This window comes from Myodes glareolus, chromosome 22 (genome assembly GCF_982192425.1).
Source record: "Myodes glareolus chromosome 22, mMyoGla1.1, whole genome shotgun sequence".
Lineage (NCBI taxonomy): Eukaryota > Metazoa > Chordata > Mammalia > Rodentia > Cricetidae > Myodes > Myodes glareolus.
Genome location: NC_142047.1, coordinates 21,602,774 through 21,674,862, shown reverse-complemented (window position 1 = coordinate 21,674,862; position 72,089 = coordinate 21,602,774).

The window sequence follows — 72,089 nt, the reverse complement described above, 5'->3', positions numbered from 1 at the left end:
TTCCCAAGGGCGGCATGCAGGGGCACCCAAGGGAGAGAGCCCTCACCTCTCTACTTCCTGCCTATGGAGCAAGCCAGCCAGAGATAATGCCTAGATTTAAACAACAGGTCGGTCCATACTTAGATGTGCCCACATCACCTGCAAGGCTCACCAAACCCGCCTGTGTGTGAGCACAAACTAACAGGTAGGATATCTCATCAACACCCGTGCCCTGTACCCGAGGCCAGCCTCTCTCTCCTACAGGCAAGCTCTGGCAGCCAAATTCACGCCATCAGACCCCAGTCGCGGACAGTCCCTTGGCTAAAGCTGAGTCGATCAGATTCTCTCTCTGCCCAGCATCAGGAACCAACATCGACAGACACTCTTGCAGTGGCTCTCAACTTCCTGCTTGCCTGGTGGAAAGCCGGTTGCCTGCCACTGAATGCGACTTACAGAGAAAGAAGGATGAAGAAACTGCAGGGTGAAGAAGAGACTCAAGGCTGCCAGGCTGAAAGGGAACAGGAAACAGACCCTGGTCCAGTCCTTTTAGAGGTCTCCATCTCATACCCCCCCCCACCTACTTGTCTAAATTTGAGAGCTTTGACACAGAAACACTATCATGAGAAAATGATGGCAGCCATATCATGGCCCCAAATAGTCCTGTGCCTTCATGAGAGATGAGACCGAGTGCTCTAAGTGTCCATTTCAACTTAGGCTGTGTTTCCTAACCCTTAGCTTATGTTGGGAAGCCTGCATTCCCTCTGAACCTCAGACTGAAACTTCATGGCAACAGTGTTGCCAAGTGGGTTCGGAAGGAGGTAAGGGGATTGTGAGGGTTGCAGACTCTTGGATGGAGTTAGCGCTGTATGGAAGGGCTGGCTGGAACTAGTTATGCATCTTTGCCTTTCTGCTATGCGGGGACGCTATGTTCAAGGGGTCATCTTGGAAGCAGAGGCCAGACCGTGGCCTCTGTAGCCTCCAAAACTGTCATTTAACTTCGTGGTGTTTAATTACTTGGGCTAATGTTTTAACAGCAGAAATAGCCCTAAACACTCTCGCTTGGAGCTTCCGGTAGAGAAGTGGCGGACATGCTCTGTGCATTTGTAACTCTTCTGTGATCGAATACCTGAACAAAGCCAACTGAGGGAGGAAGAGCTGGCTTCAGCTCACAGTTTGAGGGGACACAGGCCACTGTGGCAGGATGACATGCTGACAGGCACTTTGGATTGCTAATCACACTGAAGCTGCAGTTGGGAAGCAAGGAGACATGAATGATGACGCTTGCTTGCTTTCTTTTTTTATGCAGTCCAAGGATGTCATCTACATCCAGAGTGGATCTTTTCTGCTCAGTTAAACCTTGCTGGAAACACCCTCATAGACTCCTTAAGAGCTATGTCTCCATGGTGATTCTAAACTCTGTCAAGTTGGCCATGGTGAAAATTAACCATCACCCCATGGGATTTGTCAGGACCAGAAGTAGCCCTTGTCACATCCTCATAGTCAGACACTTGGCTCAGTAGGTCAACAGCAGATGCTCCTTGGGAAAAGAGAGAACTCCATTAGACCAGATAAGCCTAGAGTTCACCGTGTGGCTACATTCTATAGCTTCTAGCTATTTCCGGGTGCCTATAGTTTATACTTGATAGCAACTTAGCATTTACGTGGATCTGAGACCTGTGACCCAGGATCACTCCTGTACTGTGCCATCAGGAAAGTGTGGTCCCTCCCAACTGTCCAAAATGACTGCCAGTAAGATTCCCAATATAAATACAGTATAGAATCATCTGAGAACTTTCCAGAAAAGAGATGATATATGGGCTGTGGTTCCGACCAACTGAATCAGTTTGGATTTGGAGTTTGGACTTTGTCTTAGTTAGGGTTTCTACACCTGCAGTGAACACCATGACTGAAAGTCAAGGTTTGGAGGAAGGGGTTTATTTGGCTTACATGTCTATATCACAATTTATTATCAAAGGAAACCCGGACAGGAACTCACAGGCAGAAACCTAGAGAAAAGAGATGATGCAGAGGCCAGAGAGGGGTGCTGCTTACTGGCCTGCCCGTTATGGCTTGCTCTGCTTTCTTAATAGAAGCCAGGACCACCAGACCAGGGATGGAAGCATCCACAATGGGCTGGGTCCTCCCCCATCAATCACTAAGAAAATGCCTTACCTCTGGATCTCATGGAGGCATTTTCTCAACTGAGGTTCCCTCCTTTCAGATAATTCTAGCTTGTGTCAGGTTGACACAGGACTAGTCAGAAGAGGCATCATCCCTTTATAAAAGATGCTGATATTATCCAGGCATGATACTCCCTGGCCCTAACCCCAGCATTATGATATTAGAGGCAGAAGGATGGCAACCTGGGCTACCTAGTGAGACTCTGCTTCGAAACAAAACAAAGCAATAGACAAACATCAACAAACAAACAGAAACAAAAATGCTTAAGGTGCTACCAGGATTGATACCCACTGAGCTGGGTGAATTGGCGAGTTGCTTATTCGTGCTTCTGAGAAGATTCGCGGCCGAGCCAGAGAATATTTGATCTTTACAGCCCAGCACTGAGAATGAACTTCAGTGCCTTCCTGGGATGAGTCTGAAAAACAGGTTGAACTGGGACAGCCTTGGGTACTGAGCTTTCCTGTGATTGCTGAGGTCATGCCAGCCTGGACAATCTGAAATCCATCAGCCATTGTTCATCCTCATTTGGACTCAACATGGGGATTTATGAACATTCCCACACTGTATGGAAATCACATGGTTCAATAATAGAAAATGTAAATTAGATTACCATGGAACCCTCTGACCTGCTCAAGAGAATCAGCCATACATACAGACATGGACGAATGTATACACACATACACACACACACACACACACACACACACGCCAATGGTAGTTTGTTAATGATACATTGAATTTTTAAAGTGTATCTGTGGGGATCTCTATGTGTTCCCAGCATATGGCAAAGGCTCAATAAATATTTGTTGAATTCATGAATAAATGAACATATTATCACTGTAGAATTCACCACATGCTCTGTGGATTACGGAGAAATTTCAAAGAAATGTTATATTTTGAGGTCCAAACAAAAAAATCAAGTAGACCTGCCTCCATCCAGACCTGGGGGACCAGAGGCCAGAATCACGCATTGATTTGGGCTCTGCAGTTCCCACTGGTTTTGCTGTCAAGAGTCTCAAGTTTTAAGTGGTTCCTGCTGTCTACTCTAGCATGGTTCATCCTGCCTGGCATTGGGCCAGTAGTCAAGGGGGCATGATGGGTGATTGCATGCAAGTCCCAATGCCCATTCATTTCTCCTGTGGGCTTTGCTCTTCCAGCTCAGGGGTTCCCAGACTTGCCAATGGCGACATCAGCAGGAATTGAGATGTAGTAGTGGATAATCCCAAGATGTGGGGATGCTCCCAGTGTCCACAAGGTGGTTGAAGTGTCTGCTCTGATATTGTACTACACTTGATCAAGTATCTGCTGTTTTTAATACTGAAAATAATGAACTAAAATGGCCTCTCCCTGCTGCTTTACTGAGTCATCTGTGATTCTTTCCCAAGGGCAAATGTCCGCTTTGGAAAGTGCATGGTATATGTAAAGGAAGGCATATATAAAGGAACAGGAAAGGGGCTGGAGGGCTGGAGTGATTGCCCCCAAGAGGAAGGGCTGAGAAGCTATGACAGCAGTCATTAGATTTCTGAAGGGAAGCTAGACACACGAATGAACTCAGCTGGGTTTTCCATTTAACATTTAGAGAAATATCCGTCCTTCCCACACCAGGGTTCCAGGGACTCACCCTATGAAAGGGCAGAGTTTTGTCTTCTGGGTGTCCCACCAGCCATGACCTCTACAAGCTGTGCTTGGTGCTTGTTGAGACTGAGTCTCGCTCTGTAGTTCTAAGTGGCCTTGAATTAGACATCCTCCTGCCTCAGCTTCTGAAAACTAGGATTACAGGTATGTGACACCAAGCCTGGCCTCAGTATGATTTGTGTCATGGAAAATAGCCCTTACTTTTCATTTTTCAGTTATAGAAGCTGTACTCAGAGCTGTGTGTTTTCACACCATTTTCACACCCTCCTTCCCCAGCTCCTCTAAGTCAGATGTGCCCACCTGGCTTGCTTCTCCACCCTGGCCTGCTTCTCCACCCTGGCCTGCTTCTTCACCCTGGCCTGCTTCTCCACCCTGGCCTGCTTCTCCAACCCGGCCTGCTTCTCCACCCTGGCCTGCTTCTCCACAAGTGGCTGTTTTACATCTGCAGATGGAGGCAGGTTTCAGCATGGGAAGGAAGGTTTGCTGAAGGTCTAAGCCAGGCGCAAGACAGGCTGAGTTTAAGGACAGTGAACCCCAGTGACTTAAGCTTTCTCAACACCGACAGCAATGCTGCTGATTTCTCAGCCATAACATAGATGATGATGATGATGATGATGATGATAAAATAACAATACAGCATAGATAAACTTGATAGAACTCAATTTTTGAAGACTTACTTATTTTTATTTTTTGTGTATGTGTGTGGACCTGTTTGTGTGTGTGTACCATGTTGATAGAGGTGTCCACAGAGGCCAGAAGAGGGCACCAGATCCCCTTGAACTGGAGTGATAGGCAGTTGTGAGCTACCTGGTGCCAGGGTTAGAAACCATACCCAAGTTGTATATAAAACAACAAGTTCTTTAAGATACTGAACCATCTCTCTAGCTACTAATTATATTAGTTAGAAACAGGAAACTGAGGCTGGTTTGTTGCTACCAACATCAAAATAAAAGACAGGGAAGTTTGAAAAGCAGGGTCACTGGCAGGAGAACCTCTATCTGCTATGCCTCTTAGTAAACATCCTGGTTCAGGAGCCAATGGGCATTGTATTGGAAGATGGTATTTTCTCCAGCTGCTCATTGCCTTGCTGGAGGACTGATGTTGATCATCCACAAGTGGTGGTGACTTGGACACTCTCTTCAGAACTTTTGAAGGCACAGAGACACCATTTTAGGTTTTAAGCCTCCAAAGGAGCAGATGGAGAAAGTGGTGGCATCCTCCCCTCCCCCACCCACATGAGATGACATAGGGACAGACCACGGGGGTTCTTCTGTCACTTTGGTCTTCAGTTTGACAAACTTAGTGGATGACAGTTTGGGACACTTAGAGTCTCAATGCCCTCCACTGAGAGCTTGACTGGCCCTTCTGTCTCTCTCTGCTTGTCACACCATGTTCCTATCACAATCCTAAAAAGGAACATGTAGTCCCTACATTCCAGCTTCCTACCTTTACCCAGAGTTGGCCCTCAGGTTGATCTCAGTGCATTTGGTTTGATTAGTAGCCAGATGTTCTTATTTTAAATTAGTAATTCAAGAGACCCTTACAAAAAGCAAAGCAATGGGGGTATTTTATGTGAAGAGGAATTTTCTGCTTCTACATAAACTGGGATCTGGAGTTGCGGGTCTGCACCCTGTGGGTGCCGACAAGGTGGGGTGTTGGCGTAGTGCCACGAAGGGTTTGTTCCCAGTGTTGTCCCCACTGCCATCACCCTCTGTCCCTTCGTCTTGGTTTGCCATCTCCAAGAGTCAGAATGTTTATGATGGCTTTCTTGGTAGACCCTTTGCAAGTGGGCACACTAGACAGGAAGGAAAATAAAGTAACAGAGGGCAGGGAAGAACACACTCCTAGGATGGCATCTGGAGTGTAACCCTGCTGGTGACACTGAAAGCCAGCGAGAGATAGGCCTGCCCTCCCGAGAGAATGGGGTGGTGGCACACGAGTCCCTACCCCTGTCTCTTTGGCCTGCTCAAGCAGAAGGACCGAGTGGCTGTGTTGGGAAGCTCAGAAAGCACTGAAATAAGGAGGCTTGCCCAGGGTTGAGCTGCCCTTCATAGCTCTGTGAAATCTTTGACACTGTTCCATTGTCATTTTGCCAGCTTCGGCCACTCATGTGTAGTATTGTGTTGGGATCAAGGGTTCTTCCCTGGAGGTTTAGGGACGTGTAGACCTTATCAAGTCATTCATTGTCCCACAATAAGAAAGTCAGCCACACTGCATGCCTATGGGGCCTGGTGTTGCCACATCTTCATATGAAATGGGGTTGTCCTTGAAACACACAGCCAGGGTTCCTGGGTTCATCTGACTTTTTTCTCCCGAAGCATTGAAATCAAGTCCTTTGTGCCGCTGGTCTGCTCCAAGCTTAAGCTGCCAGCTGGTTGTGATGGCATTGTGGGAGGGACCAGCTGGAAGAGAGGAGTTAGCGGCCCTTCCCTCAATCCAACCTCCAGATCATAATCCAACCTGGGGCCTTCTTCAGCACTGATACGGCTACCAACCAGCTCTGCCCAGCAAATAGAAAATGACAGAACCAAGTGCTGGTCCTATTCTACCTCATGATGGCATTTCCAGGACTCGAAGCCTGTCCATCTGTGCGATAAAAGGGGAGTTCTTGGACAGATGGGTGAGTTAATCTTCCCAAGAGAGCAGCTTCAGACCACAGTGATGTCCCACCAGGAGTAGCTGCAACTGTTCTCAGGTGGGAGGCCTGTTAGCAGCTCTCTGTCCGAGGAGCCTCAGTCTGAGATGTTCCAACTTTCAGGGCCATCTTCTCTCTCCACATTGTTAGATTTGCTTTCCTTTACGTCTTTGAACATGAGAGCTATGGATGGTCAGGATGGAGTGCAGCCCTTTCAGGATCAAGATTTCAGGATCTTCCTCACCTTACTCCCTTTCCTGCATGCTAAGGATTCCTGCTGTAGGAGGCATATCCCTGCACTGAGAGAAGGACTCAGGATATGGAGTCAAATGTATGACTTTATAATACATTATGAGGAGTACATGAGCTACTGTCTGCCAGCTGAGAAAGCCCCTGGCTTCTCCCGGCCCTTACCTCCTTGTAAAGACGGTACTTAACATAGCACCTACCTTAGTGAGTCATTGCAAGAAAATAAATGAATGGAAACAAACTCACAACAATTAATCTAAAATGGGATGATTTTTTGAAGAACTTGCCAGGCACACAGTAAGAGCTCCATCTCCACCATCTCCACCGTCGCCACCGTCCCCACCGTCCCCACCATCTCCATCATCAGATGTGTTATTTTATTTGCTCCTCTTCTCATCTCTGTGACAAAATACCTGACACCAACAACTTCCTGAGAAGGATGAATTTTCATCTCCTGACTTAGAAGGCTTCAGCCCATAGTTCTTGGCTTGTTGATTCTGGGCTCATGGTAAGGAGGCCATCATGGCAGCAGGAGCATGTGGTAGAGACTGCTCACCTCCTGGTGGACAGGAAACAGAGAAGGGGAATACAGAAACGAGTCAGAGCCTGATATTGGCCCCAAGCGTGAGCTCTAGCGGCCTACTCTCTCTGGCTAAACCCCACTTCCAACTTCTCCACACCTCCTAATAAAGAATGCTGTCACATTATAATTCATCAAGGGATTAATCCATTGATCAGAATATAACACCTCCCTGAAACCCATCCTCTGGCTATCAAACACCCTACATATGAGCCTGTGTAATTGTGGTACATATTCAGACTGTAGCAGTCATCAGTGTCACCACTGCTGCCATGATCACCAGCACCACTGTCAACATCACCATGGTTGTCATCTTCACCATCATCGTTGTCATCTTCACCATCATTATCATCTTTGTCACCATCATTATTGTGATCATTATCACTACTGTGGTTCTCATCTTCATTGCATCAGCATCACAATCACCAAAATAGTCATCGAAGTCATCCTCATCACCTTAGCCATCATCATCACTACCATCACCGTCAGCATCACCACACACTGAGATTCCGGGAATGCCAGCACTGAGCTTTCCTAAGAGAGCAGGACCCCATCCACTGAGAAAGCTCAAAGGGAACCTTAAATAATGAGGACTTGAAGATGGGTGCGGAAAAGTTGAAAGAATTTGAATGAGTAACGGAATTGCAGGGAATAGCGAGTCTGAGGAGAAAGAAGGGCTTTCCAGGTAAGGATGAGACTGCCAGGAATATTCAGGGCGAGGAGCACATTTAGCTGGGATGAGTTAGTCTGAAGGGAACATGACACAGAAGCGATAGGAATGCCTAGGTCTGGTGGCCAGGAGCTGGGGGAGGGAGTCAGTCCATGTGGTCTCTGCCCAGACCTGTGTGATTGAGCAAGGACTACACATGCTTAGGAGGAGCACTCTGCTTTCTAGGGGAGGCCAGGTTCCCAGGTGAGAAGATTCTCCTGCAAGTTTAACATAATGGCCTACATGATCATATGCCTGGATGCTCCATTTGTCAAATTACATCCTTTGTGTCAGCAGCAAAGCCAAAGCCCTGTGGCAGGAGCTTGGAACAGGCTGGGTAGCCACACTTTATTGGACAGTATTGAATTTGTTCAGACCCCTGCAATTTCCCTGGAAAGGGGCATGAATATGAGGTCAATTTAGCCTCCAACTCAGAGCCACAAAGTAGATAACCAGCCACCGCAGCCGGTGGGGGAGACGAAATATTCGGTGGGGCCGTTCAATAAGTCAGCCATTAGCAGGGAAAGTGCTTACATGCACTTAAAAAAAATTAAACAACAAAGTAAGAGCAGTTGATTGACAAGGCATCAATAAAGCTGTGCGGGTGCACTGTTGACCCCCTCCCTCCACGAGCACCTGCCAATCTGTGTTTATTAGAAATCAGCTCCTATAACCAGCTGGTGGCAGAGACAGTGGTGCGCACGGGGCTACTCCTCGAATGTGCGATTGTGGAGCGCTAACTCGTTAATTTGTGGCTCCTGGTTCAATTTCGCTGTCATCTATTGCAGCTGCAACGTGTGGACAGTGTTAGGAGGAGGGTAAGCATTTCACAACTTATATCTTTAAGGCTTGTTCCAGGCCCCACTCATCTTCCTTCCTGCTGACCAACTGGATCCTAATTTGTCTTCAGGGGAGCCACATGTTGTACTACAAATTAGTGGTCTTCCTGGTCTTCCTGTCTCAGAGAAAGCGCACTAATTTTCAATCAAATGCCTTAAAATGCACAGGTAGCTCAAATTATGAAAACTTTATATAAGCTACAAATGCAACAGTTTCTTTTATCTCTTTAAAAAATATCTGATTGAAACAGAATTCCATTACTCCCCCCCACTCCCTTTATTTCCTCCAGCCCCTCCCCCAACTCAAAATCCTTCTATATTCCCCACTTCCAAGTTGATAGCCTCTTTTTCTTTGGTTATCATTGGTTTGTGTATATGCACTAATGCATAAATACAGCCTGCTGGGCCTGTTTTTGTTATTTACGTAGCTATGATTTCAGTGCTGACCACTCTGCATTGAACAACCAATAAGAAGGAGCATCCTTGGGAGAGGCCAGTTCTTCTCCCAGCAGTCAGTAGTTGCCTCTAGTTTTTTCTCCAAAGGGGGAGGCCTTGAGAAACTTTCCCCTCTACACTAGAATGTCTATGAATAGTTCTATTATTCTTTCTTATCTCTGCAGCCATTCCTTGGGGGAAAGACTTTCACGCAGATTTCCTGGGGTGCTGGCTCTTCCATTCTTTCTTCCTCTTCTTCCTCAAAGCTAAGCTATTGACGCCATTCTGCCAAATGAGAGACGAAGGCTGAGTTTCTAGAGGAAAGATGAATATTGCCTTGATAATATGGATGACATCTTTCTCTTTTCCTTTTGTGTTTTCTGCATGTTTGGAATATGGATGGATGTCTAGAGGCACAGTGGTCATACTCTGACATGAGGCTACAAGCTAGAGGACGACCATTGCCAGGCTAAGAACACTGAAACAGGAAAACTAAACTCATGGGTATTGCTGGTATGAACTCCAGGTTGCCCATTTATAGACTGTGCCGTGTAGCCAAAGTAAGTTCACATCTTCTTAAGGGATTTTAGAGTTGTCGGCTAATTGTAGGTGACCATCCCTATTACACCTGTGTTCCAAAATCTCCTCTCAAACTTGTGCTGCAAGCAGTACATGCAGATTTTGCCTAGCACTGGACACTGAATACTATCTATTGAGGAGCAGACTGTCATACATGGGCACCATAATCCCAGCCTTCAAAAGGCTGAGGCATAAGAACTATGCATTCTAAGCCTGCCTGAGCTACATAGTGAGACCCTGCAAGCACGCGCGCGCGCGCACACACACACACACACACACACACACACACACACACACACAAAACAAGAACAGAAACAAAACAACAAAAATGCTTGTGTTATCATTTGGGCATGAAGGGGTTGCTTGTGTTATCATTTGGATGTGAAGGGGTTGCTTTGTTATCGTTTGGATGTAATGGGGTTCCTATAGATTTGTATTTGATGAACACAGACCCCTGCTGGTGCTGCTGTTTGGGGAGGTTATGGAACCTTTGGGACATGGGGCCTCGCTGGAAGAAATGCATCACTGGGGTGAGGCCTTAAAGATGACGCCTGCTTCTGGTTCCTGCTTGAGCGCGCTGCCTCCTGGTCTGCCACCGTGTCGGAAACTCCCCTAACTCATTTCTGCCCAGTGACTCCGTTCTCCCTCTAACCATCCAGGAAAGCTTTGTCTCTCACCCACAAATACGTGTGAAATGAAACTGTCCTTGCAGGCAGAGCCTAGGATATAGATTGGGTCACGGGTGGTGCTGGCCTCTTGACTGAGTTAGTGTCTGTCTCCAGAAATGGGATGGCTGTCCTGGGGTTTAGCCCCCTTATCTCTCTTTCACAAGCCCTCATAGGTCTGCATACCTGGTCTCCAAGGGAAACCAAGGCTGTGCTGTGGTTCATGCTCCAGAACTCTCGCCGGGTCAGGCTGAAGCGAGCTAGATTCAGATGAGGTGGAGCTCTTGCCTAGCCCTCTTCCATTTCTAAATCATTTTCCTCCTTTTTCGGCTGAGAAAAAGGACTCTTCAGTGCCTTGACTCTGACCCAGACTCTGCTCAGGGCAGCATCCCAACAGTATCTTGAAATCATCTATTCCAGCTCCTCTTTTTATGAATGCTCTTCCTCACCAAACCAATCCTCAACCAGGCTGGGTCCTGATCCCCACAATGCCATGCTGCCTCAGCATTGTCTCTCTGCATGTCTGTCTCAGGTGCTCCGCGGAGCTGCCTCTACCGCTGCATCTTGCTGCTCAGGGCCTGCCGTGGTGATGCCGAGGGACAAAAGCCATAGCAAGGACCACCATGTTACACACAGCTAACATGACTAAGTGTGGCACAATCCAGATGATGTCACATAGCAAGCTCGTTCATACCCTGCCACGGTCCGTCCACATGTGCACGTGGGAGACAGAGGATAACTTGCCAGAGCCAGGTCTCTCCTTTCATCATATGGGTCCTGGGGGTGGAAACCTGGTCACTGGGCTTGGCCACAAGCACCTGTATCCACTGAGCCACTTTACCAGCCCCTGCAGTCCTAAGTAAGGAATGTTGCCCAGACATTTTGCGGAAGAGAGATGTGAGACGAGGGAAGAGGGACCCAGAGAAGAATGGGGGACTAGAATGCTGCACTCCTACCTGCTCTCTGAGTTCTCTTGGTCCCTCTCTCGGGAGAATTAGTCTAGAGAGTTCCAAACGCTGCTTCCTATCTTGTCTTCCATCTGTGAAAAGGCAGCAGTTATGCTTGACCAAAGTCACTGGTCACATGTCACAAGTCATGTGACAAAGAGGAACCGTTCATCACTGAGTGTGTGTCTCTGCTCCAACAACCTAGGAGTGAAGCCGCTCTGGAAAGCCCTTAGCCACACGTGGGGTGGAGAATGCTGTGGCAAGAAGAAAGCTGTGACCTTAGGGTGGGCTCGTGGCAGTCTCATGCTTTTCTTGGAGATATTTTCTATGACTGGATTTGACTCTAATAAACAGAGAAAGCAGCCATTTCTCAAGGACAGCCAAAGGGTCAAGGGACAAACTTGGGGAGACATTTAGCTACCGATGACACATCAAACTCTTCTGGAAACAGAGGTGAAGGTGAGTATGGACACATTGTCTGTCCCCTCTATCCCAGGGACTCACAATCTATCAAACTCTCCTAGCAGATGCTCATCTGGGCCTTGGTAGCGAAAACAGGATCCGAGGACCATCCCAGCTACAAAGGAAGGGAGAACAGAGGCTAGGGTTGTTCCAAGGCCCCTTTTGATGACATCACATAACAGATGCCATCATTTGGGGTACACATGCCCATTACCTGGGAGTTTTCTAGGATTAAAGTGGGATTTGATTTCCAGGGAATGGGGGGAGAAAATGCATAGACAGAGCCAACTCCTTGAGTCTGGCCCACATTCATTATTCAAGCCAACCCTGTCCTTGTTGCTTGAATAGCTGCCAAGTGCCAGGCACTGTGCCAGCTGCCAGGGGATAGCTTTCTTAGGTCGAATGTCACTGTGGCTTCTACTTTAACCACAAGGTTACCAGGATCCACAAGGTAAGTCAATCCAGAGGCACCTTCGGGAATCATCCTTGACTTCTGGCTGTGGTAGATGCTTTGAACAAGTCAAGGTCACTGCTCCCCTTTGGGATGTTGAAGAAGAAATCCCAGAACTCCAGGGTCAGACATGGAATAGTCATGACCAGATTGAATGTCTTTTTCTGGGGTCTCTATCAGCAGGGGATGAGGAAGATCCAGAAGCTCTACCCACAAACCACCCCTCTGCCTGGCTCCCTGGAGCAGACAGGGAGGGGCCTTTCCCATCATTTCTGATGATTAAACCAAGTTCATGTTCAGAATGTGTATGGAGTTCTTTGGGCCAAATTTCCATGTTAACTGTTCAGATCAGAAACACTCAGTGTCAGTTAAACTTGGTTGGATTATATGACAACACAGTCAAGATCAAGACCATGTGGCCTGATTTGATTTAACCCAGAGAAGAAATGCCTTTCCCTTCTGCCCAGCTATAACACTATACATATAAAGATACGCACGCGCTTGCTCTCTGCCAGAAATGTCAACCGCTTTTGATCTCTCCCTGTAGATATTAAAGCGCCCCCTGCTCGCCCTTCTGCTTGGCGGGGGCCCCATAAGGGCTCTCAAACCAATAAACAATCTTGGAGCTGCGAAGAGAGTGGAAGCCTTTCTGCCTTCTTGAGCCTGAGCTCTGTGGCCTGAAGGTCATGTTTAATCAGCCTCAAGGTTTTGGCTAACACCGATTTGCAGTTTAAAATAGCATTCCAATAACCTCAGCCCCTTTCTGGCCCCCTCCTCGGCTGTGGGAGGAGGGAGCCAGAGAGGCCTGTGGGTTGGGGGCTCGTGTGTTTGTTCGTTGTTAAGACTCTGAAGCAAATGAGCTGTGCTTGGCTGGTGGCCTCGGCAGAGAGCTCCCTGCTGGCTTCGGGGAGGGTATTGGCCTCAACACCGGGCCTAGGTCCTGAGCACCTCCTGGTAATTGAACAAAAGCAGAAGAATGCCAACTGGAGCTGGAAGTTGCGTTCTTTCTTCTCAAACTCTAAGGATAAATTCTGCTCTCAGTCGAGGATAGGGGGCCAGTTTTGCATCACGTCTGCCCTACCCACCACCACGGGCAGAAAGCAAAAGCAGCGACGTATCCGTGTGACCTATGAGCCTGTGGCAAATGCTTGTATTAATGCTAGCGATGACACAAGCCCCCAATGCTGCTCCACAGAGAGGTTGTCCAGGTTACATGGCCTCCTGAGATGAAGGCCTAGCCGTTCACTTCTGCTCTCTCTGCTGCTAACATTTTCTGACTTCTTTCCCTTGCTGGATTCCTCAAAGACAGCCTTGGCTGATTTGATTTCTCAGCTCCCCTCCCCTCCTTCTTTTTCCTGCCTGAAGTTCTAAGAATGACAATCAGTGCAGTGAGGTTATGGCCTCCTGAGGCCTGGGTGACCCACCCAGGCAGCCTGGACTTTTGTTCCTGATCCTTCTGGATGACCTAACATCTCTGATGAGGAAGGATTCCCATGACAGTGCTGGCTTTATCCTCTTCTCTGAGTACAGGGTATCTTCAAAGCTTTGCCAAGGGAGTGAGTCCAGGGGGCTGGCTAATCTTGATTGACAATTTGGTTGAGTGGAGAGAAGCCTAGGAGATTAGAAAGGGATGCTTCTGGGTAGGAAGTGAGGGAATTTCCACAGCTGATTACTGCATGGGGAGACCTACTACCCTGAATGTGGATGGTTTCTTCCAATAGGTCGGGACCAGGGCAGAGCCAAAGGGGAAGGATGAATCCCGCTGTGTACATATTGTGAACACAATACGCAATCTTATGGTAGCTTAGAGATGGCAGACCCAAGCTGGATGGTAACACACGCCTTAAATCCCAGCACTCAGGAGGCAGAGGCAGGTGGATCTCTGAGTTCCAGGCCAGCCTGGTCTATAGAGTGAGTTCTAGGACACACAGAGCTACACAGAGAAACTCTGTCTCAAGAAAAAGAAAATTCCTTGTTGCCTCTAGTTCTCTCAGGAAAGGGACACAGTGCTGAAAAGGTCTAAATCACACCAGAGCACTGCCTCTGGTGTCTCCCTACTGAGGCTTACATGGCGCATGCACAACTCCATCTACCTTGGCCGGCTTTCTTGAGCCATAAAGGATTGGTCCTAATTTTCTCCTTGCTATTTGCTTCTTAATTTTAAGGCCATATTACCTGGCTGGGTACTGCTGTGTCTAACAGATGTGACAGGTTGTTCATGTTCCTAGTGAACACACAGAGACACTTTTAATTAGGCTCTAGGCAGCCCTAGTCCCTCCTGTGTGTTCAAGACTTGGTCCCCAGATGGTGGTGCCACTGAAGATAGTTGGATTATGAAGGCATCCAGTCTTATAAGTGGGTTAATTCACTTATGAGTTCTTGTTTTTAGGATGTGCGACCCCATTTTGGAGGATGGGAGTCATTGGGGACAGGCCTTTTCAGGCTTCATCTAATCCCTGGGGCTCACCCTCTCTCCCAATGTGGTGAGCGCTTTGCTCCGCCCCGGCACAACATTCTGTCGCCATGATGCACCGCCTCACCACAGAGCCACACAATAGAAAAGCCAACGGGAGAATAAATGCTTCCCACTCTAGGCTTTCTTGTAAGCAGTTTGTTACTCCTCTCTGTGATTGGCTGTCAGCTACCTTTCCTCATAACCCTCCAGCAACAGGGTCCTGGTCTCGGACAGGGGATGATTCCTGGTCCATCCTTTGGGAGCGGCTGCGAGACTGGCTCCACTTAAGAGCCATTGTCCCAGTTAGAGACCCTCATCTGATCTGCCAGCAAGGGTGGTGGCTCATCACCAGCTCAGCTTAAATTGCGCAGTCATCCTGTCCTTCCCAGCTCAGGAGAGGTAACAACAACAAAATAGTCGTGTGCCCACCCAACAGGAGCTGACTTGTCAGACCTGCAGAGTCCTCTGCAGGTAAAGTGACTCTTCGGGGCATCTGGCCTCTCTGCTGTGGATTCATCAATTCGGGCAGCATCCTTCGTTTTAGCATGTGACCTCCAGGAATGCTGAAGGGACAATGCCAGTCCACCAGATATAAACATTAAAATATTCTTCACAGTCCTTTGGCCAGAACTAAGTACATGCCGAAAGAGACCTTGAAAACAGGTGGGGACGCAGGAACACTAATGATGAAGAAATCTATACCTCCGTCCCAACACATCACATTTCAGAACCTTCTCACTATCCCTACCTCATGCAAAGGGATGCCACTTCTGAACCAGTTGTTTGTGCTGAACCCGAGTGCGTGAGAACCCCATGGCAGAGACGGATGCAGCCCTGGAGAAATCATCATAGCTAATATCCATCTGAAATACTCTATATGCCAAGCATGCACTTAACGTCTACATGCCTTTTCTCAATCAAGTCTCTGAACAGCCCTTGTAGGAAGTTAGTTATGAATTCCTTAGTTAGTGCCAAGAAACATAAGGCCCAGAGGATCTACATGATCAACATACACGCTGGTCAATAGCCAGCAGACCTGTAGGTACATACATGCTGAGGAAATCACACTCTACCCAGGCCACTGGACCTGGAACTCTGCACTGGACACAAGTCAACTCCATGAAGTCACAAAATGAGGTTTTAGCCATCCCTGTCTTAGCTGATGAGTGACGGTTCCAGAACCACCCCAAATTCTTGGCACTTTGAGAACCTGTTCATCACCAGAGCTGAGTCCCAAGGGCCACCCTTCCCTACTACCTAGCACATCCAGGCTTAGTGTGACATACAGCCAACTCCAATCCTGTCCACCCCCCAAAGTGTTTGGCTGAGGAGCCCATTGGCATCCACGGACCTCAGGAAGGCATACTGGTATCCATGGCAGAGGTGGGCATACACCAAGACCCAGGGTAAGGAAAAAAAAACCCTTCCATGTCTCCCAGGAGACATTTTGTTCATTCTTGATCCAACATCAACACCTAGAGGCCTGTGAGAATTTGAATTACTAGTGAATGATCAGGCCTTAGGGACGATCCATGCTCAAAACCTATCCCATGCCCCATCAGGACTTGTCTGTGTTTGCAGGAAGAACTTCGTAGGTGGAACCAAAAGTCCCTCCCTCATCCCACCACCTATGGAACACCTAGGCATTGTGGGCATCCCAAAATGATGAATGTGTGACCCATATTCTCCCGCCCTGATGGGGAAAGCCTTGTTAACCAATAATCTTTGAGAGGTGGAACCTAGTTTAGGCGTGGCTTTCTGGGACCAGGAGACAAAAAACCTGTGCACTATCCAGGTGCGCTCTCTGTGTAGTTTCCCCTGTGGTCAAACAGAGTCTGGATTTTTTATGTCTGTGGCGTGAGTTTTTCCCCTTATAATAAATAAAATATATTTGTCTGTCTTTAAGCTAGCCTGTTTATCTAGGTAATAGCGACACCACCCTTTTAACGAGCAATGAACTTATTGAGCAGGAGGCAAAAGTCAAGCCACAGCGAGAAAGAGGGAGCCCTGTGCAGTCGGAAGTGTAGAACATGCCAAGATTCCAGGTACTACAATCACTCCCTGTGGGTGGAGTGGGCTTCTGTGAGGGGCAGATTCTGACAGACAGACAGACGTCATCTCGTCTGGGCCAAGGGTACAGGCAAAGAGAACAGCGCACGTGAAGCCCCTGAAGGTCTAGCCTAACGAGGCTAATTTTCCCAACATGTGATTGTGTTGGGCATGAGTAAAGGAGAGTAGATGTGGCTGGAGAAAGATTCCGGTTTGGGGATAACTCTGGAGGGAAATCTACAAGATACCCTCGGATAGGAACTCTGAAGGTGTTTTCACCTTGTGAAAAGTCCCAAGGACAGGGCCTGGGAAAGAGGAAGAGGCATCCAGACCGAAGGGATGGTTTTCTGTTGTTGAGTGACAAAGGTCTGGGCCTGACCTATGTTCTTGGGCTCTCACTGGCTGTGAGATGCTGTGTGGGAGCTGCACTTCTTACCTGGGCTCTAAGGTCCTCTTCCAGCCTCTCTGATCATTGCATCAATTCATGAGGACCAAAGTGGCTGTCCACTGAGGTCTGCCTCGGCACTGAAGCACTTGCCTGTCTCTGCCAGGGACCGTGTCATGGGCACCCGCTTGCTCCGCTTCTGTGACTCTGATTCCTCTTTCTGCACCAAGGAAGAAACTCTCAACTTTCTAAAGCTCAGCGAGGAAGTTAGACTCAGCCATTGTAGCGCATCACGCCCGTCTGTGCTCTATGCGCTGCCATACAGTTCGTGAACGGGGCAAGGGGCTGGAGACTGAAACACACAAAGACTCACAGACAGAGACACGGGTCGTCCTTGAAACAGGAATGCCCCTTTATTGTGGACCAGAGCCGCTTTTATAGAGATCCTTAACTGATAGCCACGCCCCAGCCAAAGGCACCAGAACCCACTCCCCTGCCATCAGGAACTCCTGAGGGTTTCGTGCTCAGAGCAGCTGCAGGCTGTCTCAGAGCAGAGGAAAACAAGTTGTTTACCGGACATTCAGGATCTGGGGGTTCACAGCTCCCAACAACCCATACCATCTCTCTAAATAAAGGCCGTTAATACGGGGCTCCACACAGACCTCACTCCAGTTCATTCTTGACTGAATAATTCTTGACAGAAGCAGTGGGCTTCTGGGGGGGCGGGGAGGGTAGAAGCTTGGAATTCTGCCTGCTTCAGGAAAGAGGGGTCCCAGGCAGCTTTTGGGCAGGTGCTTCATGTGGGAAAGTCACAGGAAGAAGAGGGTAGACACGGGTCAAGGTAGACCTACGTGCCGCTGCAAGCTGACCTATATTCTGAACCTTGATTGGTAAGCCTCAGAGAGTGGCCTTTCTGGAGTCTGTTGTAAGGAAGCTTACGCCAAGGGACTTCTTTCCTTCGGGGGCTGCGAGAACTGACTGGCCAATAAAGGTGGGGGTAGGAAGGGGTTGAACCTGACTGGTTGTTGAAGTCGGGGTTTCTTCGCCTAGGCTTCTGAGTCTGATGTATGTGGGAAAGGGGGGACGGTAAGTGATCTCCTGAAGGGAACAGGCCCGTCCCATGCACCAGCCCCACAGCCTTTTGTCTCTGATGTCCATTCTAATGCTAAAGCCCCCCACACACACACACACAAAATCAGAAAGCCATCGTCCAAGTTCTGACTGCTGGTCACTTCACTCCTGGCCCCTTCTGTCCAGACTTAAAGACTTTCTCAGGTTGAAAGTGGCCCAAATGATGGAGAATCAAAGGATGTGAGTGAGGGAACCCCCACACCCCCTTTTTTTAAAAACTAAAGTGGAAACCAAGATGTAGAGTACAGATCTCTATGCTTTGGTACAGGCACAGAGCTGGAAGGAAACGGGGTCACCTTGTTTTTGTTCACTCAAGACTCCAGACTCCAGCTGGTGAAGCCCAAATGAAGAGAGAAGCAAGGAGCTTTCAGAGGCATGATAGGGGGCATTCCTGATGCTCCCCAATTCTGGAATGCATCTGTGGAATTCCCCTTTCACCCAAACTGAGGCACAGTTACGTTTGTTCTGTTTCTGGAACGTGCCATCTTTCCCTACCTCTTGGCTCTGAGATGTCTTGATATATTTTAGCGGAAGCCTTTGAGACGAGGAGGGAAGTCTACGTCTGTCAGTGATGAATTGCTACATCATGTGATGTCAGCCTCAGACACCTCCAAAGGATGAAGTCAGGAGAATTTGTTGACAATCTCTCCTTGGTGCATCCTGGAGAAGTAAGTCCAGCCCTCTGCTCTCAGCCTTCCTGCACCAACCTGGCCCCAACAGAGACCAGTGCCCAGGTGGAGGGGAGCTGGAGAGGGTCCCCAGGCACCCACAGAGCAGATGCCTTTCAAAGCCTGAGGATTATTCACTCAGCATGTGTGAGGAGCTAATTAACTTTCAGTATTTACCTCTGGTAAAGCCTGAGGTTCCTGGGCTCTGCAGAGGCCTGAACCCTTCCTTCCCTTCTCTTTCTCAGCTTCTGCTCCTAACCAGGCCTGTAGACTTCTGACTCTTTGGGTCTGGAGGAGGGAGCCCTCTGGGATGGCCATGCCCACACCCAGGCTGCAGGCAGAGTAACCCTGGTGGAACAGGGTGGGGCTTGAAAAGCTAATTAGCAACTCTGGCTGCCTGGCCTTGATCTCTCTGAAGGTTGCTCCCTTCCTCTGTAAAGTGGGGCAGATATAAGGGCTGCAAGAAGGCTAAGAACAAGGGTTTCTGGGGGAGTGGCCAGAGACCCACCCTCTGTCCATCTGGCCCCATCTCCTTGTCTAAACACTCAGTAAAATGCCCACATAAAACAATCTCTGACCTCTCTGCCTTAGGGATGCCCCAAGAGATAAGAGAAAGTTGGATGGGGAGAACGGGGTTCCCAGGAGCAATGTTAGGGGACTGTTTCACTTCGAAGCATGTCTCTCCCTGACTACTGCCTCTTCAATGGTGCCTGGAGTATATACACATAGACTGGAGCAGCAGTAGCCACGTTATTGACCTGAAGCAAGCATCGGTGTGTGCCTCCAGCGCCACAGATGAGGAACTAAAAGTTAGAGATGCCACACTGGTCTGGATTGTCTCTATGAATTTCTTTTGATAGAAGGAAAAGAGAATTAACTGCTATATTTTGTTTCAGTCATTGGCTTTAAAATTTTAGCATGGACTCAAACCATCTGGCAGGCCTGTTAGGGCACAAACTTTTGGGCTCCATCACCAACCTGTCTACCTCAGTAGACCTGAGGTGAGGCCCTTGGAATGCAAAGATCAACTTGATTTTAAATTTCAGAGCCCAGTTCTAACTCTCACAGCGGGGTCAAAGACTCAGCTCAATGGGCAAGACTCTTGTTCAGGGATGAAGTGATGTGGGTCTGGAAGGGAAGAGAAAATTGCCAGAGGACCACTCTGCCTCCCTACCACTAGGGGCAGACTACATCTCAGGAACCCCAGTGGAGGTCAGTTGCTCCAAGGTCTTTGTGTGGGAGACTGACAGACTCATTACACCATGGCTTCAGTTCCTAACTGCCCCAGAACTTTCTATGTCCATATGCTATAAAAACATGGACATGGTATGAAAGGTTTAGCGAGCTGAGCCTTCCACATGCACTGCTGCCTTTAATTCGGAGGAGTGGAAACAGAAGTTGACATCAACTGGAAAGCTGCATACTCATCATAAAGAAACCAGCAAAGTGACAGAACTCACTCTTGGCCCCATCTAGATGACTGTTCAGTGAGACTTAGGCCTGGAGTTGCCCTTGCTCTGCCATGCTCAACTGTAACCCCCAGAGGCGGACTTCAGATATTTTAGGGAAGAGTGGGTGAGCTGGACGTACTCAGCCTGCCTCTCCCGCCCTGCCCATGAACCTTCACGCAGGGCTGGTGCAAACACCTCAGAGGGTGAGCAGCAGCAACTCCTCCCCTCTCAGTAGTGGGCTGTGGTCACAGATGCAACCAGGCTTCTTCTGAGGACAGAGATGCCCGGCTCAGCATCCCCTGCTGCTCCCAGGAAAGAGGAAGTTAGAAACCTCTAGAGAGTTTCCGTTCTGTGAGCTGCGCAGTGGGCTCCTGAGCTAACCTCGTTTGTCGGTTCTCTTGCATCTGGCGAACAGGGATGACTGCAGGTGAGAGCAGAGCTCCCAAGAGCAGCAAAGCCTTGGTGTGGGACCACTTGTCCCTCTCGAGTCTTGTGAACGTGGGAAAGTGACACCTGCAAGTGTCACACTGCACTATATAAATCACAGACTCTGCGAAGGCACCCAGCAATGCTAGCATGTTGCGGGAGGCCCAGGACCTGACTACCACTTCATCAAAGAGGCGGTGTGAGAGACAGACCCTGCTGGGAGGTAGTGGGCAGATAAATGCATCTCTTAGCCCGGTGCAGCCTCCAATCCTTTCCAGCCGGGGTCCTAGGCTCCACCCTTGCCTCTGCCACTTCCTATCTGAGGGCCGTAACTTCTGTCTGCCGAGTTTGTGGTTAAGGGTTTAAGCTGTTCTGTACTTCACCCGCTGTGTGAGGTGGGCCAAGTCGCTTCTCTTCTCTGTGTACCCCCCTTTCCTCATCTGCAGAATTATCTGTGCTGATAAGAACCCCCTCATGGATGGGCCTGTGTTGATTCCCAAGACCTGGAATAGCAAACTGCCACAAACTGGGTGGCGTAAAGTGACCCGAGTGTACCGCTCCACTGTTCTGGAGACTAGATGCTCAGAGTCCAAGTGACAGCCAGGCCACACTCCACTGAAGGGTCACCCTAACCCTGCTCGTGCTCTCTGACCCTGGAGTGTCCTGAAAGAGACTATACCGTGCCAGCCTCTGCTTCTGGCTCCATGAGGGACTCTTGCCACTGGACGTGGGGCTCACTGGGCAACACAAACAAGAGAGCCTCACCACAGTTGCCTACTTAGCTGGTCCATGTCACTGACCCACAGAATGGTGAGAAAGAATGCTCATTCTTAATGCTCAAGAATGATGGCCTCACCTGCCGACATGCATGTTTCATGCACCAATTCCACTGAGTGGCTGTTTACTGGCCCCGTGTCAAGTGCAAATTTTGCCTTGCAGAGCACAGTGCACACCCCACCAGAGCTGTGCAAAGTGCAATAGACAAGCAGTCTCTTACGCTCTGGGGGTACAGCGGAGAAAGTGCTCTCAGCCGAGATGCAAGGCCTCCAAAGTCATGTCGCCACAGTGCAGGGCTGAGGCCGAGGAGGAACAGACAGCATGCAGAAAGAGGGCTTTAAAGGCAAGGCAACAAAGTGAGCATCCCTACAAGCACTTCCTATAGCTACTCCCCCTGACCCAGCATCCGCTTACCATCCTCCAGCAGCACTGTGCCCTCTCCCCTGTGTGCCGTCTTTTCTCGGCCAGATTTCTCACATCCCACAATGCAATACCCTCTTACCCATTAGATGCAGATATGTCAAATGATGTGTCCCCCCTCCATGGTGGGTGCATCACTTAACATATTCCTCCATGGATCTTCCCTCTCCTTTCAAGTCAAGTTAACAGAATGGGACCAAGAATCAGATGGTGTGCTTTCAAATCATGACCCATCATGTACAACTCTGTGTGTAACTTAACCTCCCTCGATTCATCCATAAAACTACTTAAGGATTTCACAACAGTTAAATGATAAATATGTGTATAATTTATATTAAATGATTAAGTCTCTCTCTCTCTCTTTTCACACACACGCACACACACACACACACACACACACACCAGTCATCTATTAACCTCATAGTGTTGTGTAACAAACCACCCAGAAACTCCTCAGTGGCTTAGGTAACAATATTCCTTTTGTTCACATATCTGGAAGTTGGTCAGAAGCTGCAGGTTTTTTCTGAACCTGGCTCCACACTGTAGCTCATGGGACTCTCTGCTCCTTGCCTCTGCCCTCCTTGATCCAGCAAGCTACTTAGAGCAGCTCTCTTAGTGATGGCAGAAACACAAGGCCACTGCTTCTGTCACCTATTCTAACAGCCCATGTTAGCTAACACTGGTCAAGGCACTGAATTCGAGGTCAAGGCAGGGAAGTATATGCCATCCTGGTGGAAAGAATGGCTAGCCCACCCCCACCTGCAAAAGTCTGTGTGCGTGTAAAGGGGACAGGAATTGGGGCCACTAACTCCATCTGTACTGAAGAAAGGAGAGACACTGGGTGAGCAGCCCCTTTGCACTGAACTCCACACTGCCTATTCTGTATTTTCTCTCTACCTAACAACAGCCCATTGTGGAAGATGTCAATCCATTTTACGTTGAGATCAAGAAAAGGAGGATTGGCACGGTTAAGTAACCTGCTTAAAGATGCACGGCTAACAAAGACTCTGCATGGCTGAAATACTTTCTTCAAGTCTCTGATCAGCTGTCACCTCCCAAGGGATCCTCCCTTGACCACCCTATCTCCAGTGGCATTCCCTTTCTCTCTATGTATCCATATTCTTTATTTTCCCCCAGCACATACCACCACCTGGCATACTGTCCATTTGCTCATTGTCTCTTCACAGCTCTGTTCCCCGCTGAGGTCTGGACCCACCCTGTTTCATTCACTGCATTTCTACTGGTCGTGATATTGTTGGCACAAGATGAAGTTACTCAATAAGTATATCCGACAAAGAATTGGGTCATGAGCTGGGATGTACTCATAACCCAATGGAATTTTAAGGTATGCACCCATCTTATTAGGGCGGCAGCTGGGGGTCAAAGGGGAAAGTGACTTGCCCAGTGTGATGGCAGTGTTAATTGTCAACCTGACAAGATCTAGAGTCACCTAAGAGACAAGCCTCTGGCAAATTAAGATAACCTGTAAGGGGTTATCTTAATTAGGTTGACTGAGGTGAGGCCATACACCCTAAAAGTGGGCATCATCATCCCTAGGCTTGAGTCCCAGACATCGGGAGAAGAAGTCATGCAGCATGTGGGAGCTCATGGCTCTCTGCTTCCTGACTGTGGTGCACTGTGACCAGATGTCTGAGGCTCCTGCCACTGGATGTCCCCATTGTGATGGAAGTGGCCATCAACTGTGAGACAAAATAAGCCCTTTCTCCCTTACATTGCCTAAATTAATTTATGGCAACAGAAAATGTTACTGATAAACCAGGTTCTTTGTTGTTGTTGTTGTTGTTGTTGTTGTGTATCTCTGTGATACTGAAGACCTTGGCATCCCTCTGCTTCCTACTATCTCATCCAAAGATCCCAACATGGAAATAGCCCCAGGCTGCACCTAACTCAGGTCTCAACCTAGCCCCACACAAGTCCCTGGAACACGGCTTGAGGGCCACAACCCCTGTTTGTAGCTCTGACAATCGTGCTCAGAAAAAAACAAGATCAGAGGCTGGTTGTTGACCTCTCTCCATGAGGTATCGTGACCTTGGGTGATTATCCCCAACTCGTTGGCTTTGGCCTGCAGGAGCCCCACTGATATAGGGCAAGTTATAGGTCAGGGCTCTAATTTGACCCCAGGCAACCCCATTTCCCTGTTCCATAACCAGGGACTTCTGGAGAAATAGCCACCGATGCATGATTGCAAGGCTAGTAAAGGAAACAGCCATAGCTGTGGTGACGCTGATGGGAACTCAAATTCACGGCCGGGGGAATGCAAGATGGGTCCCAGCAAAATGCAGTAGAGCAGTTTCTGAGAAAGCTGAGCCCGTGCCTAGTCACCAAAGACAAAACAAAAACAAATATATGCAAAACTTGTATAGGAGTGCCCGCAGAAACTTTATTGATAATAGCCTAAAGAAGAAGCATGTTCTTCCTAGGAAACAGACGAGCCAGTGGACCTTCCCTGCAAGGACTATTGCTCACATAAAGAGCTGCAAGCTAGTGATGCACTCAGCAGCAAGGCTGGCTCTTGTGTACCCTATGGTCAATGCAGCGCCTGCGTTATGCATGCTTCCATTTACAGAACATTCTAGAAAAGGATGAACTCTAAGGAAAGAAACCAGATCAGTGGTCACTGGGGCAGGGGTTGTGGGGGAGACAGAACTGGCCTGTATCTCTGCTCAGGCAGTCTACACAATCCCATGTTTATAAGAAAGAATTTCACCAAACACCAAGTATACCTCCATTTAAAACTTCAAAGAAAGCCGGCAGAGGAAAGATTCTGTTGCTACAAAACAACAGCTGGCAGATTGCCCACGCAGTGCAAAGCAGGCTCTTTCCTAAGAGGCCATGCGGATTCCCAGAAAGCTCCAGTGATGCTCTCACCTACTGGGGCCAGGGCCAGGGTGGTCTGTGGCTCCCACGGCATGCCTCTGAGAGACACTGGGCACCCGGCCTATAGACAGCCAGTCCTCCATAGTGGTCTGTTGTGGCCTCCACTGAACAAATACTGACCCCTACTGTCTCCATTTCTCCTCCTTTCTTCCTGCTCACTCTCAGGGACAGAAAACTGTAGCCCATCTCCAGTCTGAAGGCTCTTTGATGGAGTCGGGTATGGGGTGCCAAGGGTACCCCCCTTCAACCGCTGCTTCAGGAAGGGAGAAGCTACTGGATGGCTTTGACCATGAATGAAGCGGCTCCTGGCCCAGGGCAGATGCAAGGCCGACACAGCCAAGATAGAAATCCCGGAGGTTCCCAGGAGCCTTTGCTCCCACTTGATGGAGATTTAGGTTTCTCTGCTCCCAGCCTCCATGTAAGGAATGAATCCTAAGTGTCCACAGATCTGGCAGGCCTGGGTGAGGCAGGGGCAGACAGGTATTGCTTTGGTAAGCCTGGCCTCCTTGGGGCCTCAGTTTTCATATCTGCTAAATGGGCTATCAAGCCTGTTTCTCTATGTACTCGTTTGTTATGTGAGTGGAGAACCCAGGTATTATAGAAAGGAATGAGTAATGCAGCTACGTTCCCCTCTGTATTCACAGGTCCTTGGTGATCAAGGAAACAACACTCCATGGACACGCGTAGGCCTAATCTCTGGAGGGTCTAAGAATGGTCAGCTGCTTCCTCCGCCTCAAAACCTTCAGCATGGGAAGGCAGGAAAACGCTAACTCGAGATGAGTGTGGAAAGTGCAGAGCGAGGGGCCTTTGGCATAACTCCCCCTACCCTCCATCCCAGAGCTCACCAAAGCAAATGTGGATGCTCCTTGGGATAAGATTGCTCCAGCTTTGGCCCTCTTGAGCATGCTCAAGGTAAGAAGCTGCCCAAGAAAGACTGGCATGCTAGTTTTGCAAATGTACAGTTCTATGTGTAAATAAGTGTGCATGTGTGCGTGCATGTGCACATGTGGGCATATGCATATGTGTGTGTGCATATACATGTGTGTGTGTGTGTGTGTGTGTGAAGAATACAGGGTTGGGAGGATCTCCGTACACCTCCCTGATCCACAAACACATGTGCTCTACCTGTCGGACTTGGTGGGGGGTGTTGAGTGCAGGTGTGCATACGTGAAAGTTGGTCTGTCTGCAGTAGTCCGTGGCCTACGTGGTCCTTTGTGTCCCCACTGGTGCATGCCTCCTTGCCTCAGTTACACAGATGTGTGTGCTTCTATAGCCATTTTGGGCTCTGTCTGGTAACACAGCGTGTCTCTACATGTTGACGTCTGGAAGTGTATTCTTGAAGAGTGGCAGTAAGGTGCATATTCCCCTCGATTCCTAAGGACCCTTGTTGAAGAAAGGGCTGATGTCTTGGAGGCTAAAGGACATTACCTAGGTGAACAACAAGCAGACTGCCTTCTTCCCTGGGTCAAGCCAGAGCCTCTGTGGAGAACAACAAGCCTAGCAGAGCAGGGCAGGGTGAGGTGGGGCCCAGCCAGCCACACACCTACGAGTTCTCTTCATGTGGTGGCCAGGGCCTATTTCTGTCTTGTTTGGCTCATCCTGGCCGGGTGTTCCCATCCAATGATGCCCTGTTTCTCCACCCAGCTATTTCGGCTGAGGAATGTGATGTTCTGTCTGAAGCAGAAACCCCAAAACCCCCATTATGGTTAGCTGCCTGAGGCCCTGAGCAGCCACTCACTTATTTAGGTTTCTCCTGGTCTATATTTGTCCACAATGACATGATGAACTTGGAAGGGAGGGCCTCTTTAGGGAGGGGGGGCATCATCTCAGGCCTCCCCTCTGTCTAGAGAAGATCCTGACATCTCCTCCAGGGGGTGCTGGCCTTCTGCTGTGCTCCATCTCCTTGGGCTGCTGAAAGCTGGCTTGTCCTCTTCTCTCTTGCATGCATGCCTTGGCTGGGCCACAAATCCTTGCCCTACAGTAGTTTCCTGGAGCCCAGTAAGAATAGTTAAAGTACAACATCTAGAACCAAATTGTGCTGCTCAAGTCTTGTTCAGCCATCTGCTGGCTAAGAGGCCTCAGATGGGTTATTTATCTCCCGGGTGTTGCTCTCCCTTTAACTGTGAGAGAGATAGAATAATATCTCTCTTGGATTATGGGACGAATCTTTACACTCTGCTGTTGATCTTGCTAACAATGGTATGGAACTATTTAATTGACCTTTTTTTTCTTAGTGGCACATTAAGCAGCAGAACAGGGCCTGGAGAGATGAATCAGTCAGTAAAGTGATTGCTGCAAAAAAGTGAGGACCTCAGAATCGCCAGCTCTCGTGAAAATCTGGGCATGCTGGCATGTGATTTTAATCATGATGCTGAGGAGGTAGATTCCCGGCGTTTCCTAACCAGCTATTTAGGCAGAATCATTAAATCCTGGGTTCAGTGAGAGACCCTATCTCAAAAAATAAACAGAAAAGTGCACCTATAAATGGAAGTTTCTTCCCTGCCTGGTCCTGCAGCTGTTCAGTCCCAAATAAATACACAGAGGCTTATATTAATTGTAAACTGTTTGGCCTATTAGCTCAGGCTTATTATTAACTAGCTCTTACAACTTAAATTAACCCATTAAGTCTTGCCTATGCTTAGCCACGTGGCTTGGTGCCATTTATCAGTGAAGCATTCTCATCTTGCTTCCTCTGCATCTGGTTGGCGACTGCATCTCTGCCTTTCTTCTTCCCAGACTTCTCTTAGTCTGGTCACCCCATCTATACTTCCTGCCTGACTACTGGCCAATCAGCATTTTATTAAACTAGTATGAGTAACAAATCTCCACAGTGTACAAGAATGTTATCCCACAGCAGGCACATGGATAGTTTTATGTCAGCTTTACATACTCTAAAGTCATCTGAGAGAAAGGAGACTCAATTAAGAAAATGGGTTGTAGGCAAGCCTGTAGGGCATTTTTTTTTTTATGTGAGAGTGCTCATCCCATTGTAGGTGAAGCCATTCCTAATCTGGAGGTCCTGGGTTCTATATGCAAGCCATACAAGCCAGAGAGAGCAAGTCAGTAAACAGTTCACTTTCTTGGCCTTCACACCAGCCATGATCTGCTTTCCAGATCCTGCTTTGTTTGAATTCCTGTCCTGACTTCCTTCAATGATGTGAAATGTAAATCCTTTTCTCCCAAGTTGCATTGGCCATGGTGTTTCATCACAGCAATAGTAACCCTGACTACAATGACACCTGATATCAACCTCTTACCTCCACTCATGTGCATACTCGTGAACATATACACACGTACCAAACAAATATGAACATGGACATACAAGAACATGAACATATGCTTACACTGCACACAAGAATATGTACACACACCAGCTATACATTCTACACATGAACATGGAACACACATATACAATACATGCCACACATATATCACACACATACCAACAGGTACATGCACACACACCTATCACACATAAACACACATGTACACATATACACAATGCATGTTAACGTATACATACACATGCATATTATACATACCACCTACACATGTATACACAATAGCAAAGTAGTCAGCGTCATCAGTGTTGAGGAGTATATGAGACAAGCCAGGAGGACTTTGATAGATGGTATGTTCAAATCAGATGGCATGAAAAGTTGCAGTGTTGGCTTCACTTTCTGTTGGCTACGTGGCCTTGAGCAAGTGACTTCACTTACCTGTGCCTCAGATCAGTTCCCAACTCTTCAATGCATTGTGGTCAAAGCTTAAACAAAAACACACAGACCATGTGAGGAACATCAGTGCCAACTGCATGTCACTGTGTGCCAGTTCAGGGAGCTGCCTCTGACTGGGGCTCCGACTACCCCAGTTCCCATCTTACTCAGACACTGCCTCCCCATTCCTGTCTGTCCCGTGACTTTCCCAGTATCTGCAACACTTTTTAACTCGTGTTGCACAACTTGGTTTCTGAGGCTTGCTATCAAAAAGCTCTATTCTGCAGTTACTCAGCAAACACTCGGGACACGTCACCTTCCCAGCAGTCACCAGTGATAATGTAGTTACTGGTTCCTGTTGAATAGTAACTGGTTCACGGTCTCACCCCATCCCAGCCAGCATGAAAGGCAGCATATATGACCAGACTTTATCTCCCCATGCCAGCCTCTCATGGAAAGAGTCAAGGTCCTTGCTGTTTCCCCTCTGGCTCCTCCCATTCTTTTCCTTACCTCAAGACCTCCGTCCTAGCCTTGGTTCTATGAGTAGACTGATGGGCTACCCACTGTATAAACTGCCAGTGCCAGCCCAGCCCAAGCCTTCAGACCACCAATCTTATCCTTCCAGAAGGAAAGTGACAGCGGTGCTGGCACTGAAAATCCCCGTGGGGACATTTGAGGCCCCTCCGTGTGGACCTCTGCTGTCGAAATCAGGGTAAGGATGACTCACTGCCAAACTGCAGTACCTACATGGTTCAGTGCCTGGTAGTTATTGGAAAATGATAGGCCCCATACTCTGCCGGTGCAAATATGTACCCCTACATGCTGTGGGGTTAACCAACAACCCACCACAAGCTGAGCTGACGACCAGGGAACCAAACCAACAGCAATTCATAATTAAAATGTCAGAACAACAGCAACTGGAGATCGGGAGCCACACAAGGCAGCCGGCAGTGCCCTGGTCTGGATGGATCCTGCCCAAGCAGGCCCCCAACACTCCTGCCTGTGGGAACATGCCCGGCACGGCATGGCATCCCCACTGCTCAGCCAGATGCTGAATCAAGTCTTCAGAGCGCTCCCACAACGTGCTAATTTTCATTTATAAACACCAAATTTGAGTACCTTGAGTGAGTCACAGGTTTATTAGCGAGTGCCTCTTTGTCTATAGAACTGTGTGTCATTTGGCAGGGTGGAGGGGGGAGTGTTTCTAGCCCAGTGTGCTTCAGTGAAAATAGTCACAAGGTGGGAGACGAAAACGCCTGACTGGGGATGCAGTAATGCTCACAGTGTGCACCTCAGAGGCCCCTCCAAGCATGGTGGGGCAGGCTGACTCAGCCACTGTGAATGAGGGACTGGCTCAGAATGTGCAGCTGGGACTTCACTGAAACGGCTGGTCACAACAGGCTGCTCACAACAGCAGAAATACATTCCGGAGCTAACTCGGGCTGGGTCTTGCCTTTCTGCTCTGTCTGCTTCCTCAGTGCATTCGTCTAGAGAAGCAAATGCAGGCCACGGGATGCTATCAGGGCAAGACCTTGGAGAGGAGAGGGTCAGATGAGGAGGAGGATGCAAGTGTACAGAGGAAACTAGAAGAGGGCGGGGCCACTCCAGCCTGGCATCCAGTTCACCTCAAGTTCAACAGTCCGGTTGACATCACCACCTTTGAAAGAGTCTTGCATCCTCTTTTCTGGAACTAGCCGACTAAGTATCCCTACCATGTTCACTTAAAGGCTAGGGGCAAACAGTCTGTAGGAAGGGTGGGTCTGAGGGCCGAGGTGGCAGTGGGTCTCAGAGGTTCTTGGTCAGTTAATGTTTCTGAGCTTCGATGTCTGCACGGAACAGCCTACCCCAAGGGTCTTAGTCATGCCACTGGCACTCACAATGGGGCTTCGGTGGCTTTGGTGGGCTACAAGCCTACTGTGCCTTCTTACAGAACTCAATCTTCTGGTAAGTCTCTGGCCTCTATGACGCATTCTTTCAGCTGCCCTTCCCCCTAACCTCCCTGCTTCTTCTGCCAGGAAACTTAGACATTGTAACTCAATGGAGTCAGACTGCTTTGTCCTATACTTCCAACAACCACCCTAAAACTGAGCTTGCCCCAACCGCAGGGTCTTTGGCAGAGTCTTTTGTAGCATCTTAAATACCCACATTCCCAGAGAATACTTGAGGTCACTAGATTCTTGGGGTTCCAGTTTTCTGCTACAGCATCCTTGAAGAAGAATCCCCAAAAGATGGGTGTGGAGCTCATGCCTGTAATCCCATCCAGCATTTGAGAGTCTGGGGCAGGAGAATTGCCCTTAGTGACAGTACATTTTTGACCATGTAGGGAGTTTTAGGATAGGTTGGCTACAGTGTTAACACCTATTTCAAACACTAAAATTCCCTACTTTTTAATTGAGCCCAGACGCCTCCAGATTGCTGCCTGCTCCTCAACCATGGCCATTTCTACACCAGCCTCACACTGACCTCTGTTTTCTTCAGACCATAATCTAGCTGTGTCCCGATTTTGTCAGGCTCCATAGTAATGCGATGCTCTTTTCTGCAAGACAACTCAGCAGAGGAGGTGGGCCAGCTCCCGAGGGAAGTACCTGCTACCACTTTGGAGACAGACTTTGGCAACACCTCCCAATCCAGAGCAGGTACTGGCTGTCATCGGGCAAGGGGGAGGGGCCTCTTGAAAATGCCAAGAGCTCAAAGGCATGTAGAGTCCACATCCTCAGGGTTGCTGGGACAGATACCCCCATAGTGTCTTTCAGGATCCTGTGACTTCCCAAAGTGACCCAGCCCTTTGCATACCAGCTGCCTTGGCTGTGCAGCTCACCACCTCGGACATGTGAGCAAAGCCACTTTGTGAACTATTATTGAGGCGTCCTGGTTCTTGCACGAACCTATTGACCCCTTGTCAGTAGTCTTCAGCCACTTATTCTTGCAGGCTACAGGGATCACCGCTGGCATTATCCAGATAACTCGGCCACCTTCATAGGCATGGTCCATCATGACTTTCAAATGCCCGCTCATCACCCTCCACCAGGACACACTCAGATGGCTGCTTTGTGTCAACCAAGATGGCATCTTTTCCTGTCATGTGGTGAGTAAGGCAACCTCGAGTTCCTTCTTATCTCCTTCCTACTCAGATTTCTCCTCCATCATCCGTTTAACCATGCTCCCTGAGAACGGGATAGGACAGAAAAACGGCCTGGAATGTCAGTCTGCCATTTGGCATGAGTGAGATGAGGCCATCCCTTGGTTCTCATGAGAATGACTCTAATGTGGTCCCTCTGCCACATGTTGCCTGGACACACAGGGAACTCAGCAGTGGATTTCAGAGTGTCCAGCACTGTGTCCCCAACTTCTCTGGAGGTGGAGTCTATGGGGCCTATCTATCCCCATGGCTGCAGCAGTACAGCTGGGTGCGGCTGCCCTTCTCAGGACTCTCCGACTGGTTTGTAATGTTGGCTCTGAGGTCCTATATGGGAGCTGGCTGCTTCTCCCTGGAGCCCTAGATCAGCATCAGGTGTGAACTCCAGGGCAACCTCAGAGAGAGATTTTCAGGGTGATTAAAGGCAGCAATTACTCTCAGTCGCTCTTAAGAATCATTTCCTGTTGCCCTATTACAAGGGAGAGACTGTCCTGGAAGGCTGCCTAACACCTTCTTTAGAGAAGCAGGTGGGTGGACGCCAGACTAGCCTGGCCAAGGTCAGATGGAGTTTGTGTGAATCCTCTAGGTATCTGCTCTGCCAGGACTGCATTGCTGCCTCAGCCAGGTGCCAGACTCCAGGCCTGACACCCTGCTGCTGTGAGTGGATTGCTCAACACTTGAGTGCCAGAGAGTTGGGGGGGGGGGGGGGCTTTATCGCCACAGGCCTCTAGATCAGAGAGATCCTGGAGAAACAACAGGACAGCAGCCTTTTTGTGAGCCCTTGAGGGTCGGCTGGGGACTGGGACTGGACCCAGTCTGCACAGCTGGGTTGGAATCAGCACCGGGCGCCTTTTGTGTTGACGGGCTTCCTCTTCACTTTAAGCCTTTTATTTAGAAGCAGTTTTATACTTACCAAGAAGCTTAAGATCACACAAGTGATGCCTGTAGACTCTTTGTCCAGATCCACCACTTCCCTGTTCTTAAGGTAAATTTTATAGGTGGATGTGGTGATGTACATCCAACACTTGGTGTGCTGAAGCAGGAGATTATTCGTGAGCTCAAGACCAGCCAGGACTCCAATGAGTTACTGTGGAGTGGTGGTTTTTGTGACTCCTCTCGGAGAGGAGAGCAGACAGCGGGTTTGGAACAGCGCTTTGGAAAGTGAGAAGGTATGTTCATCAGATCAGTTTAGACAGGGCCATACTGACAGACTCTGAAATCTTTTTTGTTCTTTTTTTAAACAAGGACTCACTATGTAGCTCTGGCTGCCTTAGAACTAGCTGTGTAGACAGACAAAACTGACCTGGAACTCATGAAGATCCCATTGCCTCCACCTCCTGAGTCCTGGGTTCAAAGACACGAGCCACAATGCCTAACCAACTCTAAAATCTTAGAGGCTTAAGGCATAACTGCTTTTTCTCCTCATGCTACATCCTCTGGCCCTCTTCTTTGGCCTTTGCCATTTCAGTACAGGGCTTCCCAAGTCACTGTGACACGGGCACCAGAGGCTGGGATTCCACCCTGGTCTTTACTGCTTGAGCTCGGGAATGACACTCAACTCTGCTCACAGTAGATGGTAAACATTAGCTCACAGCCCTCCCATGACTGTTAGTGAATGGAGACTGTCTCTGTCACAGAGTTCTACAGTTGTTACTGCCGGGAAGGGTGTCCACTGGAATTACAGAGGCAAGAACAACTCTGCTTCTGTCTCTGACACATTTTCACTGGGAGTAGGGTTGGGGCTTAGGGAAGTTATAATGCTATAGGTGAGAATCCTGCATGTCTGAGGAACGAGGGAAAGTCAATAACCAGAGGACGTGTGGAGAGAAGGTTATAGCCCCAGCGGACACTACTTTACCTGTTAAGCTACCCAGATCCTGAAGGTATCTATCTGCCTCTCGCTCAGTAGCGTGTCCACACAGTGTGTTGCCATCTGCCCAAGGAATTTCCAGTACCCTGCAGCTCCACCCACAGCTCACTGGGTTCCCATCCTCTCAAAATGTGCGAAGAGGCTGGCCCCTTTTGTTGTTGATTTTCAGCTTTCCGTGGGTTTTAAGGGGGAAAAAACCAGCAGAAGTGAATTATGAAGGAAATTGAGTGAGACTGTACTGTCAAAAATAGGAACCATGAGAGTCCAGATGGAACTCCCAAGAATGCAACTTAGTACGTATTCAATAATGTTTAAGGCATTCTGGATAATAGTTACACAAACCAATCTAGAAAATTAACTGGAGTTGGGCAGCATCACGTGCTGCAAGCATTTGCCAAATGCACCTTCAAAACACAAGCAAATGTGGCTGGAGTAAGAAGAGCATCTAAGCTTCTTAGGATCCTGTCCAAGGACATGTAGCCACTGGTGAAGCTCTTGGGTGTCATGGCAGCATGAAATCACGCTGAAGTTAAGTGTGGCCTGATACCCTCTGTGTCTCTCAAGCAGAGGTTTCTGGCCAGGCACCAGTGCGTGAGTACACCCGAGCAGGGGTGCTGATCTAGATCTCAAGTGGGTGCTGACCATGAACTCTTGGCAAGCCCAGCCTCAATTTCCCTAGGATACCTAGGAAAACAAAAGCCTTAAGGCTGGCTGTTAAATAACAGGGACCTGTCAACATGGGAGAGCATTTACCCCAAGATAAAGCCTTGTCCCTGTAGGGAAGTATTGGGGATTTTTCTTTCCAGGCTTCCTCTCCCTTTCTCTCTCTCTCAGCACACCACACCCATGCTCCAGCATCGCTCACCGAGGCTGGTGGCTTCTGCCTACTTGAGTCTATATTAATTAAAGAGCAGGCTCAGATAGGAGAGCCAAGTGTCTTACTTCATAAAGCAGAGAGCGTGAGCGATTTTAATTTACACAGGGAGTATGACCAGGGTCTGTGTGCGGCAGGAAGAGCCTCAGAAATCGTCTTGGTTTCTCAATCTGATAGCTCAAGACTCATAGTTGCCATAAATTCTGATAAAATGTCTTCCCGCCGGCAAAAGATAATTTTTATAAGCTTTTGGAAGGGACTAAAAAAGCCATAATCTACAGTCTTCTATTATTTAAAGACCTGGCTTGAGGGATGTGATTTGTAAGGGTTTTATATATAAATAGCGAGCATATATTAATTCTATGTCTCAATCCATCATCCTATCTAGGAAGGAGCAGTGCTAAGTCTCTGGTTGTCCATGAGTGGTCCCTTGTCTGGTCTGGATCTGGAAGGGGCTGTATCTAAGCCTTCCCCATGACACACAGAGCTCCATGCCCTGGAGAGGAGGTGCTTGGGCTGGCATCCCCAACTCTCCCCTGCCCCTGCCTGACATGTCTGACAAACAGGATTCCGCTGTGACAAAGGCCTGGTGGTGATGAAGGTAGCTTTGTCATCTCTGACAACAGACATATGGTGGGGATTTTCGTATCTCCCCCTAGCCCGTGTTCTCTAGCGCTGGGGTTACCATGCCAATGCCGTGCCAACCATCCAATAACAACAAGCTTAAAGACAGAGCCAGAGAAGCAGTCCTCACATCTGACTCCAGCAGCCCCTGTCCCCCACTGGGGAAGCACAGCAGGTTTCAGATGCTGCAGTGTCTGTGTGGCTTTCTCCTTGCAGCACCAAATAACAGGCAAAATGATCGCAACGCTGCTTAGCAGGAAGACTGCCCAAGTCCCGATCCATCAGCCTCCTAAAGGGCAAGAAGAGATGATGAACACGGAGTCATATCATTTATGAGCTCTCCTCCCCCACTTCATTCAGTCGAGAAATCAAAGTGTGGCTTAGCGAGACCCAGAAGGTGCAGCTTCAGAGGCAGAGGCAGCATTCAAGTCCCTCTCTGCCTGGACATGGTGACACACACCTGTCCTCCCAAAACTGGGAGACTGAGGTGGGATCAGGCATGGGGAATCAGCGAGAGTAACCCAGTGAGAAGAGAGCTCATCTTTACAAAAGGCTAAAATCCATGTCTGGCAGATTCCCGTAGCCTCTCGCAGTTTCTTTGGCAAACACTGCCTTCTAGATGGAACAAGTAAGCAATAACACAGGGAGAGAGACTGGACAGTGTTTTAACGGGCTGACTAAGTGGACTCCTGGGTGTGAGGGAGATGTGGAGTGACACTGTGTGGGGGACGGGAGGTCCTACATGGGAGTGTGGGATCAGAACACTAGAACACTCCCTGAGGGCCCTGCATAGAGCTAGAGCACTCACATGGCCACTGGATGGAAGGTCTGTCCTGGGAACCATAGCCTGTACAGGTAGAGCATCTGAACCTCAGCTTGGGAGCTGCCTGCAGTCACTGTATAGGGATAGATTTTGTTTATTGATTTAATTTTATTTTTTAGACAGGCTCTTACTATGTAGCCTTGTCTGACCTGGAATTTGACTCATTCCTCTTACTTCTGCCTCGTACGAATGATGATTGAAGGCATGCATAGGTGTGCATATCATACCCAGCTTCACAGTACGTTTGAAAACTTTAGGACCCAAGTGTACAAAAGGACCTTGATGATCTATTGAGGGAGGAACAAAAGGGATTTCTCAAGAGTGGAGTAGCAATGGCCAGCTTCCCATGGTGCCTGGACATCCTCCCTAGCAGGTCCTATGGGCAGATCACAATTATAAGATCTTAAACATCAGTTTCCTCGCTGTGCTCAGAGCTCCAGGGTCATGGCTCACCACAGTACTCTAGGACCCTCTCTTTTCCACCCCCACAGCCTTCCTGAGCCTCGAGAATTCCCCAGACACCAAAATTCAAATCTTCAAACCTAGAATGGTTCCCTGAACTGTGACTGATACAAAACAAAGCTGGACTTCCCAAGAATGAGCGTCTTTTCCTCAAAGAACAGAAGCTTAATTCTCTTTGTGTGCAGTAAGGAACCACTCCAATTATTTACTCCCCCTTCTCTCTGGGGTTTGAAGATGATCCCTTAAGAATCTGTCCCATCCACCAGTTGGACAAAAAGTACAGGAAGCTGGAGGGCAGAAGGCTGTCTCCTTCTCTGTTGGCTGCAGCCTCCCAGGCTCCCACATAGAGGCCCCCTCTTGGTGTTTATTTATTATTGAACACTCAAAACCTTTGCTGGTTTGAGGTACTCACTGGAAGATTCTCCCGTCACCTGGTACTTCCAGTCACTGGGGCTGCAGTTTCCTCTCTAGGCACAGAAGGAAAGCAACTGTTAGCAGGCTACTTTGATGGGAACAAACTATGGGGAGGAAGAGAAATGGGTTCCCAAGGCCCACTGTTCTCCTTGTCCCAGCTGCCTCGGAGTGTGCAGATCTGCACTGAGAAAAGCTGACCGTCTGGGAACGCCTATGTGGGGTGAGCAGGGACATGTCCTTCCTCCAGCTGTGTCCAGCTTCCTACTGGATCCCACAGGGCTCTGGACAAGCCTTACACTTCCCCCAGGAACAGAAGAATCACCTGCTTTTATTTCTGCTTCCTGTGCACTAATATCAAGACCCCACGAAGGTCAGGCTTGAATGTAGTAGGAGCCCAAGTCCCTAAGACTGTGTAAGTCATTGCCAGCTCTCAGGATCTCCTGCCAGAGCCTGATGCCAGTGTCCTAGGTGGGATCTAGATTGAATGTCTCCTAACGGTGCACCTTAGCTTTGGTCACCATCCCATGGCACTACTGGAAGGTAGCAGAACTTTTAAAAGATGGACTTTAGAGAGAGTCCATTGGAATAGGCTCTTGAAGGGGTATCTGCCCCTTGGCCTCTTCTTGTCTCTCTACTTTCCAGCTTCCTCTGCTAGACCTTCCTTCACGATATACTCAAAGCAATGGAGCCAACCAACCATGGCCTAAAACTCCAAAACTGTGCACCTGTAAGTGATCAGCTCAGGTATTTTGTCATGGTAGCAGAGCACTGACTAACACAGTAAGAAAATTACCTTTGTTTTAAGCCAATGACATATTGACTGCTTTTAAATGGCAGCTAGAATCAACTTACTGGCACGCAGAGATTTTGTGTGTAAACCAAGTCCTATATATGAGAAGGCTCTGGAAGATGGGGAGCTCAGAACATCTCTGGGATGCCTGGCCCTCACTCAGACAGGGCTCCCTCTTTCCCTGAGGGAGTCTGGGCTCTATCAGACTTAGCAAACGCTGGATGCGAACACACTGGAGTGTCTGCATCTCCCAGGACATGGACAGTGGGGACCATTCTCTATAGACCCCAAAGCAACCAAAGTGGCTGAAGTATGGGAGCTCACTCTGTAGTTTGGCACAGTGTTAGCAGCAGACCTCAGGGTTCCCTAGCAGCTCACAACGCTCGGTCTCAGAATGCTTGTGCCTGAAGCCATCAGCTTCTATGCATCACAGAGATCAGAGTGACTGTCACTCGGTTAGCATCTGTTTCCCTAACATGCAGTCACTTTCCACTATGTACCTGAGATGCATCGTGCTGTCTTGATTGCCCTCTCCCAGCTCAATGCCTCAGAAGCAAAGAGGCTGCAAGCAGGGTTCCCGGCACCACAGCCTAACCAGTGCTGTTTGACACCCTTCAAGCCCAGGGCTCCAAGTTGTCTGTTGGAAAACACATTCCCTCGCCTGTGCACTAGGACCCAGAATCAGAGGAAAAGCCTTTGTCTGCAGAGCTGGAGTTGGCAATAGCTCCAAGGAAGGCGTCTTGAAGCTGTGCAGACTCACTATTATTCTAGCTGTGAAATGGGTGTACTGGTACATAGCCTACCCGTCTCAAAAACAGTTGGAAGAGTACAGAAACTGTGACGACGTCAGTTCAAAGGGCTTCTACCTTTAGGAATGGCCAAGTCACCACCCGTAGTCTGAATGAGTAGGAATTGCTCTCTCAGAGAACAAGATAGCCAGAGGACAGCACTTGGGGCATTGGATCAGCGCTTTGATTATGCGATCAAGGTCTAAGGGCTGTTTTATCTTTCAGTTCCACCAGCCTAAGTACACTAGCTTTGGACTGCACGTTTTTTGTCTCCTGGTTCCAAAATGGCTGCTGGCTATTTATCCTTATGCCTTCATCCAAAGCAGAAAAAAAGGAGATTAAAGCAAAAGCCTTCTCAGAAGGAGGCTTCGTCGTTGTAATTGTTTAGCTAAACCTTCCCTAGCCGACCAGATGGAAGCTGGATTAGCAGGAAGGAAGGGGGTATGAGGTGATGGCTTCAGATAGGCGATGGATAGTGTCTGCCGTAGAGCCACAGACTGTGAGGCAAGATGAACTGAGCCCTGCCTCGGCAGCTCATCCTGCTCCGAAGGAGGCTGTGTCTTTCAGATCTGCCCCTGATTTCTCCAGCCCTCAGGGAAAAAGCCTTGGACTGAGTCAGACAGCCCCAGAGGAATCTTGCCTTTGACAAGGGACTGTTGGTCCACTTTTCTTTGCATGGCCTTCATCCAGGACCATCCTTCTGTGCTAGACTTGGTTTTGAATGCTTTCATCCTTTTTCATAAGTTTGTTTCATTTTAAATTGTGTATACTTTGAAAATGGATGTGCACATGCGTGAGACCAAAGGCATCGGATCCGCTGGAGCTGGAGTTCCAGGTAGCTGTAGGCCACCTGATGAGAATGCCAGAAACCGAACTGGGGTCTTTGGGAAGACTACTTCAATCTGTGACAGCAGAGTTACCTCTTGAGTCTTCTTTTCTTGAGCCTAGGTTCCTTTGGGAGAACAGCTATGGAAAGAAAATAGCAAGATATTTGGTTTCACAACTAGATGATTGTATTGAAGCAACACCTAAAGGGGGAGATTGTTTTCCTAACTCATGTGTCTGTCCTCCCCTCTCCCCTCCTCTCATTGGTGGGTTATTGAGGGCAATAGCCTGGGGCTGTTCCTCAACAGTGCAAGGTGATTTCTTAGACATGGTTTTTAATCTTATTTTCATATTATATAGTTTTACAGTTTTTAATGCCTTTAAAATAACCCCATCACTTTGTGTGTGTGTGTGTGTGTGTGTGTGTGTGTGTGTGTGTGTATCTGTCGTCTGTGTATTTGTTGTTATTGTTCTTGCTAGACACTAGACAGTGTCTCACTTTGTAGCTCAGCCTAGCCGGGATTAGCCTCCAGCTTTGATCCTCCTGCCTCTGACTCCCGAGTGCTGGGAGCGTGTCTACCGTCACACAGGATCCAGCGTATCACTTGTATTTTTGCACCCCAAAACTTGAGTTTTCACATTTTTTTCTAAGAAAACCTAAGTTAGAAACTGTCTGGTCCCACTCTGACCTCTCCTCTTCCTCCCACCCATCCCCACTCCCTCTAACCCCTGACACAATCAAGTTCATCTCATCTCTTCCCATTTCTCCATTGGATGCCTTCAGGGTACAGCCAGTAAGAGCTGCCATAGCTGGTTATGAGGCAGAGGGCGGACTGAGTTCTGAGGGCTCCAGAGCCCCAGCTGGCACCTCTGGCAGTGTTTGCTGGAGGCTGGGGATGGGAGGTCAAGAGCTCTTCCTGCCCCCCAGGACAGAGGCGTCAGCTACAGGCCTTCTATTTTGATCCCATTTGAATTCGCCCACCTCTCAGAGTCTCGTGCTAATACTCCAAGAGCCTTTAATGAATGGCAGTCAGCATCGAGGACTTTTTAAAAAGTTGCTCATATTAATTTTACAGAAATAAAATCTAATTGAATCCCTCCTGGATTTCCCCCCATTAACTTAATGTTATGGACTTTTAACGGATGTTTTAATTAGACGTTCCTATTAATGGGAATATGGCTCAATTTGCAAGTTAGGGCCTGAGCTGCCAATATTCCCATTTGGATTTTTAATGAAGGCAGAGAAATATGAATGAGTTGCACTGGGTTAGTCCTTGTGCTCACTGGAGGCTGATAGGGTCACAAAGGCCAAGCTTGGGAGGAAATGGGGAGAGAGTGGGGCTTGGGACCGCAGGGGAGTCAAGTCAGTCCCCGCCATGGCCAGGTGACAGTGATTCTGCACATTCTGCGTCCTCTTTTGGTCGTTTGGGGGGGGGGGGGGGTAGAATGGTCAGTTGGCAGCTGTATCAGCCTCATTTGCTGTGTAACAAAAAAATTCCCCAAACTACATGGCTGTCTAAACAGCCTATTATTATTTCCCAGGTTTGCACGGAAGTTGTTAGTGCTAAACTTAGCTGGGTCTTTCTTCCAGGCCACCATGTTTGCTGGGCTTGATGGTGTAGGGATCTGAGGCCTGCTCCGATCCACAAGGGCTGTCTGAGCAGGGGTGGCGTCTGGGTCACCTGGGATGACTATAACTTTTAACCAAGTGTCACTTGCGATCCTGCAGTAGAAAGCAGTCTTCAGGGAAGAGCCAGAAAATCAACTCAGTGCTCAAACGCTGGTCAAGTCTCTGTGAATCGCCACTGGCCAGTTAGCCGAAGCAAGCCACGTGACAAGCTTGGCCGAAGGATGAAGACACCATCTTGTACAAATCAGTATGTTCCTGTAGCAACGCCAAAGTAGCAGGCTGCGTGAAGGGCAGAGGGATGTGGGGACGGAGCTGGTTTGCCAGCTCTCAACACCAAGAGAGGCTCCTAGCACAAATTCTTGGAGCACACTACACACGAAAGAGGTGTGAACACTGTGGGAAACAGTGATGATCTCCCTGACTGAAGCTGTCTTCTGTCCCTGGGCCCCTCGAATCACTGACTGCCAAAATTCCAATCAGGAGTGACCACAGCTGAGTAACTCTGTTAAAGCCACAATCTGTATATTAATGTAGAATCTCTTGGTGTTGGAAGATTAAAGTGAAATTTAATCCCACTAAAATGTTTATGATCAGGCACATTCAGTATTGTTCTTTTGGGCATAGGGATGTATTGGTGATGTATGTGGCTGATGTGCATAGAGCCCAGAAGAGGGGATCGGGTCTTTCTCTACTGCTCTCTGTCTATCCCTTTAAGATAGAGTCTGCCACTGAATCAGAGACCCACAGTTTCAGCTAGGCTGACCAGTGAATTCCTGGGGTTATAGGCAAGCACGGACATGACTGGTCCTTTATCTGGGTACTGGGGATTCGACCTCAGGTCCTCATGTTTGTACAGCAAGTGTTCCTAGCCACTGAGTCATCTCTCCAGTCCCAAAGTAGTAGGTCTAAGAACTTCACACAAGTGAAACACAAGAATAGACCTCATGCATGGTCAGAATGATGCAAACTGAACTTCATGAGAGGCAAGGGAGTAGAAGCCAGGTGAGATAATGTCAAAAGCAGTGATAATCTTCCTAACGCTGCAACCCTTTAATACAGTTTTTCACGTTGTGGTGAGTCCCAACCATCAAGTTATTTTGTTGATACTTCACAGCTGTAGTTTTGCTACTGTTGTGAACGGTAATGAAAATATCTGATATGCAGGATGTCTGATATGCAACCCCTAAAGGGGTTGGACCCGTAGGTTGAGAACTGCTGGTCTAGAGAAACACTCCTTAAATGCCTTCCACGCATGATTCCTTTGCACCCAAGAAACAGCATGCAAATGTAGGTCTACAAACAAATACATGAAACAGACACGCAAATAAAACATTTACTGATAACAAACCATAAAACAATTTATTTTAAAGCAATTTAGTACACATATGATTTTTGCCATTGATTAAAAAGTGATGCAAGTTTGCATACCAATGAGATGAATGTACTTGTTTGCTATTATGTGGAGAATTCAACCATGGGTAAATACTGGATGCTGCAGGACACACATCTTCTACATTTTTCGGAGTTAATCGGCATTCTGATTTTATAGTCATCAATGTTGAGAATGCCACTTCAGAAAAATACCCACTACCAATGGCAGGAGTACATTCAGGACCATCTTAGAAACTGTTGGAATTATGACCTAACTCTAAGCCAAAAATCATGTCATGATTTGTTTAATTTTTGTTAATTTATTTTATGTGTATGGATGTTTTGCCTGCTTGGATGTCTATGTACCACCTGTGTACCTGGTGTCCACAGACTCTAAGAGAGGGCATTGGATCCCCTGGAACTAGAGTTACAGATGATTGGGAGCCACCTATGTGGTGCTGGGAATCAAACTCAGGTCTCCTAGAAAGGCAGCAAATGCTCTTATTGGCTGAGCTGTCTCTCCAGGCCCACATGTCATGTTTGTTTGTTTTTCCTGAAACTCAAATCATAGTTATTTAAAAATATCAAATGTTGGACCACGAGACTTATCTGGCACCTCAGGATGTCAATCTCACCTACCTTTCCTCATGAAAGGAGTGATAGAGTGGTCCATGATGCTGGCGGGTAGAGTGGTATAGTTGGCCATCGGGTTTTCCTTCATTACATCAAAGGAGGTATGATAGATGATTTTATTTAGAACTTCCTCTGATATGTCTTTTTCCAGGAATTTTACAATCTTCTCAGTTTCTCTCTTTGGGTCCTGTATGTGGAACAGGTATGCAAAATAAATAATTTTGGTTTTCCGTTAAAAAAAAATATCAAATGTTCTAACCCAACCCAAAAACATACCAAATTTGGTACTAAACACACTGCGGAATGACAGTGAGAAAATATTTAAGGTTTGGGTTTTGTCATGTGTGGTGGCACGGTCCTTCTATCCCTGCACTAAGGAGGCAGAGGCTGGCAGAGCTCTGCAAGTTCATGACCTTGCAGTCTACATAGCGAGTAACAAGCCAGGTGGCACTACATGGTAAGATTCTATCCAAAAACAGTAAGTTTTCGCTTTTCTTATTTAAATCATTATTTTTCTAGAGTAGGAAGTTTTTTGTGTATAGTGAAAACATTGCAGTCTTTACATATAGTAAAAAAAAAAAAAACACTGCAGCCGTAACATGCAAGACTGGCGTTTCAGGCAGTGTTTGCCTGCCTTGTGTGATGTGACTCATGCACGGTGCAAAATCAGTCATGTTCTGAGAACCATGCTACGAGGCAGTCACAGCATGCCACATACGCAAGAGCCGCCAGAAGCACCTCAGACTCACTACACTTTTGATCTTGAAGTAATGTTCTATCATGACGCCTTCTGAAACTTGGCCAATTTTTCTGTCGCCCCTGCCTTTAGTTAAATGACCCCTAAGGGCTCATGACCCACAGCGTAAGAAGCTGGAATCAGGGAGAACCGAAGACAATGTAGAGTGTACTCAGAAATTCCAGGTGGCATTGACTGGATTCCGGCGCAGCTATCCGTGTGATGGGATGGTGTAGAGACTCCGAGGTTCCACTCGTGGCATCCCTGGTGCCTGGACAGGAACAGCTGGAAAATAAGGCTGACCCCGATCCCGGTAGGTCACTTGGACTTCTAACACTGTAGAGGCTCAGAATTCCACAGCATACATGCTCAGACCCAAAAGTAGATGTTCAAGGACTGAGCGGGGCAGTTCCGCTCCTCAGAGTACCGCTGATCGGCATAGAGTACCAGTGACCACTGCAGGGCATCATCAGGCACTACTGAACACTAGAGTGTTGGGGGGCATCACAGACCATCAGAGCACCGGGTTCAAGAAGGAGAGACAAGGACCCCACCTCCCGTTGAGAGAGTGAAGAGGGTCTGTGGCTGTCTTTGCTGTCACATTAGACAATCGTTACCGTTGTTACTTGTGTATTACCCCCATGGGAGATGAATGTGGGGCGGAGGCAATGGCAGAGACAAATTTATAACTGTCCTTGCTGAAGGGAGTAGCTCCGAACATCAGAACCTTCTAAGTCCCAGTTGGGGGCCCTGGCCCCTGCCCACTCCTCAGTGGTAGATCTGAAGGCAGATAGGAAGCAGGCATTTGTCAGGTTTTGCACCTCATATCCTGCATCCGCTAAGTACCCAGAGCTCCAGAACCATTCTCCAACCATGCCCCATGCTGGCTTGGCCGCTGCCTTGCCTGCTCCAGGGCACCTCAAGTGAGTGTGTGGGACACACTGCCCAAAGCTCTGCAGCTGAGGCGGGACTGCCTGTGACCCACCTGCACCTCCTCTGTCTACCCCCACCCCCTCACCGAGGTTCCCGTTCAGTTGCTGTTTGTTCTGTTTGTCTTTTCAGGGTGACAGACTCAGGTAGCGGTAGCAGACTTGCACTTCAGAGCTCAGCTCTGAGGGTACAGCTGTCAGTTCTGCGTCTCCCAGCAGCATGGCCTTCAGAGATGCATCTGATTGGCCAATGCCTCGGTCCCTGTCTGTAAAGTGGAATACTAAGGCACACCCAGGCCCGGGTGAGCAAGGATAATAATACCTGCTCACTGTCTGGCCTCTGGAACTGTCACGCATACTTTTATGTCACCAAGTATAAGGTACCTGATAAGAATGCCAGAGTAGGGCATACAACAAACCCTTGCCTTCTGGATCTGGTCCCCAGAGCCAATCTCTCCTGTCATTTCTTAATTAATTAATTAACTTCTTAAAACAATCTTTTCTCATTTTACATAACTATTCCAGTTCCCACTCCCTTTCCTCCTCCCCCCTCCCCACCTTCCCCCCACCCCACTCACTATCCACTCCTCAGAGAGAGTCAACAAAGTCTGACACATCACTTTGATGCAGGACTAAGCCCCCTCCCCATATTTAAAGTGAGCAAGGTATCACTCCAAAAATAAGGAGCTCCAAAAAAACCAGTTCAAACACTAGGGATAGATCCTGGCCCCACAGCCAGTGGCCCAAGCCACACAACTGTCACCCAAATTTAGAGGGTCCTATATAGTTTGGTCTTATGCAGGTTCCCCCACTATCAGTCCAGAGTCAGTGAAATCCCACTACCTCAGGCCAACTGTTTCTGTGAGTATCCCCTTATGATCTTGACCCTTTGCTTGTATTATTGCTCCTCCGACTCTTGACTGCTCTCTGGAAGCTCAGTCAGTGCTTAGCTGTGGATCTCTGCATCTGCTTCCATCTGTTGTTGGATGAAGGTTCTATGATGGCAATCAAGGTAGTCATTTATCTGATTACAGGAGAGGCCAATTCGGGCACCCTCTTCTCTGTTGCTTAGCGTAATAGTTGAGGTCATCCTTGTGGATTCCTGAGTATTTCCCTGGTGCCAGGTTTCACACTAGCCCCATAATGGCTCCCACAACCAAGATTATCTCTTCCCTTGCTCTCCCTCTCTGTCCTGCCCCCATCTTGACCATCCCATTCCCTCATGTTCTCCTCCTCCCTCCCTTTCTCTTCTCCCCCTCCCCTTCTGCTCTCTCTTCTCCCTACCCCATGCTTCCAATATTCTCAGGAGATCTTATATATTTCCCTTCCCAGGGGGTTCCATGTATGTCTCTCTTAGGGTTGTCCTTGTTACCTAGTTTCTCTGGGGCCATGGACTATAGGCTAGTTATTCTTTGTTTTATGTCTAATATCCACTTATGAGTGAGTACATACCATGTTTGTCTTTCTGGGTCTGGGTTACCTCACTCAGGATGTTTTTTTCTAGTTTCATCTATTTATAAGCAAATGTCAAGATGTCATTGGGTTTTTTTTTATTACTGAGTAGTACTTCACTGTGTAAATGTACAGCATTTTCTTTATCCATTCTTCAGTTGAGGGGCATCTAGGTTGTTTCCAGGTTCTGGCTATTACAAATAATGCTGTTATGAACATGGTTTAGCAAATGTCCTTATGGTATGAGTGTGTATCCTTTAGGTGTATGCCTAAGAGTTGTGTTGATGGGTCTTGAGGTAGATTGATTCACAGTTTTCTGAGAAACCGTCATACTGATTTCCAAAGTGGTTGAACAAATTTGCACTCCCAGCAGCAATGGAGGAGTGTTCCCTTATGCCACATCTTCCCCAGCATAAGTTATCATTGGTGTTTTTGATCTTAGCCATTCTGACTGGTGTAAGATTGTATCTCAGAGTCATTTTGATTTGCATTTTCTTGATAGCTGAGGATGTTGAGCAATTCCTTAAGTGTCTTTCAGCCATTTGAGATTCTTCTGTTGAGAATTTTCTGTTTAGTTTTGTACCCCATTTTTAATTGGATTATTTTGTATTTTAACATCTAGTTTCTTGAGTTCTTCATATATTTTGGAGACCAGCTCTCTGTCTGATGTGGGGTTGGTGAAGATCTTTTCCCATTCATTTGGCTGCTGTTTTATTGACCATGTCCTTTGTTTTACAGAAACTGCCCAGTTTCAGGAAGTCCCATTTATTAATTGTTGCTCTCAGTGTCTGTGCTACTAGTGTTATATTTAGGAAGTAGTTTCCTGTGCCCATGCATTCGAAGCTACTTCCCACTTTCTCTTCTGTGCAGTTTAGTGTGGCTAGATTTATATTGAAGTTTTCGATCCATTTGGAGTTGAGTTTTGTGCATGGGGATAGATATGGATTTCTTTGCATTCTTCTACACGTTGACATCCACTTATGCCAGCACCATTTGCTGAAGGTGCTTTCTCTTTTCCATATATAATTTCAGCTTCTTTGCTAAAAATCAGATGTTCATAGGTGTATTGGTTAATATCAGGGTCTTCAATTCAATTCCATTGGTACACATGTCTGTTTTTGTTTCAATGCCAAGCTGTTTCCATTACTATAGCTTTATAGTAAAACTTGATGTCAGGGATAGTGATGCCTCTGGAAGTTCCTTTCTTGTACAGGATTGTTTTTGCTATACTAGGTTTTTTGTTTTTCCATATGAAGTCGAGTATTATTCTTTCAAGGTCTGTGAAGAATTGTGTTGGGATTTTGAAGGGTATTGCATTGAATCTCTAGATTATTTTTGGCAAGATTGCTAATTTTATTTTATATTGATCCTACCTATCCAAGAACATTGGAGATCTTTCCATTTTATGATATCTTCTTCAATTTCTTTCTTCAAAGACTTAAAGTTCTTCTCATACATGTCTTTTACTTCTTTGGTTAGTGTTACCCCAAGATATTTTATGTCATTTATTGGTTTACAATTTACATTTACAATTAAAGAGTTATGTTTCTCTGATTTCTTTTTCAGTCCTTTTATCATTTGTATACAGGAGGACGACTGATTTATTGTTGTTGTTGATCCATCTTGTATCCTGTCACATTACTGGAGGTGTTTATCAACTGTAGGAGTTCCCTGGTAGAATTTTTGGGGTCATATACATATATATTATCATATCATCTACAAATAGTAAAAGTTTGACTTTTTTCTTTCCAATTTGTATCCCCTGATGTCCTTTTGTGGTCTTACTGCTCTAGCTAGAACTTTGAGTACCATATTGAATAGATATGGAGAGAATTAACAGCCTGGTCTTGTTCCTGATTTTATTGGAATCACTTTGTGTTTTCTCCATTTAATTTGATGTTGGATGTTGGCTTGCTGTATATTGCTTTTATTATGTTTAGATATGTTTCTTGCATCCCTGATCTCTTCAAGACCTTTATCATGAAGGGGTGTTGGATTTTTGTCAAAGGCTTTTTAAGTATCTAATAAGATTATCATGGGCTTTTTTTCTTTCAGTTTATTTATATGGTGGATTACATTGACAGATTTTTGTATGTTAAACCATCCCTACATCTCTGGGATGAAATCAACTTAATGAAGGTGGATGATATGTTTTGTTTCCTTTGATTCGGTTTGCCAGTATTTTATTGAGTATCTTTGCATCAATGTTCATGAGAGAGATTAATTCTTTTTCTTAGATTAAAAAATTAATCTTTTTCTTGGTTTGGGTATCAGGGTAACTGTAGCCTTGCAAAAAGTTTGGCAATGTTCCTTCTGTTTCTATTGTATGGAACAATTTGAGGAGTGTAGATATGAGCTCTTCTTTGAAGTTCTGGCTAGAATTCTGAGCTGAAACTATCCGGCCCTGGGATTTTTTTTAGGTTTGGAGACTTTTGATGACATATGTGTGTGTGTGTGTGTGTGTGTGTGTGTGTGTGTGCATGTATATGTATATATATATGTGTGTATGTATGTATGTATATGTATGTGTATATGTATATGTATATATTCCAGCCTAGCTATATTCTGCCCTGCCTTAGGCCAAAGTAGCTTTATTCATTAGCCAATAAAAGCAACACATATACAGAAGTATATCCTATATCAATGTTACTTGGCCTTTTCTTTTGCAGCTCTTAATAGTCTTTCTTTATTCTGTATGTTTAATGTTTTGATTATTATATGGTGAGGGACTATTTGTTGTTGTTTTTCCAGTCCATTTGCTGTTCTGTAAGCTTCTTATGCCTTCATAGGCATATCCTTTAGGTTGGAAAAGTTTCTTTTATGATTTTGTTGAATATATTTTCTGTGACTTTGGAGTTCTCTTTCTTCTATCCCTATTATTCTTGGGTTTGGTCTTTTCATGGTGTCCCAGGTTTCCTGGATGTTTTGTGTTAAGTATTTGTTGGGTTTAACACTTTCTTTGTTCAATGAATCTATTTCTATTTATACTATCTCTAGACTATCGTCAACTCCTGAGATTCTTTCTTCCATCTCTTGTATTCTGTTAGTTATGCTTGCATCTGTAGTTCCTGTTCGTTTACCCAGACTTTCCATTTCCAGAATTCCCTCGGTTTGTGTTTTCTTTATTTTCTCTATTTCAACGTTCAAGTCTTGAATTGTTTGAACTGTTTACCTCACCTGTTTGATTGCTTTTTTCTTGGTTTTCTTTTCTTTCTTTAAGAGATTTATTGATTTCTTCCAATTTCTTATTTGTCTTTTCTTCCATTTCTTTAAGGGAAGTTTTCATTTCCTCTTTAAGGGTCTCTATAATCTTCCTAAAATTATATTCAAGGACATTTTCTTCTGCTTCTTCTGGGTTAGGATGTTCAGGTCCTCTTTCTGAAGGACCCCTAGGTTCAGGTGTTGCCATATTGCTCTCTAGGTTGTTGGATATATTTGTGCATTAGAGCCTACACATCTCTGTCTCCAAGGGGTGCAGGTGGGGCCTGTGCTTCAGGGGGGTCTCTTTTCCCAGAGCTGGTGCAGATGGGGCCTTGGTTTGTGTTGGACACCTCACAGTCCACTATGGTAACCAGACTGGCTTTTGTTTGTCTAAACAAGAAGATAAGGGTGCATACTGGTGCCTGAAGTGACTCCACAAGCAACCGTTGGCCAGAGGCATCCAGGGGTCTCCTGGGGCAACCACAAGCCATAGGGGCTCATGGGGACTCCTGAAGGCTAGGTAAACTAAGCCTGAGAGGAACCGGGAGGAAGGAGGACTGAGCTCTAGAGAGCTGGTCCACCACTCACTGCTGAGAGCATCTTCCAATAGCAGGTAGCAGAGGGGAGTTGCTTCCTCCTAGACCAGTTGAGCTGTGGATGTCTAGCAAGGGTAAGGGCCTCCTTGACTCTCAGGCCTAAAGCCTTAGACACTGTGGAAAGATGGAGGTGAGGGCGATACACCAAGACTTTTAATTAGAGTAATCTGTGTTAAAAAAAAAAAAAAGCAATCTGTGTTCTTTTGTGAGAAAAGTTAGGGCTAGAAAACTAAGAGTTACAGACACGTGTGAGATGGTGATGGATGGATGTGTGTACAGACATAGGTGTGCCCACTAGTGTGAAGGCAGGCATGACACGGGTCTAGGCATAGGCTGATGCTTTGGAAATGTAATATTTTTGTTTTTTGTTTTAGTTTTTCATGACAGGGTTTCTCTTTAGCTTTGAAGCCTGTCTTGACACTAACTCTTGTAGACCAGGCTGGCCACAAACTCACAGAGATCCGCCTGCCTCTGCCTCCCCAGTGCTGGGATTAAAGGTGTGCGCCACCACTGCCCAGCTGGAAATACAATTTTTATAGGTCGAATAGGGTCTAATTCTGGTAACCTCATGTTACAAAGTAACACATGGAATGCTGATACAGACATATCTCAACACACACTCACTTGGACATGTTTAATCTACGCCTCCATCTTTGAATGAGACATTAACCATTGCATTATCGGTGTTTCTGCTTCGTGACCTTTCCTTTGTTCTTTGAGCTCCTTAATCCCAGCCCTTCCCTGCACACTACATCTCGAATGTGGTACAAGGCCCTCTTGGGTCTAATGATTCCCTTCTACGGGGGTCAGTCTGGTTTTACCCACAAGGACCGAACCACCGCGTCATGTCGCAGAGCTGGACAGTAAGAGGAATCCCTTTGGCAGTGTTTTTCTTTAACTGGCCATTTACTGCTAGTATTGATCCCAGAGGAGATGGTGTCGCCTGGAGCTTCAGCTTCCTGGTATGTGAGTGGAAGCTGCAAGATGGGCTTCTGACAGATGGACAAAGATCTTCCAAGGCCCCTTGCTGACACTGTGGTTGACACTGCCGGGTGTCTTCCTCTGTCCCAGCCTTTCTTTCCCTTGCTGGTCCTTCGTTGGCTGTAATTGGAGGAGGGATGTCAGCCCACTGTGCACGTGACATGGATACAAACCTTTGTTTTTTTCTTAGGGTTTTGCTATTTTGCTTTGGCAAGCCTGGAACTTGCTATGTAGACAAGGCTGTCCTTGAAGTCACAGAAATATGCCTGCCTCTGCCTCAGAGCGCTGGAATTAAAGGTATGTGCCACCATACCCAGTCACACAAACTGTTGTCGGGGTTTCTGTCCTGCCCGGTTCCCGCAACCATTCAGTCCCAGAGAAACCACACAGAGGTCTACATTAGTTATAAACTGATCGGCCCATTAGCTCAGGCTTCTTATTAACTCTTATAAATTATATTATCCCATTATTCTTGTCTATGCCAGCCACGTGGCTCGGTACCTTATTCAGCAAGGCAGTCACATCTTACTTCTTCTGTGGCTGGGTCATGACTGCGGACCAAGCTTTCCTCTTCTCAGAATTCTCCTGTTCTCATTGCCCTGCCTCTACTTCCTGCCTGACTGTCTTGCCTATATTTCCTTCCTGGCTACTGGCCAATCAGCGTTTTATTAAAATACAATTGACAGGGTACAGATCATTGTCCCACAGCAACAAACATCTTTTGACTCAGCACCTTTTTAATTGCGAAAGTAAGTCAAGTGAAATTCATAAAATTCAAAGCAGTGAAATAAAAGGATAGAGGAATCCTTTCTCGCCCTCAGGCTGAGTCCGCCAGTATTACTACTGTATTCATGGTTTTCAGGGAAGTTTCATTTACAGTTTGCAAATAAAGAAGTCAGACTCAATAGAGTTTAGATCTGATGTGCTCATATGACTACACTGAGGAGGGGACTGACAGGCATCTGGAAATGGTGTCATCATCTTCCTATCTGCCTCTTGTGGTGCAGCCAGCAGCAAGAATGTGACCGTTCTCCAGGCATTCCATCCGTACTGCTCTGCAAATGACTCGGAATTCTGTGGTTGGCCTAGCCTGGGCCATGTGTCCATTCCTTAACAAGCATTGTGATTCTGATTAACGATGTAACAGGTTCATGTGGGGACTGGGAATAAAATTAACCCCACATGAACATATAGCCTGAAAGGGAAGGAGGCCCAGTTCCCCCCAGAGGAACTTGGGGTACTCTTTCTAATAGGAGGATGCAGTGAAGACTGGGTAAATAAACCAACCCATGCCCCCACACAAATAGAATCAGATTCCATTTCCCCCCAAACAGTATATGATAAAAATCAGAAGCTTCAGAGAGGAAAGGATGTTTACTGTCGTATGCCACACGTTGGGGTGGCTTTTGTTGCGCTCCAGCCATGATAGAGTCATATGTTCCAGGGTAGTAGCATGTAGATTAGTGTAACATGAGGGCCGGCTTGTTGGGGTATCTGTCCCGCCCAGTACCCCACAGCAGGCAGGCCCCAAAGAAAATCACACACAGGACTCCATAGGATTATAAACTGATTGGCCCATTAGGTCAGGCTACTTATTAGCTCTTATAACTTATGTTACCCCATTATCCTTATCTATGTTAGCCACATGGGCTCAGTACCTTTCTCAGTGTGACAGCTTACATGTTGCCTCTTCGGTGGTCTGTACAGGAATGCCAGAGGAACCTCCCTGCTTCCCAGAATTCTCCTGGGAGAATTCTCATTGCATCACCTCTACTTCTTGTCTGGTTTTCCCGCCTATACTGCCTGCCTGGCCAATCAGCGTTTTATTAAAATATGATTGACAGAATACAGACAATTCTCCCGCATCAGATTAGAAATATTAGGTAGGAGGAACAGAGATAGGAAAGAAACACAGAGACATAGGATAGTACCGGGAGGGCTGTGTAGAGTGAATACTGGACTGAATGTACCCGCATTTATTTTTCATATGCTTTTATACTCCAATACAAGGGGGGGATGAAGGCAAAAAACTGCTTCAACAAGACACAAAGGACAACCAGAAAAGTTACTTGCTTCAATACTTGAGACATCAAGCCACTATTTCCTGAGTAAAGCGTTTGATGTTTGGGGCAGGATATGCAGCAAATACACCCTAGACCAAGTACCCTGTAGGCAGTCACTCACTATGTCTAACCTCCTATTTTAAAATAAAGGAGCAGGAAGAGGCTTGAATTCTCTGGCCTTAGATCAGAGTGGAGTGAATTCACCTCTATGGGCCGTCTTAATGTCCAAAACAGCAGGTAACCACACCCTAGGTCAGGGTGTCTGCTCTGTAGCCACACCTGATGTTAAGGACTGTGAAAGAGAAAAAATAAGCTAAAAAATTTCTGACGTTTAGTCAGGGTGGATCAGGCTCACATCTGTGTGTCTCCGCAGCTTACCACCTACCTAAACAGCAGCAGTACAACTGCACCCCAAAACTGAGTCCCTGTTCCTACAGGAGCAACTTTCTGCCTTTATGTCCTGCCCAGACACCCCACCATTCCTAACACCTGAACCACCTCTAAAAAATAGCATCTCTCGGCAGACATGTCCCTTCCAAAGAGAAACACAGTGACTCCAGACATCGACCAGGCAGAAGAGACACGGGCCCTCAAGGATTCTGAAGAGGAAAATGGTTTGAAACTCCATGAGTCACCAAATACCATAACTGTCAGAAGATTGTGTCCTTGACCTGCCTGTTCTTACCTTCTCCAATCGCAGCTGAGCCCACATGTGAGGAAGAGTAGTCTTCATCACAGACCCTAGCTGGATTCCAGTCCTCAGTCTCTTAGAACCCTGATTTTCCGACCCTTTTTAGAGAATTTTCCCTCCATTCAGAGGAGCGGTCTGGATGGAATGACACATTCTGGAGGTTGCCACGCTGTGTAGAAGTCAATAGGACAGGAAGCTTCTCTCCCGATATTCTGCAGCCTGCCGTAGGCATGCGACTCCCATGTATCCCATTGAATATCATCCTAGGAATTCTTATAAAACCAAAGATGGAAGCATCAACTCATCAGTGGGCTTTCCTCACCCACCTGTGGTCCACTGGCTCCCTGCTCTGAGGCCCTTTCTCATGACCACACAGCTCGAGCTGCTGTACCCGGGGCTTTCAGAACATTGTTCTTGTATCCAAACCAATGGTTTGCCACACACCTCCCAAAAAACATCCACGCGGGTGTCTTTTTCCATTACTTACAACAGACCTAAGTCAGCCAGGGTCCCCAGGACCATTCCAATTCTGTAGTTGTCCAAAATCAAAAGGGCAATGCGTTCCATACTTCTCTCGTCCCAGCTCACCTTGACACACTCAGGACGCTCACATTTCCCTACAGCTGGACCTCCTAACACAAAGCCTATACTGTCTTCTCTTTTGTGTATTTTGAAATGGAGATTCCTGTGTATCCCGAACTGATCAAACCCCTGATTCTCATCCTCCTGACTCAGCCCCTGGAGCTCTGGGGTTTCACCCACGTTCCTCCATGGCTAGCTTCAGAGTCTGTCAGTACAATAGTGTTGAGTGTACACACGCAGATGGGCCCTTTGTAAACAGAATGGGATATAGAGACATGAAGCGCAGCGTCCCAAGAATGCCAGCTGCACAGCACTGTGGAGTCTTGACTGTCCCTTCCTAGTTTCTCAAAGGAGCTTTAGTCCACATGATGATCCCTTCAAAAGGTCGAAATTTAAAGGACGCTTTCTACCGAACATGTATTGATTTGGCATTACCACGCAGCTAAACCTTTGTGAGTCAGAGACTGTATTGCCAAGTGTTGCTTGCCCATAGGTGAGAGCAAATTCTGGAGCTTAAGTGACCAAAAGTGGCAAGTTTCACCTTCTGCCTGACCCACAGGACCACAATGTCATCTACGCGGAGGACACTCTGAGGTCTGATGAGGACAAGGTCCAAGTGGAAGGAGACTTCAGCGCAGGCTGACCTTGAGGACGGGAGTCCGTTCCCTGACTTTCTGCTGCCCCCGTGGGCCTGGTAAGTGACCTCTGAAATTCCTTTGATGGGCTGGCTATAGCAGCCAGGCCTATGTGCTCTGCCTCACGCTCCATCAAGGAAGCCTGCGTGAAAGCTAGGAAGTGACCTCAGGTGCTGCTTCTCTCGCTGGCCAGAGGGGTGGGCTCTCCCATGGTTGGACCGCAGGCCAGTGTGTCTCTGGTAACATGGAAGAGCTTTGATTAGCAAAGAGTCTCAGCCCGAGGCAGTCCACTTGGGGACAGCTCCTTTATTGCTCCTTCAAGTAGAACCTCCAATTACATTAACAGAGAGGCTTCATCAGGGACTCGGGGATTTTGAAGTGACTTTCGGATGTTCTGGAATCTTCTCTTTAGAGTTCCCTGGGCTGGGCCTCTTGTTCCCAGAGCACTTTGGGAAGATCCTTCCCGGAGTAGAGGAGCAGATGTTGATTTGCATATATGCATGTTTCTGGGCTCTGATGAGATTAGGAGGTGCATTTTTAATCAAAGCCTCCAGCGAGGCTGGGCCCTGCGAGGCCGGCTGGGGTGGGGAGAGGAAATGTCACAGCATGGAGGGTGTGGGCAGAGAGAAAGAGGCTCTTGAACCGAACCAACCTTGTTTATGAAGTCAGAGAGGGTCTGGCGGGTGTCTGTGGGTGGAAGATGAAGGCTCAGAAACCAGGCCATCGGCTCTAATCCCTTACCCTGCTATCTACACAACACTGGACAAGTCCTATCCCTCCCCCCAAGTCTCCAGTTCCTCTATAAAAAGGAGGTTGACATGGCCAGCCGGGCTCCATAACTGTTCCAGGTTATTGTGGGGTCAAAAATAAATAAATAAATAAATAAATAAATAAATAAATAAATAAAACATGCCCAGGAGACACTTTGCAAATACCCCACTCCTGATGCAGGTGAGAAGAATTGCCTTTGATGGTTGTGAGTAGGCTATCCCCCTCCCCTATCCTCTAGGCCCATTGCTGAAGACGGGGATCTAGTTCCACGTTCAATGGCTAGATGGCTTTCCCCCAAGCTGCACACGTTAGAGGCAGGTGGAGGGTGGAAAGTCTAGCAGCTTTCTGGAGAACGGACACTGCCCTCTTTTTTGGACATAAGATTGAGAAGTGTTTCCTGGGGGTGGACGCTGGGCTCCTTGATGTCTCTGCTGCACCAAAAGGAAGCTTTGGGAAAGAGAAATTGTGTCTGCAACTACTCCCCGGCCACATGGGTACCTCAGGGCTTTTGCCGCTGCTTGCACCACCCGCTCGGCTCTTCCCTGATGTTCGCACCCAGCCGCCAAGTGTGTCTCAGCTGAAATGCTACCACCTTGCTGCCCACTTGGTTGCAACAGCTGCTGGCCCTTTCTTGACTCTAACCCAGGGAGTCTAACTCTCAGTCCGTTGCTATTTTCCACTAGATAATCTTTTGTTACAGGAGCCGTTTTGTGCCTTGTAGGACAACGCCTTGACTCCACTCACTAGGTACCAATAACAGCACCCCAAAGGTTAAGTGATCAAATATCTCCCAGGATCACCAATCTACCCTGGTGAGTAAAACTTCCCTGTGGTGAACCCCTGATCACAACCCACGTTCCTTTTCTCTACACAGCGTAGAATCTCCTGAAATACGGTTTTCTGATTACTGGTGGATCAACATCACCCCCCATCCCCAATGCAAAATGAGATCGACCAAGGCTTGTGAGGTTTGCTCTGCTCCCCTGTGCCACCCAGCCCACCATAGAACTCCCCTCCCCTGGCTAGGATACCAGAAAACACTGTACAATAACTATGCCAGCGAGAAAGCAAGGCTATATCAGGGCGTGCCCACAGCTAGCCCATCACTATCTATGTGCATACTTGGGTGAGAGTCACAGTGGACCATCTTTTGGAGGGCATTGGTGCAAAGAGCCTCTTGGGGGAAAAGCCAGACTCCGCTAGGAGAGCAGCATTCTCCTACAACAGGTCTACTAAAGCAGGGCATCTCTGTTGTGTTCTGGATGAGTTCCAACCAGACTCCCGCCTCTCCTGCTTCCTACCATACTCAGAATAAAAGAGTATGCACTTGCATAAATGGTGGAGGTCATCCATAACTCCACACCCCTCTGGCCTTAGCCACCATTTATGTTGGTCCTCTAAGCTGGTCTCCTAACACACTATCTCCTGTCCCACCGACAGTCTTCTGCCTTGGGGCCTTTGCACTTACTGTTGCCATTTCTGTCAGACCTCTCAGATCATGTTCATGGTTCCAGCCATTCCTGGCTGTTCTGCATCCTCAGTATCTGCAGGGACCAGCCCAGGTATCGCTTCTAAAGAGACTGAGCCTTTTACCCTATATATTCTTAGTGCTCCTTCACACAGACACCCCCCCCCACAGTGGGGGACCTCTTCCCCAGTCATCTTTACCACAGGGACTGTGTTCCTTGGTCTTCCTCTCGGGTAGCCACTGTTGTTCCTCTGTGGGACCCGATGCTTGCCAGATACCTGGCCTCATAAGCACGCTGTAAGTACCCCGGCCAGAGGTGAAGGAAAGAGAGGACCTGCTTAACCCTGAGTCCTTTTCCATGGTCTCAGAATGGGTTTAACACTCAGAGGCTGCACTGACCTCCTCCCGCCATGTACTTCCTCTAGTGACCTGGCCTGGCCGCCTCTCCATGCCCAGGGCCCTGCCATTCCTCTCCCCACCATCCCCTGCCCAAGGAACTGTGGAGGCTGGGTTAGGCTGTGATGCCCCAAGGGTTAACAGCTTCAGCTGGCCTGTTCAAACAGCACACCACCAAGTGGGTTTCTCCGGCCAGCAGGAAGGGCCGAGAGCAGCAGAGCTGGGCAAGCCGAGGTTTGTTTTTCTGCAGACTGCCTTCTCCCACTTGAGCCCTTCCCCAGGACAAATCCCCAGCCCATTTTTCCCTGGCTCTCGCTCTCTCTCCGTACAAAAACAACTTTATCTCTAAAGAGCAAATAACACCCAGCGCTCATAACAGATGCCACGAGCTGTTTCTGTTTTGATTTTTGAAAATAAAAATTCAACTGAGTTCAATAAAATTCGGAAGCCTCTTCCCTCAGTGGAAATTAAAGGAATCCAAGACGCCCGAAAAGCCAGCGACCTTCCTAATTAAAGCTGCGGCAACGGCGGGAATCCGCTTCCTACAACCAGCCCTGCTCTGGCTGAGCAGAGAACAAAGCCTGCCCCATCAATATTTCATTCTCTCTTTTCTTCCGTGATAACAATGCCGAGTGTTCTGAGTGGGCCCCAAAAAAGACATGCAGAGCTATGTTAATTAGTGTTTAAATAATTGACACCCCCCAGAAGTGTGCCAAGTGGGCTGTTGGCTCTGCTTGTAATTGCCTGGGCTCATGGGCACAGCCCGACTGTCTGTCTGTCTTTCTGTCCAATTTGGCAACTATGGACCCAGAGAAAGACTGATCTCAATTCTCCTAAATCGCCCCCATGCCCAGGTTTTAGGTGGTTTTTGTTTTGTTTTGTAGGTTTGAGTCTATAAGATGTGTACATTAGGGGCAGACTCGCAGGAACTGAACTCTGTGTTTTCTGTTTCCTGGTTCTGGGCCCACCGACAGCCCCGGCTTCCCTTTAGACAGTCCCTAGATGCCTCCCGAGTGTTTCTGAACACCTTGCCTCTCATCCCATCCACAAATGTTAAATCTGCGTCCACACAGTGCTAGCCCCACCACCTGCAGAGCCCTGTACGGCTCAAGTCCAAATCCCAGCGCATACAAGATCAAGATGGCCTACACCGGTCACCTCCACCTCCTGGAAGATATGAGTCCCTGCAGCTTCTTGCCTTCTGCCACTCCTCCACTCACAAATCCCTCCCCCCGCCCTGAATCTTCACGTGTGTCATTAGCTGACACTGTCCCAGATGTGTAGAGGTCATACTCAGGCCCTGCATCCCAGGCCTTGCCTGTGTAGGCACCTTTCACCCAGTTCTCCACAGTTAACAACATTGCCATTCTCACGCAGGCCTCCCTGCGCTTGCACAGGCTGTTCCCTCTGTTCTGAATGCCCTTCCTTTCCCTGCCTGGAAAATCCTGCAGTTCGGCCAACCCTTAGCTACAGGGTCACGGCAGTAATTGGATCTTCCTGGATCTTCAGCAAGTACTAGCTGTGTTATCACGGGGTGAGTGGTGTCTGAAGCCTGCTCCTCAACTGAGTGGGAAGAGAACCAAGAACACGACGTTGAAGGTAATTTCTAATTCCCATGCAAGATCTAGTCCACATCAGTATTCAGTTACATGAGTGAAGTGATGGACAACGGATGGACGGGTAGATGGATAGAAAAGTAATTGACAGATGAGTAAGGAGAGGATAATGGATAGATGTGATAAAATACAGATAAGTGAATGGAATAAAAGATGAATGAATACGCCAGGCGGTGGTGGTGCACGCCTTTAATCCCAGCACTCGGGAATCAGAGGCAGGTGACTCTCTGAGTTCAAGGCCAGTCTGGTCTACAGCATGAGTTCCAGGACGGCCAGGACTACACAGAGAAACTCTGACTCAAAAAAAGAAAAGCAAACAACAACAAAAAGATGACTGAATACATGTATGGCTACGTGGATAAAATAATGGGTGGAAGGATGGGTGGAGTTGATGATAGTTGTGAGGACATGGGTAGAGGCAGAGGATACCTGGGTAGGTGGGAGGGGCGTCAGCAGGTGTCTGGTGGCTATATAGATAGGTGAGTTGATAGACAAACGGGTATCCATAGTCAGCTGGACAGATGACTTCTACCAACAACCTTCCCCTTCTGCCTACCCTTGCCATCCTTCTGACAGACATGTCTTCTCTGGCTCACAACCACAGGCTGGACTAAGCTTCTTAAGTGACAACTGGACAGACAGACTCTTCTCTTGAGGACTGAAGAACCTTCAAGTCTCAGAAAACCTGACAGAGCCATGCTTCTCAAGTGGGGGCCTGAACGGGAAGAGCGTGTCTCTCCTCTGAGCTCTCTTCACGCTCTCACGCTTTGAGTTCCCAGAGGCGCCCCACTCTCTCCTTTGCAAGGGGGCCTTAAGTTTTAGTTGCCTCTCCCATTGCCGGGATTAAATGCCTGGCAAGCAATTTAAGGAAGGAGGTGTTTGGTTTGCCTTGCAGTCCTAAGGGATACAGTTCATCACTGCAGGGAAAGGCGTGATGGCAGGAACAGGAGGCGGCTGCTCACGTCCCACCTTCAGTCAGGAAGTCTAGAGTGAACAGGAAATGGGTCTGGGCTGTGACATTTCAAAGGCTGTCTGCTGTGAGTCACCTCCTCTAGCAAGGTTCCACTGCCCAAAGGTTCTGCAGCCTTGCCAAACAGCACCATCAGCGGGGCACCAAGTACTCAGGTACATGACCCTGTGGAGGACACTTCACATCCAAAGGTCAGCATCCTGTCTTTCCCAGAGGCCTCAGCCAGCTCCAGAAGCTCCTGAGGCCTCGGCGTGATCAGCTTCTAAGCTGCTGAGAAGTGGGAGAGAAAAGATATTGCATACTAGCAGAGGAGAGGCGTTTTAAGATACAGACTGTGGGGCAGTCAATGGCAGTATCCCTGGAGGAACAGAATCCTGGGGAGATGAAGAGGGCCCAAGGCTGCCAGGTATCCAGTTATAGTAGCATATAGTCAACCTCTGCTGTCTTCTGGGAAGACCCATCTTAAGTCAGGAATATGACCATTCATTAGTGAGAAGAGATGGAGAAACAGTCCTGTCTAAGGGTTCCTGGTCCCTTTGGGAGCCAGCATGGTCCTGTAATGAGGACCCACTGTAGAGCAAGTTTGGTATAGAGACTAGTGGGCCTAGAGATAAGAAAGTCATGTTCCCAAGCCCCCAGGCTTTGTTTCCATACCTCCCAACTGTCGAACTCCCTGCAGGATGCTCTAGAGTTGAGGTCTGCAGGGACCCAATCTGCCTCTGGTCACCTCCCAATAGTTTCCTTCCCATAGCCTCCAGGCTCTATCAGCTTACCATAGGCCACCAGGAAGCATGTGTAGGATTTCTCACATTTTCTGAGACTTCAGACTCAAGTAGTCATTACTAACCAATCACAGGAGCCAGGCCTAAGTCTTCTTGGCTCCTGACCAAGGATCAGTAGCAGCTAAACCTCTCATCACCCAGTACAACAAAGGGAGATGGACCAGCGAGCCTGGCTGAGCTGTGTACTGGCTTGACTAAGGCACAGCATGCACACGGCGCAGGCACCTCCCATTGCAAGACCTCTGTTCATGCTCGGTTGCAGACTGGAATGTTGGGTATCTTCTGCCTAGGGACCTTCTCTACTTCCTCCAGATACCCCTCTGGTTCCTGCTTCTCTGATAGGCCCCTGCACTGCTTTGGACATCTCTCCATATACAATTCTGCCTGTGTGTCTCTACCCAACTTGGGAGTCTGGGGAGGACGTTTTACCAGCATGAATTAGATCAGACAGCATCTAACTGCCCCACCCCCAGGTCCTCTAGCAGTATACCTGCTACACTGCCCACTCTGCAATATTGGTGGCTTCTCTCAGTGACCCTTCTCTGTCCTGCTTCCAGGGTGAGGTGAGTATGTCCCTACCCCTTCACCTTTCTCCTCCCCTTCTCTCTGACTCTCTTCTTCTCCCCTCCCTTCTCATTTACTCTTCCCTCTCACCCCCTCCCTGACCTCCACAGACCCCCCCCCTTGACACGTATAACTATTCAGTCTGAGCTGAGATCTTTCACCAGAGCCTCAGGCCGGCCACCTCATAGTAACACCATTTTGATATCTTAAAACCCCTCCAAACTCAGCCTCTCCAGGCAGGGTGGCTCGCAGCACACTCTGGTGCTAGGCTCTGGGTTCAAACCCTGGCCCTGACACTAGTGATTAAGTACCTAGTTATGGGCCAGACATTTAGCCCTTCTTGGTTTGCTTCCCTGACTCTGAAAATGGAAACCACGGAATGTAGTTAGGGAACTGAGGAGAAGCCCCCAGACAGAAAGAGGGGGATGTCCCTGCGGTGATTGTCTTTCCTTGCTCTGCCATCCCCTCACACCTAATCTTCCTCAGCCTTCCCATCATGCCCAGGATGCTTCAGAAGCTGAGCTCCAGTATGTGCCGATCCAGCCCTTCCTTCTCACAGACCAGCATATATTCGCCCTGATAGGTACTAGGTAAAGCATTCACTTCCTGCCTCTACCTGCACCCCCACCTCCGGCCTCCACAAGCTCTCCCCCCTACCTCCCGCCTCCACCTGCTCCCTCCACCTCCTGCCTCCACCTGCTCCCTCCACCTCCTGCCTCCACCTGCTCCCCCCACCTCCTGTGTCCACTTCCCACCCACAACTCCTGTCCCAACTCCTTCCCTTTCTCCTGGGCCCAACTGCCTCTCTCCCTATCTCACAGCCCCCAGTAAGGCCTCCTTTTCACCTTCTCTCTCCACCCAGCCTGAGATCACAATGATCTTACCAGATGCACTCAAAGCCTGCCACAGCCCTCATTGCCCCAAGGATGAGTCCCAAGACTGAATGCCCCCCAATTCCCTCAGGATGGTACCTCTGCAGGTGTCCCTGTCTCTGCCCATTCCTCTTCCATCCACAGAGGTTTGAGCTCCTGACTCCCACACTCCACACTTCCCTCTTCGAAAACTGCTGGAACGCCACTTCCTTCCTTGCCCCCTCCGCCCCTCTGGAACTTTCCTGAATCCTGCTCCTTGACCAGGTCTCCATAGCCCCCTGGCTTTGCCAGCGGCTGTGCAGCCCCATGGGCTCTGAGACTCACACGGTGGCGTGTTAACTTCCCATCACTGCTTTAGACATCACTATAAAATTTATGGCTTAAACTGTCACTTGCTTATTGTCTTGCAATCTCCTGAGCCGGAAGTCAGGGTACCAGGCAGCTCAGAGGAGCTTCAGCTGGCGACAGAACTCAGCTCCCCTTGACTGAAGACCTGAGGTCTTCAATGTCTCTCTGCCAGCCATAGCTTCAGTTTAGGGCAGACAAGGCCTTGCCATGCAGTCATTTTGCAGCCATACCCTCCTTGGCAGATTATTTCTTTATTATCTCTCTACGAGAAGGTTCTGGCTACTCTTTTGGGCTCTCTCTTCCTGAGTAAGCCAGGCCCTCCCAGGATAATCGCCCTTTTATTGAACTTAAGAGTCAAGACATTAATCAGAACCGCAAAGTTCCTTCTCCTTTGCTGCAACCTCATCACAAAATAAAAGCTTGCCATCTTCCCCAGGTCGGCCAGGACTCAACAGAAGGGGATCTGACAGGATGGGGACACCCAGGGGCAGGAATCTTAGTGTATTGTTCCATTAGGAATCTCCAAGGGAAGGTAAGTTCCCTGGTAAGGCAAAGGGCTTACTGAACTCAAGGTTTACAAAGGTTCAATGCAGTCCTGGCATCAGCTTGGCTCTGGTGACCACTCTCCTGGCTGTCAAATCATGGCAGGAGTGTGTGTGACAATGATCACATCACAGACAGCAAGAAAAAGGAAAAGCAAGAAAGCCAGGTTCCCCAAACCTGTTGACGGCCTCCACTGTCTCCCAACAGCACCACCCTGAGGACATGTGAGTCTTGGAGAAAAAGGCATGCACAGGTCATAACAAAGGCCATCTAGAGCTCTGTCCTGTCCCAAGAGAGGCGACTTTCAGTTCCTGATACACTGAATGTGTGGGAACCGACTAGGTAGCGCTTTATTATATATGCAAACAAACGAATGAGAGAATGAATGAAGACTAACGGCTGCCCACTGCTGTGAGGGGAGGAATGGAATAGGGTTAGCTGGGTCAAGAAGCCGTCCCAGGAGCTTCCATGGGGTGCCATTTCTATCAGCTCCTGCTGTAAAGATGCTTTGGGGGACCACCTTTGCTGAACAATGCCCGGGTCGCTAGTTGCTGGAGCTAAACCAGAAACTCCACAAGTTTCAAAGGCTACCTGCAAAGAGAGACATCGCCTTTCTGTATCACGAGTCAGTTTTGCTCTTTTCCTTCTGCCCCCATGCTGGCCTGTGGTGTCCCGAGAGAGTCCACGGAGGCTCCTTGGAGACACTGTGACCTTGTCAGGAGTCAGGGATCGATGTGTGCAGTGAGCTGCACACAGTCGCTGGCTGAGAGGCCTGTGGCATTCTTTATTTATTTGCATTGAAATATTTAGCGGGATGGGAGGCATCTATAATAGATACTCCAGCCACTTGGTGGACCCCAGCGGGGAACCTGGGTGGCCTCTCTCCCGGGCATCCTACTCACTAAGAACAGCTCACCTGAAAAACATTGCGTATCAGGCCTGCTCCATGGAATCCAATTCAGTCCCCATCCATCAGGAGAGATGGAGAGTCGGGCGAAGTCTGGAAGAGACTTGCTTGTTGAGTCCCTACTGTGGACTGGACCCCTTTGCTCGTATCGTCTCATTTAGTTCTCACAACAGCCTTGTGATGTAGGAAGCATATTCTACAAGCTGCACAGATAAAGAATGCTCAGAGACGTTAAGTAATTGGCCGAAGGTCACACAGTTTCTTAATCTAAAATCTCAGATGTTTTTACTATGTCATGCTTCCCGTCACTTGACCTGGGAAATTGCTGAATGTCCACACTGAAGTAAATGTGATCATGGAAGGATAGACATTGAGCTTGGGATAGAAGACAAGAGATGAGACCGAAAGGCCTGTCAACGAGTTAAAGATGGAGAAGCCACTGATTCTACATACACTGAGACTCCCTTGAGGAGAGTGTTTATAGGCTCTTCTGGACCACAAAGCTCAGAGGTCTCCATGTGCTCTGTGTCTTCTAACAGGCTGTGTGACAGAGTGCCCTCAATACTCCCATCTTAGAGAAGGAAAAGCCGTGTCCCAGAGGAAGGAGACTTGAGCTAATACTATAGCCCAGTTTGGGGAACACAGTCAACCCTGCGACTTCCTGCCTTGCAGCAATGTGTCTGGGCCCCAGAAGTGGCCTGTAGACTGAGGCAAACATCTAGAAGATCAGAACTTCCCAAGGTCAGACCCAGGGTCAGTAATAGCCATGTCCAAGAACCCTGTCCTTAGGTAAGAATGCAAATGGGCACACACTGTGAAAGGCAACATGAAGAATCCTAAAAAACACAAACAGAGCCCCCACCCTACGAATGTAGATGTCACACTTCCGGGTCTTCATAAGCGTCTAACAGAACTCCCACCCTGCACAATACAGATCTCACACTTCTGGGTCTACAAAAGCATCTAACTGAGCAGACCCCAGATACATGAACATCCATGTCAAGTGTACTGTTCACAGTAGCCAAGATATGCAGTCAGCCTGAGGTCTACCAAAAGGTGAGCGGTAAAGAAATCTGGGATGTGTACAGTGGATTCTAGTGAGCCATAAGGAAGAATGAATATACAACAGGCAAGACACTGAATGGAGCTGAAGATCATGGGAATCATACTGTGAAGCAAAATCATGTTTTCTCTCATAACCTGAATCTAGATTTGTGGGGCGGGGGTGTAAGAGAAAGAGGGGGGAGGGGTGAAATTTAGAAAAGATTATGAGGGAAGAGAGAGAAAATATCACAAACAGAAACAGAGTCATAATATATATGCATGAAAGGATCACAATGAAATTTGTTATTGTGTGTGCCAAGATTTTAAAAAGAAGGGAAATGAACATGTACGTGTGTGTGACATGTGTTTACATGTGCCTTTCATTTTTAGTTGAGAGAAATTGTCAAAATCATAAATGCCGTTGGTTGAGAGCCTCAGACTGAAGAGGAACATGAGCCCCTACCCCGCTGTTTCCTATCTGCCAACAACACCCCCTTACTTCCTCCCTTGGGACCACCTATTCATGGGATACTTGCTACTATTTAAATGTAGCAGCCTTTGGAGGCTGCAGACAACGTAAGATGAATAGTACATGTTTAAAGTACATAATTTGTCATGGTGTGACACACCATGAAATGGGTACAGAGGGGTGCACCCTGAAATTGATGGGCGTTTAGACAGTTTCTAGTTTTTCACTGTTCTAGATAAAGCTACTAAGGCCAATCAGGTACAAGCCTTGTATAGATCCCTGCTCTCGTTTCTCTCAGCTGAACACACAGGTGTGCAACGCCTGGGTCAGACCACGGGGATGTGCAAAGCTTTTGAAATTAACTGCACAACAGCTCTCAAAGTGGGTAAGCCAGTGTACACCTGACAGCATTGCCCGGCTCCAGGCCAGTGTCTTGGTCTGATGACTTTAACCATCAGATAGGTGTGTGCTAGTGCCCCGTTGTGGCTTTAATTTGCATTTATCTAATGAGCATGAAGTTGCGCGTGTTTCTGTGTGCTTATTTTCCATTCGCTTCTCCTCTGTTCATCATGTACAGACCTTCAGCCAATGTTTTCACTGGTGCTTATTACTAAACTTTGGGAATTCTTTACATAGTCTACATCTGCCAGATATAAGAGTTGCAGACATCTTCTCACATGGGGTTCATCTTTTCTTTGCAAGTAGCAGAAGTCCTTAATTTTTATTTTCAGGCCACATGGTTTTGCCCACTAAAGCAAGTTACAAGCACTTTGTTCTCCTTTATCTTTTTCTATAATTCTATTCTTGGTTTATTTGTTTGTTTTTTTGAGACAGAATCTTACAATATAGACTAGGCTGGCCTCAAACTCCAAGAGCTCTACTTGCCTCTGCCTCCCCAGTGCTGGGGTTATAGTTGTGAGCCACTGTACCCAGCTCAGTCTTAGGTTTTAGGTCTTTAATCTATGATCCATTTCAAGGACTATGATCAACCTTCATATAGGACGAAAGGTATGCATCAAGGGTGTTTTTGCATATGGATATCCAAGTACTCTGCCATTATTTACCTAAAAAGTTGTCCTTTATTGATTCTACTGTAGAGAGTTTGTTGTCTGTGCATGTGGGGTCAGCTGATACACTCCATTCTGTTTCATCAATCTGTTCATCTGTCCCGACAGCAGCACACACGGTCCTGATTACGGTGTGTGTTCATCTGTCCTGACAACAGCACACACTGTCCTGATTACAGCGTCTGTTCATCTGTCCCAACAGCAGCACACACTGCCCTGATTACGGTGATGTTAGAGCTTGTATTGATAGCAGAAATAAGGTGTTAATACACTTCAACTTTGACCTGCAATTTCAAAAGTAACTTGGCTCTTCCAGATGATTTGCATTGGTGTGTGAATTTTAGAATGGATTTGCATTAAATTAATTGATCAGTTTGGGGAGAATTGGTGTCTTAACAGTACTGAACCTTCTAATCCATGAACATGGTACACACCTACATTTATCCCACGTTTCTCAATGTTTTCATTTTTCAGGGCAAAGATCTCACATATTAGTGTTTAGATATCCTTAAATATTTCTATGCGATATCTTATTTCAAATCTCAATTTTTCATTTATGCAATGTAAGTACTTTATTGATTTTGAACATTGATCTTGAATGCTGCAACCCCGTTGCTGTAGCTGATGACAGATTCTTACAGATGCTGTTGGATTCTTTACATAGTCGATTGTGCGATTTTCCAGTAAATAATTTGACTTCTTCCTTTTCAATCTGGACACTTTTTAGATGTTTTTCTTACCTTATCACACCAGATAGACCATTCTAGAACAACATTAAATACCTATGTATATATACTTTTTGATCTTAAGAACAGAACAATCAAGTTCTATCATTATGTTAGTAGGGTCAATTGAGACATCTCTGTGGCTAAAGGTGACTGCTATCCCCAGAACTCACACTGTAGAAGAAAATAACTCATTCTTACAAGTTGTTCCACGACCTACACACACACACACATACACAGAGAGAGAGAGAGAGAGAGAGAGAGAGAGAGATACACACATGCACACACATGCACGCGCATGCGCACACACACTGTGGCACATGCAACAGTCGCACACAAAGAAAGGAGGAAGGAAGGAAGGAAGGAAGGAAGGAAGGAAGGAAGGAAGGAAGGAAGGAAGGGAGAGGAGAAAGAAAGGGAGGGAGGGAAGGAGGGAGGGAGGGAGGGAGGGAAGGAGGGAATGAAAGACCTTTAAACAATTAGCTGGGGAGGGGTGGTTAGAAAGATGTCTCAGTGGTTAAGAACATCTGTTCCTCTTGTAGGCTCGGGTTCAGATTCCAGCACCCACGTGGTAAGGTGGTTCACAATCATTCACAACTTTAGTTCCAAAAGATCAAATTCCATATTCTGACCTCCATGGGCACCAGGCACACATGTGTTGCACAGATACACAAGCAGGCAGAACATTTGTACACATAAAATAAAATAAATAAATCTAAAAAATTAATATCTAAAAAACTACCTGTACATTTTCATGAACACTGTCATCAATTTGAGATGTTTTCTTTTATTCAGAATTTGTTCTCTCTCTCTGTCTCTCTGTCTCTGTCTCTCTGTCTCTCTCTCTCTCTGTGTGTGTGTGTGTGTGTGTGTGTGTGTGTGTGTAATGGGACCAGGGTATGATTTTTAGCACGTTCTGTGGATTTACTGACATATCTATTTAAAATGCTTGTCAACACAATGATGTTTTTTTGTTTCTATTTATTTCTACTTTAAGTTTTATTGTTCATGTTTTTCTTCCTACTTCCTTTATTATTATTTTCCAAGTTCTTAAGATGGAAACTGAGTCACTGATTTCAGATCACTATCCCATTAATGGTAATTTATTCATATACACAATTTTAGATGCAGCTCATATTGTTTCTCTTGATTTACTTTCCTTTCAAAAATTCTAATTTTCTTTCATTTCTTCTTTGATAGTTCATTGTTTAGCTTTCAAATATTGGGTGTTTTGTATGCTTTTCCACCACTGAGTTTTAATACTAGTTCTATGTGATCAGAGAACATACTTTGCACTTCTTAAGCTTGCTGACTCTTGCTTGATGGTTCTTGCTGAATGCTGTGGAGTGTACCCACTGTGGCTGGATGGGGTGCTCTGTAAATGTCTGTCAAGTTCACTACTGTGGCTGGACTTCCCAGAGCTTTACTGATTTTCTTCCTTATCGACTGTGGAGAAATGGGCATCAATATTTCCAAGTCTGGTTATGGATTTGTCCATTTCTGCTCGCAGTTCAATCACTTTTTACTTTTGTCTCTCGGAGCTCCATTATTAAACACATAGATGTTAAATCCACTCGATGCTTTTGAGAACTTGATCTGTCATCATTATGAAAGGAGCTGCTTTGTCTCTGGAAGAGCTGGAGCAGCATTTAGTCGAAGACGAATAATTAACATTACAAAGGCAAAACCCCTCTACATAGCCTACCCAGTACTGCCAGAGGTAAAGTTTTTCCAGACTGTCTGGAATGCCTCATTGACAGCCCTGGATGCACGAGAGTGTTTGGTTTTATCTTTTGGGGTCCCTTTCTCCTACCTCATGGAGTTTACTAATAGACAGTATGCTGAATGGTGAGGCCCCATCTATAGATCTGCATGCAGGGCTCTCTTCTCCCACACTCTTCCTTCTGCACCTCAGCTGCCTAATCTTCCTGGGTATTTCTGCCCCTCTTCCAACTCAGGGATCCACTAGACTCCTGCCTGTACCATGACTCAGAAACTCCCTGGAGGGATCCCCGATCTAGATGATGACAGAACTTACCTGCCTTTCAGTGTCTTCAAAATTGTCCTATCTGTTTAGTCCGGGTCTGTCATTGTCTTGGTTTGAACTTAAACTCAACTCCTGTGGCTCCGTTTTGGTCTGGAAAAGGAAATCTCCACAGACTTGAAAAGTGTTCAGTTTTAGGAGTCTCTCTTTCCATACTCACAAAGCTTATTTGGCTAAAAGAGTCAAGATATCTGCATTCTTTGCAAGTACTGCTTGCAGCTGGGTCTCATACACTGAATGGATGGACGTCCCCTTCCATATTGCCGTAGTCAGAGGAGTTCATATCCAACTTTGTAGAAGGTTGACTTCCTTGTCTAATTTTACTCTTTCAGGTTAGGCCTTTACCATCAAGTCAAAGGGAGGTCAGCAGTGTCTGGGGGAGGCTAATAACCCGGATCTGTGCCATGACAGTAGTGAAGGCGGTTTGGGAGGGCATGGCAGGGACTCAGTTCTGGACCTCCCCATGTCTTCTTGATTTGTTACCATGGGATAAAAGGAAGATTGCAAAATTAGGTAAGTAGAAAATGTTAAAACTTGTCAAGTAAGGGCAGAGTTGTTGGCTTCTGGTCTTGTTTACCACTGATGTTCTGTAAGTGCGAGAAAAATCTCTTTTTTTTTTTTTTGACGTGCCCAGTTATGTAGCTGCAGCAGGGGCAAGACCCACATGACTGCAAATGCGTCCTCTAACTTTTCCAAGGTCTTGCAGTGGCCTGACCACTATGGAACCCATTAAGGATGCAAGAAATAATTGATGACTTCTAGAGTCGGACAACACCTGGACAAGCCTTTGGATCTAAGAGGGAACACGAGCCGCTCCCTGCTGTGGTCCCCACTGTGAGTCCCCATCCTACTGCTGTGGTCCCCACTGTCCAGTCCCCATCCTCCTGCTGTGCTCCCCACTGTGAGTCCCCATCCTACTGCTGTGGTCCCCACTGTGAGTCCCCATCCTCCTGCTGTGCTCCCCATCCTACTGCTGTGCTCCCCACTGTGAGTCCCCATCCTACTGCTGTGCTCCCCACTGTGAGTCCCCATTTACTGCTGTGGTCCCCACTGTCTAGTCCCCATCCTATCAGGACATCAGGATGGATATCAGAGACTCATCTCTGTTCCATCCTGTGAAGCACAGATAAAAGGCAGAGGTGGGGCAGCCCTACCTTCTCTATGACAGATAAGCCCTCCTGAAGGGTGGCAGGAGTTGTTCAGGAACTTGGGGTCAGTTTCCAGACTTCCCATGCCATCCTAGAGGCCCTGCCTCAAGGACAGTTTCAGTCACACTATGAAATGTGAAAATCTTGCCGTCATCCCAGCTTCTCCCCTCAGGAAACCTCCCAAATTGGTCCCTTCCTTCTAGTGCCAGAATAGATATTGGGCCAGGCCCCAAGCATCGTCTGGAGTTGGGAAATGTGGCTGATGCCCCTAATGACAAAGAAGCTGCCTGAGTTCTGAGATCTGGATGCCCATACAAAGGACCAGAGATGGGTAAGTCACTCTAGCCCACACCGAGTTCAGCCTTAGTAGTACCAAGAGCAGTTACTGTGTGGCCTAGGCTTGGATGCATTGCAGGCTCCTCTTGCTAGCTCTGTGGTCTGTTCTTGTTGGGTGTCGTCCCTAAATGGTTTAGAGACTAAACGCGAGGCAGATGCCCGGCATTCAGTGGGCAATCCCAAAATGCCTTCCTTTCCTAAGCTGGGTCCAGAGGGACCCCTCTTCACTGCCACTAGGAGAGTCATCCAGTCCCCTGCTCGGATCAGCCTAGTGCGTTTGAAAACTTCCAAGGTAGGAAAACTTTGTGGTCGCGGGGAGGCTGCGTCTTGTCGCGGGCTTGAAAGGCCCCCTCACGGTCCCCCGCGACCACCACGTGCTGCCTAGCGTCGCCCGCAGGAGCAGTGGGAGCCGGGCGCCGTGCTAATGGGGCCTGCGGCGGAGCCGGCGACGCCATGAAAGCCGCGCGCGCAAACGCGGGCTCTTGTTGCGGGAAGAAGGGCCAAGCCTGGTTTTCCGCAGCCGCTTTGAGAGCAGCAGCGCTGGGATTTCATGGCACGGCTTCGGCGGGAAAATCAATCAGCGGGGCCGCCGTTTGGAGAGGCAGCAAGAAAGGCCACTAACGAGGCCAGATTGTAACAGTTCTGCGAGCAGCCACAGTGCTCACCTTACACGGCGGACGCGCGCTGGTAAATAATAAATCACAGCGGCCAGCGGGCGGCGGCGGCAGCGCGGGCAGCCCGCGCGTTTGACTGCAAAGCAGCGGCGCATCAATTATTCACCGCGCCAGATAAAACGCCGAGGAGGCCGGCGAGCAGGTGCCCGCGCCCAAAGCGGCCTTTTGATGGCCGCAGGTCGGGCCGGGCGGCGGCGGGGTTGGGGGCGCGCAGAGCGCTGCGGGATCGAGGCCGTGCGCTCCCGTGGCGCGCTTTGCACAATCCCGGGCTGGGAGCAATTACAGGCAGGCCGCGGGGTTGGGGAGAAGAGATGCGTGTGCATGTGGTTAGGCGCGCCTCCAATGCCCTGGGAGGTGAATTGCACGAGCTTGGGCATAACTCGTCCAGGCACTTGTGCGTGCCTGCCTGTGGTGAGAGCCTACTGGTTACACAAACACACCGGTTGCGTTTTAGGTGTCTAATAGCGACCTAATGCCTATGAACTCTGGTATCAATAACTTTGCATGTGTGCACATG